Raw genomic sequence first — 72089 nt, 5'->3', positions numbered from 1 at the left:
AACTTTATGTAGTGCCAAAATTCAGCCCGTGTCAGAATGCTGGTTGAGCTCAGGGCCTTTGAAGAAGTGTCTACGACACGAAACGCGTCAGGCGGGCAAGACTTTAACTTGGGCTGAAGCACCGAGCTGTTTTAATTGTGTTTCCTCAATAAAAACGAAGGCAAGAATCACTCACCTGTGTGGGCTCCCTCATCTGCAGGCAAACTCTACGTTGGATATATATAAATAAAGCTTCCAAAAGTTTCCCCTGGGTCTCTGTTCTCTCTTTTCAAGGAAGGAGTTTATGCTGCACATATCCACGCGTCAGCCTGAGACGCCATCGCAGAGTACCCCGCCTCACCTTGGGTTAGGACATCACAGGCATGTGCTGTTCTCAGCTTCTCGTCGTACCAAAGCGATTTGGTTGGTCCTTCACCCGCCCCTGAGCGCAGGAAGAAAACCGGCAGTTGCGAGGTTATTCCAACCTCGTTGTGGGCTGCAGGCAATGTCCTCGTCGCCCCTGCTCAATGGACTTCTGCAATTGGAGGCTGAGGCGTCATAGGGGAGCTGAGGAGGCTCTATTGTGGACAAGCAAGCTGCCAAACAGAGCATCACATTTTGGTTTGTTTCACGGATTCACTCTGCTCCAATCCCGCACTCACGCACAAGGGAACCCACGGTTTTCCACCCCCACCACACCAACTTCCTATGTCCACCTACAAGGGACTCTGGGACATGTAGTCTTTCCCACCACGCGGGATGCTGCACAGGTGTGCTGATACCAACGTAATTGGGGGAGGTGCAGACTCGACACATCGGGTCTTAAGAGAGGCGGAACCTACAGCTTAGTGACATTTTCCTGTGGAGGCTTCGGGCGCTGAAGACGGCACAACACCAGCCAGAAATGCATCCGCCATTATCTGCAAATAAAGCTTCCAAAAGTTTCCCCTGGGTCTCTGTTCTCTCTTTTCAAGGAAGGAGTTTATGCTGCACATATATATATATATATATATATATATATATATATATATATATATATATTGAGAGCAAGTTTCATTTGGATGTTTAGTGGCCCACTCCGGCCACGAAGCTGACCCCCTACTGACGGTTCCGGTCCGGTTGTTCTACTATACAAAACAATACTTGGGAACGAAGTCACCTTGTTCATTTAGGCATGAGAAAAGCAGCAGAAGCGGTGTAACCTGCATTGTGCATTATTGACCTAGGAAAGCACAGAAACAGCTGCGAGCAAGCCCCCAACTACATTTACCAGAATGCTTGACGCCACAGGCCCTGTTGGGCGGTACTGTGAACATTTAAAATGAATATGGGATACATGGCAGTTGTACCTTTCCTTCTGCGCCTGCCATTGAAGAAGGGAGAAATGTCTCCTAAACACGTCTGACGAAAGGCTGTAAGACACGTACCAAATTCAGTGCGCTGTGCCTCTGCTGTTGCCGAATTGAATAAAAGAAGGTTTAATCTGAACTTCGTGTGTGGCGCTTCACCTTGAAAGCAAGTTTCATTTGTATATATATATATATATATATATATATATATTACCTACTGGCGATAGCCAGTCGGTATATATAGTTAGGACCTAGCTACCATAGGATATCCGCAACATTCTATTGGGAATAACTTTGGCGCCGGTTGAGGAATTTGCATGTAATTTTCCAAAATTTTGGCCAGCTCCGCTGCGCTCCTTCCCTGAAAGTTTAGAGGGGATTCATGAAGTGGGGGCTGAGAAAAAAGGGGGGTCCCAAAATGTGTTTTCCCCATGTTAATTTCCATAGGAAGTTCTGACAAGGCTACAGCCCGAACCGCTGAACGGAATTACACCAAACTTGGCAAAATTGTAGGGACTGGAACGCAGAAGTGCCTTTGCTATATTTGGTGAAAATTGCTCCAGTGGTTTTTATGAAAATTAACTTCAAAAACACATATATATCTGGGCGGAGCCTAACCACACATCTCATCGTGAGATCTGATTGGCTGTCAGCACTTCATCCAAGAAGTGTTGGCAGCCATCTTGGGACCAATATACATGATAGCACCTCATTAAAAAGCATTGTAGTTAATAGGGGGTTTTAGGACTTTAGTTACATTATAAATCATTTGTTGGTTGATGGTACCACACTCATTTTAGGAATTGTGGTGTGTTCTAAGGTGATTTTACCATGTGAAAAAGGCTTCTGCTGGGATATCATGAATCATGTTTGAAAGAAAACTATTATCTCATGCTTTTCCCACAGTGGTTTGGAAGGGGATCTATAAGCTAAACTGAAAGCATATTTTCTGTAAATTCACATTATCTTTCTCAGTCATGTGAGAATGAAGTCTGACATTCTCAGTAAAACATGTACATCCAACAAGGACAGAGACTGTCAGTTGATTCCTTTGTGTTCTACTGCAGCCTCCTAGAGTGTTCTAAAGAACAACTAGAGTGCTAACAGTCCTACTTATTACAAAGGTATGGCACACCTGAAGCCATCTTGATTGGAATAAAGTGGTAACTCTTAAAACATTTAATGTAAAAAGGAACAAAATGAGGGGGTATATTTTGCCATAGAAAGTATGATTAGTGCTGCAGAAAGAAAAATTAGGGCACATTTTGAGTGACTTCCGAAATCCTCTTCTATTTCATTAAAACATTCTGACATGCAGTCTCCCAAGATGGCCACCAGAGACAAAAGAGCCCAAATGTAGCCCAAATATCACCCAGATGTAGCCCAAGTATAGCCCAAGAACAACTAGAGCGCTAAAGTCTTACTTATGACAAAAGTATGGCACACCAGGAGCCACCTTCATTGGAATGAAGTGGTAAGTCTGAAAACATTTAATTTAAAAAGGAACAAAATGAGGGGGTTCATTTTGACATAGAAAGTATGATTAGCAGCAGACTTCCTGGTGAGCAGTAGCTTTACTACAGTGATCTAATGAGCAACTAGAGTGCTAACATTCAGAATTTATGGCAAATGTGTGACACATCTGAATGCCTTCTTGATGGAATCAAAGTAAACAAGCATTGAAAATGCAATAGATCTCGCCCTCGTTTAAGTTAAAGCCATTCTGTTTGTAATGAGGGGGCTTTTTAGCTTTGCTTTTATTAGTGTTTTTAAAACTTTCATGTAAATAACATGCATATGTATGCTTATATGTATATGTATGCATGCATTTATATTTGTATTTATATAGATATGCAGATTATATATGTTTATATATGTATATATATATATATATATATACACATACATAAATGCATATGCATATATATATATATATATATATATATATATATGTGTATATGTGTGCGTGTAGAGAGAGGTAGAGAGGTAGAGGTGTAGAGGTAGAGAGGTAGAGGTAGAGAGGTAGAGGTAGAGAGGTAGAGACTAGTAGATAGAGAAGTAGAGAGAGGTAGAGGGGTAGAGAGAAGAGAGTGAGTAATAGAGAGTAGAGAGTGAGTAGTAGAGAGTAGTACAGAGCAGTAGAGAGAGTAGCAGAGAGTGAGTAGTAGAGAGTAGTAGAGTGAATAGTAGAGTGAGTAGTAAAGAGTAGTAGAGAGTGAGTAGTAGAGAGTGAGTAGTAGAGAGTAGTAGAGAGTAAGTTGTAGAGTGAGTAGTAGAGAGCAGTAGAGAGTGAGTAGTTGAGAGTAGTAAAGAGTGAGTATTAGAGAGTAGTAGAGAGTGAGTAGCAGAGGGAGAGAATAGTAGAGAGTAGTAGAGAGTGAGTAGTAGAGTGAGTAGTAGAGAGTAGTAGGGAGAGAGTAGTAGAGAGTGAGTAGTATAGAGTAGTAGAGAGTGAGTAGTAGAGAGTGAGTAGTAGAGAGTAGTAGAGAGTGAGTAGTAGAGAGTAGTAGATAGTGAGTAGTAATGAGTGAGTAGTAGAGAGAGAGTAGTAGAGAGTGAGTAGTAGAGAGTAGAGAGTAGTAGAGAGTGAGTAGTAGAGAGTTGTAGATAGTGAGTAGTAGGGAGTGAGTAGTAGAGAGAGAGTAGTAGAGAGTAGTAGAGTAGTAGAGAATGAGTAGTAGAGAGTGAGTATTAGAGAGTAGTGGAGTAGTAGAGAGTAAGTAGTAGAGAGTAGTGGAGAATATACCAAAGTTTGGCACAGCACCACTTGCACAATAAGTCCAATCAAATCATATCACTTAGAGTCCTTATTGAAGCGCTGAATCTTGGTGTATATTCAAATTCTTTTATTTTCCTTAAGTTTATGTACCACAGCCAGCTGACGCGTTTCGTTCTGTACAACAGAACTTCTTCAGGGCGTTCTTATTTACTTCAAGTTATGTCGGTATCCTGTTGTCATATAACTAGATATTTCTTCCAAATGTTAGACAAGACGTAAGTACATTCTTATTCAAAGTGACTAGGTATCAATTTTACCCACACAATTCGGGCAGACTTGAGTAATTTATAGCATCCTCAAAGTCAGTCTTTCAAAAAATTCCAAAGTATAGGACATGATAATCCAAATCCAAATGTTTCTCAAGAAAAGTCATTTTCAATCGTTTGTAATTTCGGCGTTTGGGCAGATATGACCCAGGGACCCCCAGTATGCAAGGGGAATTAGTCCAGTGGCCTGCGTTGCAGAGAGGTGTAAAAAGAGGCATAGCCTCATTACACCTCTGTGCAATGCAGCCCCCTGGCGCATACTGGAGGTTCCAGGTGGGCTAGTTGGCCCTCAGGGACCCCCAGTATGCAAGGGGAATTAGTTCCCCCTCTTCAAACATGCACAGGGGTTGCGTTGCAGAGAGGTGTAAAAAAGGGTGTGGCCTCATTACACCTCTCTGCAATGCAGCCCCCTGGCGCATACTGGAGGCTCCTGGTGGGCTAGTTGGCCCCCAGGGACCCCCAGTATGCAAGGGTAACGAGTTCCCCCTCTGCAAACGCGCCAGGGGGCTGCGTTGCAGAGAGGTGTAACAAGGGGCATAGCCTCATTACACCTCTGCAATGCAACCCCCTGCCGCATACTGGAGGTTCAAGGTGGGCTATTTGGCCCCCAGGGGCCCCCAGTATGCAAGGGGAATTAGTTCCCCCTCTTCAAACATGCACAGGGGCTGCGTTGCAGAGAGGTATAAAAAAGGGGCGTGGCTTCATTACACCTCTCTGCAATGCAGTTCCCTTGCGCATACTGGAGATTCCTGGTGGGCTTTCAGGTCTTATATAGTTGGGAATTCGCATTAAAAAAAACTTTAAAATTCACTGAAAAAAACATAGGTTTCAGGCCTTATATAGTTAGGAATTAGCATTTAAAAAACCTTGCAAATTCACTGCAAAAACCATAGGTTTCAGGCCTTATATAGTTAGGATTTAGCATTTGAAAAACCTTTGAAATTCACTGAAAAAACCATAGGTTTCAGGCCTTATATAGTTAGGAATTAGCATTTAAAAAACCTTTAAAATTCACTCAAAAAACTATAAGTTTTAGGGGTGTTATAGTTAGCTGGACATTTCACTCATACAAAACCATTGAAATTGCTCCTATATAGTTAGTTGTACTAACTATATTTCGCGCACCCGCAATCTACTGCTGATGATGTCACATATTACATCATTCATGACATGGTCAGTAACATCACTGATGACATCTCAAATGACATCACTGATGACATCACTGATGACATCATCCTCGTGACAATCACATACACCTTTTCATACACTAGTAAAATCTTTCATCACTCTTTGTAAAATACAGAGTGTCATATTTGAATCCATTGTTACAGCAATAAAAGTATCTAAAAACCCACTCAGTGATTCATAGATGTATACACACATCTAATCACGTACCTGTAGATTCACTCATACATGCTGTCAATGAACAATATAACACTATCAAAAATACTTATTCACCTAAATCGACATTACACACCAGCACACATCCTATTCACATATGAAGTCATCCTACTCACTTATGCAAACAATGGATCATACTTACATATTTACTTAGCTACACACTTATACAAACACAACTTCACCTATTTATTTAGATAGTAACTCATACTTAGTGAATTATAAAATCATTATTACAAGTATAAAGTTATCCATACAGTCACTCACACAATCATTGAGTCTTATGTATACTTATTAATATACAACTGACACATGCACTGCCTTTTATTTTTCTAGTTTGTTGGACATGTACCATTGAGAAATATATTTGCTCATCACCACACCCATAAAGATATTCACTCACCCAAACAACTGTTAGAACATGTAGTTTTAACTTCATATATCTAGTGAATCAACTATTCACACATCTTTGGGCAGTCACCCCCCCCCCACCGAACCACACACACATTCACTCTCCCATACAAATACTCAGTTAACTAATCAATAACTAATACAGACTTTCACATAGCTAGTAACCAACTGGAGAACCAGTTTACACAACAACTGACAAAGTGATACAGATATTTAAACAGTTTAGTCACTATCCACTATATTTAGTGAGACACTATAAATTGGTCAAGTAAACAGTCAATTACACTGCTACTAAATCCTCCATCCAAATATTTATTTTTATATATCCACTCATTCTTCAATGCAAATTGCTATATATATAATGCATATTTAAATAACGAAGCAAACCACATTCACTGGATAATGTCATCAGTGATGTCATCAGTGATGTCATTTGAGATGTCATCCGTGATGTCACTGACCATGTCATGAATGATGTAATATGTGACATCATCAGCAGTGGATTGCGGGTGCGCAAAATATAGTTAGTACAACTAACTATATAGGAGCAATTTCAATGGTTTTGTATGAGTGAAATGTCCAGCTAACTATAACACCCCTAAAACGTATAGTTTTTTAAGTGAATTTTAAAGGTTTTTTAAATGCAAATTCCTAACTATATAAGGCCTGGAACCTATGTTTTTTCCAGTGAATATATATGTATAAATATATATATATGTATATATATATATATATATATATATATATATATATAATATCAAAGTTCCAATTTTAAATGGACCATCACTCGCTGGAGAGTTTAATCCTCTTTCAGATTTATTGGCACTTTACACAACAAAAGCATTTTGGAGGTTCGCCTTCATCATTGATGAAGACCGACTGCCAAAACGCGCTTGTTGTGTAAAGTGCAAATAAATACGTAAGAGGATTAAACACTCCCATGAGTACTGGTCTGTTTGAAATTTGAGCCTTGAGATATATGCTAGCCTGCCCACACATAGCGGTGCACCCGCTAGTGAGTGCAGAGTAACCCTGGGCGGTGAACTCCACTCCGCGTACGGAGTTTGCGGAGTTTCCTGCACTTGCGTTGCGTAGTGGAGTTTTTGTACCTAGTTTGCGATCATCAACATTAAGTTTTCGAGCACGAGCTTGGAAAATCAACATCCTGGTGAGATTTCTCAATGCAGGGGGCATCAGGTTTCTCTTCCAAGTGGTCGCAAATACTCATGACAGCTTGCTTTGAGAAACTGCCCGTTCACATTGAGAAAGCTGGTGCTCGAGTTAAAATCTACTTGAGCGGCACAAAAGGAATGCAGAGACCGCTTGTACTGTGCATGGTGCCGTTTGCAAGGATTGCACAGTGTGGACAAGCATCCGGCACTGCAATCACTGAGAACGGCATTTTTCTATCATACTCCGCCTCTCGCGTTTCTCTGCGTAATGCGGCTGAGATTTGTTTGCAGTTCGCATAGTACCATGTAGTGCAACTCTGCCCAGGGTTAGTGCAGAGGCATTAGGCAGGAAACAATGTTGGTATCAAAAATACTTAATAATAAAAGCAACATTCCCTGTAAGCACCAGAAAATAGTGCAAAAAAATTATTACAACATGCAAAAAGTGTGCAAATTGATAGCCACTGGTTTCCAAATGGTTTAAAAAATTGAAAATTGAAAAAAAAGTAGCAATACTCCACAAGAATTGACAACAAATATAACTTGAAATTAAGAAACCCTTCCTATGATGTACATGGTAAATAAACAATGTCTGCTTTTTCATTAAAGTGTACAGAAAAGTGATGCATGGAATGTTTGAATTAATCTCATTCATTGGTAATTACTCAGGCCTCATCCCAATACATAATTATTTTCCATACCATGCCACTTCAGTTTGGATCCAACCATATGCAAATCACTCTTGACTCTGCTCCAATGAGAACAGGCTAAGTTCCCCCTGATCGGAACCAAGTAACCCAGGACTGGTTTTGCCCTGGTTAGGGCTCATCAAATAGGTATAGCTTTGTTCCTGTAACAGTGTATGTCCAGATATGGTTTCAGTGACACTGTGCCACTGGAACAAAGCTTTACCTGAATTTGAAAGCTGTGGGCATTCCCATATTGAGCAACTATGACCTTTTCTGCATTTTACTTAAGGATAATCCTGCTTCTTTTGTTTGTTGGAATTTTCCACACACCAGGATTCTCAACTCATCTTCCAACCTCTCCAGATTCTGTGTGTGTGACATCATCAGACATTGCCAAGGAGCAGAAATAGAAACATAACAAGCAGATGGTTGCTGATAGTGTCATAACGGCTCCATTAGTGCTGCCCAGGAAACTGAGGCTGAAAGTTCTAGATCTCTGGCACAGTGGTCACTTTCCTTGGAGACTTGGAAGGAGGAGGTTGGAGCTGTGCTAGCTTGTGAGAGCTGCAATTTCTTTAAACACTGACATTTATTAGTGAGCTTGAATACTACTACAACTGGTAAGGTCATGTATGTGTTAGAATGCTTGACTGAGGGTCTTATTTAGAGGTTTGTGGATGGGGTACTCAGTCAAAATGTGACAGAAACTTCTTCCCCTATGTTACAAGTGCTTTAGATTATAATACACTTGAATTTGATGGATGGGATATCTGTGATGTTTAGAATCTAAAACATTATGTTAATATAAAACTTAAATAGAATATAGACATTATTCTACCTCCAAAGGCCTGTGTATTTTCAGAATCCATGCACACTTACATAAACACACACACATACTGGGGATAAATGATGAAACTTTTCGTTAAAGTTCAGGGACTAGTGTTTATACATTAGGGAATAGATGTGAGGGTATGGGGGTTAATAAATGTGGCTTTAGGTTACAGGTTTAGGTTAAGATTTTGAGGTACAGATTTAAGTGTCAAGGGTTTTGGGTATAATGTTAAGGAGTGAAAAAGGTTAGGGTTATGACGGTTATAGCTGCTAGGGTTTAATATTGTGAGACATACGGTATTAGGATTGACACTTTTGGGCGTAGGGTTAATGGATTTAAGGGAATAGAGATTAACACATTGAGTATAAGGTATAGGGCTTAAGTGTATGACTTAAGTATTTCAGGAATCTTTTTAAGGATATGGTGAAGAGGGTTAAAATTGTGAGTTTAGGATTAAAGAAACCCTGCTATTACATTTATTTAATAATATAGAGGAACATGTTTTACATATGAGGTATGCTAATGAGTATTTCTAGAAATTATATTAATCTGTATGAAAAATATGCAGATTTACTTTTCATAGTAACATTGCACTCAATGTATTTCAATGGAACACACATGCCTTTCCAGGCATCTATTCCCCAGTAAACAATATGAATTTTCTAGGTACACAAACACATACACTCAAACACACAACTCTTGAGTATGTAGTTTGATTGTTATCTATAATAATTCCTACGACAATCATAGATGTCTCTCTGATCCTCTTCTTTCGTATCTTTAAACTAAGTACCCATAGAATTGTGTTCACTAAGCACCAGTTTAGATGATTTCTCATTTCAAAAAAAGTATATTATTTATGTTTGCGTGTTTCATTTTTTTTGTGATTGGTTGTGTTTGCTTGTGTATTTTCAAAACATCTATAAAGGTGGTAATTGAGCGTGAAGTGTTTTAATTGTTAGGGGCTGAAGTCTGTACATATTACGACATACGTAATTTATAGAATTCTTTCATTGTCAAACATTCCCTTAGTGGTTCAGAGTTGATGTTCTGAAGTGAAAAATATTTTTGTTGATTTATTGTCCTCAAAATCTTACAAGCATCTCTAGTTTGTGCTTAGCTATTTTGTTTTCTGGTAAGTTGTGTTTGTTGCTGCACTGTTGGGCTGGTATTGTTGTTATTAAACTCTGCTCTTCCTTCTGTCTGTTCATGTGAGTCTTGTGTTTGAGGGCTGTCAGGCTGTACACCTGTGTTATGAATCTGGGTATTGGTAAGGTATAGGAGAAAAACGTACAGGCTGTGGGGAAAAGAAGAAGGATTACATGTGTTCTGTTCAAACACTATGTACCATCTAGAGATATCTAATATATGTTGACATTAGGGCTGGGCTTGTCGACCTATCAAAAAGGAAAAGTGAGATACCTTTGAGGTATATTTGCATCTAATCAATGAAAGTGGTAACCTGCAGAAATATTACTATTTAGTGGGCTGGTAATATGAGTTCTAAATGTTAAAAACAGCAACAGAATGAGTTGGTGTTCGACCTGGCCCTCTAAGCCAGGTCACCCCAGATTTTTGCCTTCCTTCACTGAACACAGTTATGTTGGCTTTTAGGACTCTGTGCACATTGCTCCTGCTAATCACTGGTAAACGGATTGTGCGTTCCCTTTAAAACAGGGTAAAATTAGCCTACTCCTGACTGGTACATTTAATTTACTTGTAAAAACCCTAGTACTTGGTACTAAATTTACCCGCTGCCTGTAAATTAAAATGTTACTAGTGGGCTGCAGCACTCATTGTGCCCCCTTCTCCCCAACTAAGGTAGCGCTGCAAAACATATCTTACGTCTGCCACTAAATCTGTAGTGCCATTTTTATCTAAACTGCCATTTCAACCAGGCACATCATGCCTTTTGCTAGGCCTAAGCATTCCTGTTTAATACTTATAAGTCACCCCTAAGGCAATCCCTAATAGCTCATAGGGCAGGGTGCAGTGTATTTAGAAAGTAGCAAAGGCTTACTTAAGTTTTACATGCCCTGATAATGAGAATATCTTAAAGGCATGATTCACTGTCTCCCCTTTGTCACCCTGGACAGTTTTGAGCCAAATATAGGAAAGAGTGAAATTTAGACTAATGGGACATCCCTCACCTGCAGACTGGCACTGAAAATAAAAGTGGTACATTCAAAACCTCTCATCAGAACATTCCTTGACCTGTGGAAGATTAGGAAAAAGAACTGTCCTGCTATTTGAAGATGGAAATTGGACCTGCTTGACTTGAGCTCAGGCTCCATGGAAGTGACTCCAAGAGTCAGTTGACTGACCTCCTGTTTGAGATACAGGGACAAGGCAACCTTCCAGGGGCCTCCCTGCAACTGCAAAGCTGACCAGAACCAACTGGGCCAGCCTGAGCCCTGCTGCTGGCCTCTGCTGGAGTGAACTCTGATCCCCAATGGTGCCCATCCAAGTCATGGACCCTTGGCTAGAATCAGAGTGTTCCCTTCTTGTCTGAAATCACAAGTCCTGAGTCCTAGGTGAAGATTCTGAAGTTTTTGGCCACTGTGCGACTGCCAATGGACTCCTCATGTCACCTGACAACCATCTGCAATGCCTGCCAAGGTGAATCTCCTGCGACGACCTGCTCTTCATGTCAGCTCCTAGATCCAGCACCACGCAAACAAATGATGGTTGGAATGCTGATTGAATCAAGCATTGACCCCCACTGAAGAGATCTGGGTTAAATTCATCTTTATTTTGCTCCCCATGCCATCTCAGTTTAGACACAGCCATATACAAAACAGTCTTGACCCTGCTTTTCATGGGAACAGTCCCGTCGAATGACCAAGCCAGGCCATCTTTGGACCAGAAACAAGCATCCTAGTATCGGCTAAGGGGTATCACCCCTCGTTAGCCAGGCTAGCTTCAATCCAGTGGCACAGAGTGCAAGGGACCCATGCCTGGGCATACCCATCCTACTTACGGAGATAAGTTCTACGCAAACAAATGATGGCTGGAAGGCTGAATTAGTCTAAATCCATTGTTCCTTTGCTCACCATGGCACCCCAGCTTAGACCCAGCCATATACAAATCAGACTTGATCCTACTCCTCATGGAAACAGTCTAGCCCGAACTTGCTAAATTTAGTGCAATTCTGTTCAGGAGTTCGGGCTGTAGGCTTGTCTAAAGTTTCCTATTTAAATGAACATGGAAAAAATTGATTTTGGAACCCTCCTTTTTTCTCGGCCCCCACTTGATGATTCACCCGAAACCTTTCAAGACAGGAGCTGAACGGAGCACCTCATTAGTTTTGAAAATGTTGCGATGATTCATCAAAGGACGCCAAATATATTGTAAAAAAAAACCAAAGAAATTTCAGCCCCAGCATGCATCTGCGTGGTTGAATTGTGCGCAGGACACCTGAACATTGTTGGGCTGAGGAGGGGCGATAGACCACCTGATGGTGAGTGGCCACGATATTTAAATCTGTGCATTTGGCCCCCCTGGAAGAAGAAGCCATTGAAACCGGCACTGATGAAGCCATTTGAAGGCTGAAACGCGTTTGCCTAAGCGTTTCATGGACCTCACTTACTTGCGACAAACAAGAGCTATTAAAGCCTTTTTAATCCCCGGAGCTGTATCGTCCCTTTTTCCCTACCTGGGAGAAAGTTTTGGTGTCTATGTTTTGCCAGCAAGCAGGTGCTGGCTGACAACCGCTCTCTCAGTCTGGAGCAATGCTGAGAGCCTGTGAAGTCTGGTAACTGCATGAAACTGCAACGCGTCACCCCCCATACTTTGGGAGAGAGGAGGCAACAATGTTTGCCTGAGAAGGGGACATAGGAAGGCAAAATCATTCCAGGTACTAGTGGAAGCGTTGGGATCCTTAGCCAACAAGTTGGGACTTCACATGTTGTTAGGAGATGCCCCGTCACTGAATGGGCTTCCTCTGAGTACTCCCAGCCCCAGAATGCATCTGCCTGGTTGGTTTGAGCGCAGGACCCCTGAACATCGTTGGGTTGAGGAGGGGCGATAGACCACCTGGTGGGGAGTGGCCATGATATTTAAATCTGTGCGTTTGGCCCCCTTGGAAGAAGGAGACATTGAAACCAGCACTGATGAAGTTATTTGAAGGCTGAAACGCGTTTGCCTAAGCGTTTCATGGACCTCACTTACTTGCGCAAAACAAGAGCTATTAAAGCCTTTTTAATCCCCAGAGCTGTGTCGTCCCTTTTTTCCTACCTGGGAGAAAGTTTTGGTGTCTATGTTTCGCCAGCAAGCAGGCGCTGGCTGACGACCGCCCTCTCGGTCTGAAGCAATGCTGAGAGCCTGTGAACTGTGGTAGCTGCAAGAAACTGCAGCGCGTCGCTCCCCCATACTTTAGGAGAAAGGAGGCAACACTGTTTGCCTGAGAAGGGGACATAGGAAGGCAAAATCATTCCAGGTACCTGTGGTGGTGTTGAGATACTTAGCCAACCATTTGGGACTTTACCTGTTGTTAGGAGATGCCCCGTCACTGAATGGGCTTCCTCTGAGAACTCCCAGCCCCAGCATGCATCTGCCTGGTTGGTTTGAGCGCAGGGCACCTGAACATCATTGGGCTGAGGAGGAGCGAGAGACCACCTGATGGGGAGTAGCCACGATATTCCAATCTGTGCGTTTGTCCCCCCTGGAAGAAGGAGCCATTGAAACCGGTATTGATTAAGCAATTTGAAGGCTGAAACGCGTCTGCCTAAGCGTTTCATGGACCTCACCTACTTGCGCAAAACAAGAGCTATCACAGCCATTTTAATCCCCGGAGCTGTGTCGTCCCTTTTTCCCTACCTGGTAGAACGTTTTGGTGTCTATGTTTTGCCGGCAAGCAGGCGCTGGCTGACGACCACCCTCTCGGTCTGGAGCAACGCTGAGAGCCTGTGAACTCTGGTAGCGCATGAAACTGCAATGCGTCGCCCCCCATTGCCTGAGAAGGGGTCATAGGAAGGCAAAATCATTCCAGGTACCTGTGGCGGCTTTGGGATCCCTAGCCAACCAGTTGGGACTTCACATGTTGTTAGGAGATGCCCCGTCGGATATATGATTAAACAACTACTCCCTGAACAACGAATTCCTTAACCACGAATTCTAAACAACGAGTAATGCCAAACCATTAAATCTTTTACAGCGAGTACCTAAACCACGAAAAAAATATACGTTTTTACCCAATTACCCATTTACACCACTATGTTCTTTAAAATCGCATGTTTTTGACATTTAAAAAAAAAGAAATGTAATAATGCATGAATTTTTAAATAAACAAGTTTGGGGTTTATAATCCTTAAATCGTTAAGCCCCCTCTGCCCATCACATAAACCGCCAGCACGCATTGGCTGAGGCCAGAGCATTCCCTGCGACTCTATGCCCACGACGTGCTGCCAATCTGGAAGGATGAAAGCAGGCTGCAGCCCCGCGCTCGTCAGAGCCCACCAGCCTGGTGACTGCAGTGCTGAGCAAGTCATGCCAGTGGGGGGGAGAAGCATGTCGGGTTAGGGGGAGCAGAGGGGAGAGAAAACGGGTGCCCTGTACCCAGTCACCTCACATCATCCTCACATCCCACCAGTGGCAGATGTGTGCCACGCATTGTAACCTACTTAGCAGGCGTTTTCCACCGGTCCTGGTCCCCTGCCGAGTAAGTCATGCTAGGGGGCGAGGAGCATGTCAGGTCAGGGGGTGGCGAGGGGAGAGACACCCTGTACCCAGTCACCACACATCTCTGCAATCAAACCCCCTAAGCAGGCGTGTGCCACTGGCAGGATGAAGACAGACTGCAGACCTGCAATCGTCAGAGTCCAGAAAGTGGTTTTCTGTATACATAGCACGCAGGTGGTCAGTCAGGTTAAAACGTTGTTCTCACTAACTTTACAAAGGTCCACTGAAGACTTCAGAAAGTTGCAGAGTTGCAAAGTTTTATGTTTTCTCACATTTTGATGAAAACAACTTTTAGGTCGCAAAAAGTATTCAAATTAAGTACTGTTTTCACAAAACAAATCCGAGAGAAATTGAGGGACAGAAAAGTACAATAGACAACACATAGTGAGCTCATGCTTCGAACATGTATATTTATGCAAGTGAGTCCTAATGATGTGTGCACACAACTTGTGTGCACATCCCAGTGTATGGGCACACCCTCTGGTTCTACAAAATATGAGTAGACTCCTCTGACTTTCACAGTTTTTTTATTGTTTCATAGTTTGAACCTTTAGTGAAAATGGATTCTTTTCATCAAATTCAATTGGCTTTCTCCATAATTAAATCAAATCAACATGGCTCCAATGCATTTCGGGCCAGGTGCCCTTTCTCAAGGAGCTCTAGGAACAAAGAACGAGCATCATTGTATTAAAGACATCAGAATATGGTAATTTGCATGGTTAAGTCAATGGTTCATCAAATCAAAATATAACGATTTAAACAATCACTAACAACGTGATTCAGGTACCGGTGAATACATACGTGCATGTGTGAAAAGAGAGGAAAGTAACCTGGTGTGATGAAAGCCCGAGTGTTTGAAAGAATATCAAGTGTTTACAAAAACAGACGGGGGCACCCGAGTGAGAGAACGACTTGCGGTCATGCCAAAAATAAGAAAAGCTGAAAGCTGAGCTCACGTTTGTTGCCAGCGTTCGTAGAAGCTGAAAGAAGTAAAACGGGGATGTTAGGAACATGAGCCGTGAAATACGGGTCGCATTTAGGTTCAGGAGCTCGAAAGAGTCTCCGTCGGGCTTACCGGCATTTGATTTGAAGTCGGGACTGAGGGGTCTCCGTACGTGTGGCTGGACACGACTGACCGCGGGGGGAGTGTGGTTTTATTACGCGTTAGCGTGATATCAACATAATGGTAGGACTAGGGTTCTGACAGGTGAAATAACAATAAACGACGGACATCAAGTGAGAGAAAAAAACGTGTCGGACATCTTAGAACGGTATGAGCGGATGGAAAAGGTGTGAGGAAAGAAGGTGTGACATAGCGTCAAATGGTGACAGATGCTGGTGTAAATAACACGTTTCAAAAAGGAACATGAATAACATAGTAATCAAGTCGCATAACAAATGTATATAACGTGAAACATGAATGAACATTAATAACGTTATAATAATATCGCACATTGAGATATGTGTCCTTATGTACCACCAAGGTATTTTATAAAAAGCAACTCAGTTCAATACGGTCATTGAGACCAAATGGTTTATAAGACTGAAGGCGATAAATCCAGGCTGTTTCTTTTTGTAAAAGAAGTTTATTATTGTCTCTTCCTTCTTTTTTTTCTATGGTTTCTAGCACCATGAACTTTAACTGTGCCACGTTGTGGTTGTGTTCCATGAAGTGCGTGGCCACACTGGATTTTAACTGTTTCGTTATCATTAAAAACTTCCTTATTAAACTTCGTTTTTCTACAAAACGCTGTGCATTGCCTATACCATTTGTTTTTATTTATGCAAGTGTTCATTTTATTGGTTTGGGACTAGCAGAAAGGCTTGAAAGAAAAGTAAAGAAACAATAAATCTGAAAATAAAGTGAAAAAGCAATACGTGATAAACACATTTATTAGAGAAATCATGTTAGCATGATCTCGTCAGAGCCCATGTTTGCCAAGTACCGAGTGAGTCGTGTCAGAGGGGGTGCGGAGGTGTCAAGTCGTTGTTCAGGATATCTTTGCTAAGGATGTTGTGGTTAACTGATTGGTCGTTGTTCGGGATTAGTGGTTCAGGTCATTCGTTATTCAAACTTCATTGTTAAGGATGTTTCCCGCCCGTCACTGAATGGGCTTCCTCTGAGGACTCCCAGCCCCAGCATGCATCTGCCTGGTTGGTTTGAGCGCAGGACACCTGACATCGGTAGGCTGAGGAGGAGCGAGAGACCACCTGATGGGGAGTGGCCACGCTATTTAAATCTGTGCGTTTGGGCCCCCTGAAAGAAGGAGCCATTAAAACCAGCACTGATGAAGCCATTTGAAGGCTGAAACGTGTCTTCCTAAGCGTTTCTTGGACCTCACTTTTCCTGCACTACGCGTTAAGCGGAGATCACTGGGTTCCAAAAAACCCCACTTCGCGTTGCGTAACGGAGTTTTTTACCTCGTTCGCGATCGTCAACATCAAGTTGGCGAGCGCAAGCTTGGAAAATCAACAACCGGGAGAGATTTCTCAATGCAGGGGGCAACAGGTTTCTCTTTGCGAGTGGTCGCGAATGCTCGTGACAGCTCGCGTTGAGAAACTGTCCGTTCCCGTTGAGAAAGCTGGCGCTCGAGTAAAAATCTACTTGAGCGGCCTAAAAGGAAAGCAGGGACCACTTGCACTGTGCATGGTGCCGTTCGCAATGATTGTACAGTGCGGACACGCATCCGGCACTGTCCAATCACTGCGAACTGCATTTTTCTATCATACTCCGCCACTCGCGTAGCACTCCGTAGTGCGGCGGAGATTTGTTTGCAGTTCGCATAGTGCTGCATAGGGCAACTCCGCGAACTCCGCCAAGGTTTAGTGCAGAGGCATTAGGCAGCAAATAAAGCAAAGATATATCAAACAATGTTGGTATCAATAATACTTCATAATAAAAGCAACATTCCCTGTAAGCAGCAGAAAATAGTGGCCAGAAATTATTACAACATGCAAAAAGTGTGCAAATTGCACACTGCACACTTGGTTATTACAACCATTTTCAAATGGTTTAAAACATTGAAAACAAAATAGCAATACTCCACAAGAATTGAAAACAAATATAACTTGAAATTAGGAAACCCTCTCCATGATGTACATGGTTAATAAACAATGTCTGTTTTTTCATTAAAGTGTACAGAAAAGTGATGCATGAAATGTTTGAATTAATCTCATTCATTGGTAATTACTCGGTCCGCATCCCAATCCATCATTATTTTCCATACCCTGCCACTTCAGTTTGGATCCAACGATATGCAAATCACTCTTGACTCTGCTCCAATGAGAACAGGCTAAGTTCTCCCTGAACCGGAACCAAGCAACCCAGGACTGGTTTTGCTCTGGTTTGGGCTCATCAAATAGGTATAGTTTTGTTCCTGTGACACAGTGTATGTCCAGACATGGTTTCAGTGACACTGTGCCACTGGAACAAAGCTTTACCTGAATTTGAAAGCTGTGGGCATTCCCATATTGAGCAACTATAACCCTTTCTGCATTTTACTTAAGGATCATCCTCCTTCTATTGTTTATTGGAATTTTCCACACACCAGGATTCTCAACTCATCTTCCAACCTCTCCAGATTCTGTGTGTGTGACATCATCAGACATTGCCAAGGAGCAGAAATAGAAACATAACAAGCAGATGGTTGCTGATAGTGTCATAACGGCTCCATTAGTGCTGCCTAGGAAACTGAGGCTGAAAGTTCTAGATCTCTGGCACAGTGGTCACTTTCCTTGGAGACTTGGAAGGAGGAGGTTGGAGCTGTGCTAGCTTGTGAGAGCTGCAATTTCTTTAAACACTGAAACTTTTTAATGAGCTTGAATACTACTACAACTGGTAAGGTCATTTATGTGTTAGAATGCTTGACTGAGGGTCTTATTTAGAGGTTTGTGGATGGGATACTCAGTCAAAATGTGACAGAAACTTCTTACCCTATGTTACATGTGCTTTAGATTATGATACACTTGGAATTTGATGGATGGGATGTTTGTTATGTTTAGAATCTAAATCATTATGTTAATATTAAACTTAAGTAGAATATAGACATTGTTCTACCTCTAAAGGCCTGTGTATTTTCAGAATTCATGCGCACTTACATAAACACACACACATGCTGGGGAAAAATGATGAAACTTTACTTTAAGTTCAGGGACTAGTGTTTATGCATTAGGGGAATAGATGTGAGGGTATGGGGTAAAAAAAATTGGTTTTAGGTTAGAGGTTTAGGGTATAATAGTTAAGATTTTGAGGTACAGATTTAAGTGTTAAGGGGTTTGGGTATAATGTTAAGGAGTGAAAAGGTTAGGAGTGAAGGTTATGACGGTTATAGGTGCTAGGGTTTAATATTGTGAGACATACGGTATTAGGATTGACACATTTGGGTGTAGGGTTAATGGATTAAGGGAGTAGAGATTGACACATTGAGTATAAAGTATAGGGCCTAAGGGGATGACTTAAGTATTTCAGGAATCTTTTTAAGGTTATGGTGAAGAGGGTTCAAATTGTGGGTTTCGGATTAAAGAAACCCTGCTATTATATTTATTGAATAATATAGAGGAACATGTTTTACATATGAGGTATGCTAATTAGTATTTCTAGAAATTATATTAATCTGTATGAAAAATATTCAGGTTTACTTTCCACAGTAACATTGCACTCAATTTATTTCAATGGAACACACATGACTTTCCAGGCATCTATTTCTCAGTAAACAATATGAACTATCTAGGTACACAAACACATACACTCAAACACACACCTCTTGAGTATGTAGTTTTATTGTTAGCTATAATAATTCCTACGACAATCATAGATGTCTCTCTTATCCTCTTCTTTCTTAGCTTTAAACTAAGTACCCATAGAATTTAGTTTACTAAGCACCATTTTAGATGATTTCTCATTTCAAAAAAAGGATATTATTTATGTTTGCAAGTTTAATTTTTGGGCGATTGGTTGTGTTTGCTTGTGTATTTTCAAAACATCTATAAAGGTGGTAATTGAGCGTGAAGAGTTTTAATTGTTAGTGGCTGAAGTCTGTACATATTACGACATACCTAATTTATAGAATTCTTTCATTGTCAAATATTCCCTTAGTGGTTCAGAGTTGATGTTCTGAAGTGAAAAATACTTTTGTTGATTTATTGTCTTCAAAATTTTACAGGCATCTCTAGTTTTTGCTTAGCTATTTTATTTTCTGGTAAGTTGCGTTTGTTGCTGCACTGTTGGGTTGGTATTGTTGTTATTAAACTCAGCTCTTTCTTCTGTCTTTTCATTTAAGTCTTGTGTTTGAGGGCTGTCAGGCTGTACACCCAAGTTATGAACCTGGGTATTGGTAAGGTATAGGAGAAAAACGTATAGGCTGTGGGGAAAAGAAGAAGGATTACTTGTGTTCTGTTCAAACACTATTTACCATCTAGAGATATCTAATATATGTTGTCATTAGGGCTGGGCTTGTCGACCTATAAAATAGGAAAAGGTGAGATACCAATGAGGTATATCTGCATCTAAACAATGTCAGTGGTGATGGATTCACTATCTCTTGGTCACCCTTACAACCTGCAGAAATATTACTATTTAGTGGGCTGGTAATATGAGTTCTAAATGTTAAAAGTAGCAACAGAATAAGTTGGTGTTCGACCTGGCCCTCTAAGCCCGGTCACCCCAGATTTTTGCTTTCCTTCGCTGAACACAGTTATGTTGGCTTTTAGGACTCTGTGCACATTGCTCCTGCTAATCACTGGTAAAATAATTGTGCTTTACCTGTAAAGCAGGGTAAAATTGGCATACACCTGATTGATTCATTTAATTTACTTGTAAAACCCTAGTACATGGTACTAAATGTACCCACTGCCTGTAAATTAAATGGTACTAGTGGGCTGCAGCACTCATTGTGCCCCCCTCCTCCCCACTAAGGCAGCACTGCAAAACATATCTTTTAAGTCTGCCACTAAATTTGTAGTACAGTTTTTAACTAAACTGCCATTTCATCCAGGCACAACATGCCTTTTGCTAGGCCTAAGCATTCCTGTTTAATACTTATAAGTCACCCTTAAGGCGAGCGCTAATAGCTCATAGGGCAGGGTGCAGTGTATTTAAAAAGTAGCAAAGGTTTACTTCAGTTTTACAAGCCCTGATAATGAGAATATCTTAAAGGCATGATTCACTGTCTCCCCTTTGTCATCCTGGTCAGTTTTGAGCCAAATATAGGAAAGAGTGAAATGTAGACAAATGGGAAATCCCTCACCTGCAGACTGGCACTGAAAAGAAAAGTGGTACCTTCAAAACCTCTCATCAGAACATTCCTTGACCTATGGAAGATTAGGAAGAAGAACTGTCCTGCTATTTGAAGATGGAATATTGGACCTGCTTGACTTGAGCTCAAGGCTCCATGGAAGTGACTCCAAGAGTAAGTTGAGTGACCACCTGTTTGAGCTACAGGGACAAGGCAACCTTCCAGGGGCCTCCCTGCAACTGCAAAGCTGACCAGCACCAACTGGGCCTGCCTGAGCCCTGCTGCTGGCCTCTGCTGGAGTGAACTCTGATCCCCAATAGGCACCCATCCAAGTCATGGACGCTTGGCTAGCATCAGAGTGTTCCCTTCTTGTCTGAAACCACAAGTCCTGAGTCCCAGGTGAAGATTCAGAAGTTTTTGGCCACTGTGCGACTCCGAATGGACTCCTCATGTCACCCGACAACCAGCAGCAATGTCTGCCAACGTGAATCTCCTGTGACGACCTGCTCTTCATGTCCGCTCCTAAATCCAGCACCATGCAAACAAACGATGGATGGAATGCTGAATGAATCAAGCATTGATGCCCACTCAAGAGATCTGGGTTAAATTCATCTTTATTTTGCTCTCCATGCCATCCCAGTTTAGACACAGCCATATGCAAAACCGTCTTGACCCTGCTTTTCATGGGAACAGTCCAGTCAAATGGCTAAGCCAGGCCATCCTTGCACCAGAAACAAGCATCCTAGGATCGGCTTTGGGGTATCACCCCTTGTCAGCCAGGCTAGCTTCAATCCAGTGGCACAGTGTGCAAGGGACCCATGCCTGGGCATACCTATCCCACTTATGGAGAAAAGTGCTATGCAAACAAATGATGGATGGAATGCTGAATTAATCAAACATTCATCCCCAGTCAAGAGATCTGGGTTAAACCCATTGTTCCTTTGCTCACCATGCCACCCCAGCTGAGACCCAGCTATATACAAATGAGTCTTGATCCTGCTTCTCAAGGAAACAGTCCAACCCGAACTGTCAATCAAGACCTTCTCTGGACCAGAAGCAAGCATCCTAGGACCGGTTTCAGGGCATCTCCCCTCATCAGCCAAGCTCGCTGGAATCCAGTGGCACATTCAGCAAGGAACACACATCTGAGCTTACTCATCGCATTTAATGTGAAAAGTGCAGAGCAAACAAATGATGGACGGAATGCTGAATGAATCAAATATTGACCCCTAGTCAAGTGATCTTGGTTATATCCATCGTTTTTGTGCTCACTATGCCATCCCAGTTTAGACCAAGCCAAATGCAAAACAGTCTTGACCCTGCTTCTCATGGTAACAGTCTAGATCAAACGGAAAAGCCAGGCCATACTTGGACCAGACACATGCATCCTAGGACCGATTTCGGAGTATCACCCCTCATCAGCCATGCTAGTTTCAATCCAGTGCGACAGTGAGCAAGGGACCCATGTCTGGGCATACCTGTCCCACTTAGGGTGAAAAGTGCTATGCAAACAAATGATGGCTAGAGAGCTGAATTAATCAAACATTCATCCCCAGTCAAGAGATCCGGGTTAAATCCATTGTTCCTTTGCTCACCATGCCACCCCAGCATAGAACCAACCATATTCAAATCAGTCTTGATCCTGCTCCTCATGGAAACAGTCCAGCCCGAACTGTCAAGCAAGGCCTTCTCTGGACCAGAAGCAAGCATTCTAGTGCTATGCAAACAAATGATGGCTAGAATGCTGAATTAATCAAACATTCATCCCCAGTCAAGAGATCCGGGTTAAATCCATTGTTCCTTTGCTCACCATGCCACCCCAGCATAGACCCAACCATATTCAAATCAGTCTTGATCCTGCTCCTCATGGAAACAGTCCAGCACAAACTGTCAAGCAAGGCCTTCTCTGGACCAGAAGCAAGCATTCTAGGACCGGTTTTGGGGCATTACTCCTCATCAGCCAAGCTAGCTTGAATCCAGTGGCACAGTCAGCAAGGAACACACATCTGAGCTTACTCATCCCACTTAACGTAAAAAGTGCAGAGCAAACAAATGATGGACGGAATGCTGAATGAATCAAATATTGACCCCCCCAGTCAAGTGATCTGGGTTATAGCCATCGTTATTGTGCTCATTAAGCCATCCCAGTTTAGACCAAGCCAAATGCAAAACAGTCTTGACCCTGCTTCTCATGGTAACAGTCTAGACCGAACTGAAAAGCCAGGCCAAGAAACCCACGTCTGGGCATACCCATCCCACTTAGGGTGAAAATTGCTATGCAAGCAAATGATGGAAGGAATGCTGAATGAATCAAACATTCATCCCCAGTTGAGAAATCTGGGTTAAACACATTGCTCTTTTGCTCTCCATGCCATCCCAGTTTAGAACCAGCCATATACAAATCAGTGTTGATCCTGCTTCTCATGGGAACAGTCCAGCCTGTACTGTCAAGCAAGGCCTTCCTTGGACCAGAAAAAAGTATCATAGGACCAATTTCAGAGCATCACACGTGATCAGCTAGGCTAGCTTAAATCCAGTGGCACAGTCAGTAAAGGACACACATCTAGGCTTACTCATCCCACTTACGGTAAAAAGTGCTCAGCAAACAAATGATGGACGGACTGCTGAATGAATCAAATATTCACTCCCAGTCAAGATAACCAGCACCAACACAGTAGACTGCAATGACTGCCAAAGAGAAGCTCTTGCAACATTGATAGATTTGGGATTTGTCTTGCATTGTGTTATCACTTTATTACTTTGTTTGCGTGCTGCATAAGTATTATACACATTAACCCTATCTTAAGCATAAGTGATCTTGTGCCAAGGCACCAGAGGGTAAACACAGGTTTACTTAGTGACTTTTGTGGTTAACCAGACAAGGATTATGTTTATTACTTGAGTGGTGCTTCCACCCCTCTCAACCAGTTTCTAACGCTTGGTCAGTTTAAATTAATTGTTTATGAATGAAGCCAAAGCAGAGTTATCAGCACATTCCTGGATAGCCTCTCAGGTGCCAGGATTTCTTTTAAATGAGCCCACATGGATGACCTCAGAATGAATCTATCCTTTGTGGCAGAGGGGCCAGAGACGCAGGGTTTTCAATTATCTCTATTCAGACCTTTTCAAATGATTCTGCTAATGGTGCTTCAATCAGACATTTTAACATAACACTCTTAGGCTAAACAAGACCATAGGAATTTCATGTGCACCTTACAACAGAAAGTCATTGCAACAAAGTGCCATCATCAATTGTATATTTCCCCCAAAATAATTTAGCTATAAAGGACACTTTACAGATCTTCAAATTTAAGTTGAACCACAAAGGGCCATCACCCTTTACATGTTGTTTTGTTCCTATTAGCGGAATAATATTTATAGTGAAATTATCAGTTTAACCCACTAATACATTTTGAAGCTGATTATTGAATTAGATCTCTTGCAATTTCTCATGCATCAACGAAACATTTCAGACTAGCGATCATTTAACACAACTGCCATGTTTTGCACGCAGGGGTCCTAGGTAGCATCAAATAGATGATGAGATGGAAGCTTGAGTTGTCTATGATCAGGACTGGACTCAGAACCAAAACCAGCCCCGGCAAAGTGCTCAGCGGGCCGCCTGGGTAGTTAGGGGTGCGATCGAGCTGTTTGCCAGTGCCGGTTTCGGCCGATTTTGTTACAGGGTCCGATATTGTAGCTATACTGCAAAAATGACCCTGTAACAAAAACAACACCCCACAGGCCAAAAACCATCCCCCACCCTTGCGGCCCACCGGGGAAAAGCCTGGTGCCCGCTACAGTCTAGGCCTGTCTATGATGCAGCTCAGAGCCCTGAGGCAAAAGACATTGCCTTACTCACTGAAAAGCCTGGTATTTTGCCTCCCACCACACCTCCCTTTAAATCTTTCTCCTGCCAAAATATAAAAAAATTATTCCTGGCCTCTGTCTACCCTGCCACATTTCTCTCTAGAGCATTCCTTTCCTTCCTTGGTCCATGTTGTGCTCTCTGCTCTCCCTCCAATGCTGACAGGCTCTCTGAGAGCCATGGCAGGATGACCTGGAACTGATTTATCAGTTTGCAACAGTGTGAAACAACTTTCTTCTGCCAGTTTTTCTATGTCATAGCAATAACAGGATTTGGAATTCGGTATTCATGCTCATGGCTCTCCCTGATAGTCATACGTAGCAAAATATCAATGGCTTGTGAACAAGTCAAATAATAGACTAGATATTTCACAGTGTCAGGTCAGCGGTAAAATGTTTGAGTCTGGTGCGCAAGGCACAAACATTCATAGATATTTTGCACTTTCCTTTCAATTCACAAATGTGAAGATTCCTTTCTTTGAGAGTATTTACTTTCTGCACTTTCTGCTACTTGACTGACCATCCAACAGACACTATTATGGTGAATCTTCCAACCACTCCTGATTCTGTGTCGGTGACATCATTGGGCATTGCCAGGCTGCAGTGATAAAAACATAAGAAGCCTGGGATTGCTGATGATGTTACAATGGCTTTATTATTGGAACCTAGAACACTGAGGCTGAGGCTTCCTATGTTAGCTTGAGAAAAATTGTGATTTACTTCAACACGTATAGTGGGAGTCTGAACTACATGTGAGTCAGTTAGTACTTTGACTTATTACTTCACATGCGGTGAAATTAACCTTGAATAGAAGTAGAAACATTTCCCCTAAAAATGTATCTGACTTTTGGCAGTTCGATTCTTATGAGGGTTTTTACTATATGCAGCATGACTAAAACATGTAAAATCCACAACACAGACACCAACATTGGTTGAACAAAGCACATCATACCTGAAAAAAATAACATGACTCATAATGCAGGATGAATACCGATAAGTATGCAAATAATTTAAAAAAGTCAAATAAAATATCATGAAGTCATAGTAACAATTGATGTTAATATTCTGAACAACAGATCCTTAGTCCTTTGAATATTCAGTGCATAGCAAACTTGTAAACTACAATTATGAATGATGAGTACTCTACCAGCTCTTTCTGTGAGCTGTTAGCATCTGATTATCTGAGAAATCAGTGTTTGCTCCCAGTGTGCCATCACATCTGCTGACTGTGCTGCAAACCTTTGTAACTTGCAACTTTTTGAGAAATCTATACTTGAAACCAACTTTCACTTTGAGGATAAATGCAGCTTTAGCAACTCAGCAAATCCACTACCTCCGAATAAACAGTGCTTAGGTGTATCTCAAAATCTCAAGATTTTAGCATAAGACTTCCATATTCTTTTCACAGCTCATGGCTCTTATGCCCTCTCACAGTATTTGCTACCTTCCAGTCCTCACTACACCACACACATAGACCCTCACTGAATAACAACCCCCACGTGAGAAAGTCATCCTTTTGGCCCTGATCACCCCCATGTTTTGTTTGATACTGGTAGTAGCTGACTCTGATTGTGCCCTGGGCTCCGCTTACCAGACCCAGGACCAGTACTTTGCTTTAATGGTAGATGGTGGTTAGGTTCAATTACAATTGGCAATGACAGACTCCTGTAAGATTCAAACAACCTATAAGTTCCTAGTATATAATATGCCTGTGAGGTTTAGAGCCAAAGTAGATCTCCTGAAGTGCTTTTAAAGAAACATAAAGGCGTCCCCACTGGGAATGGACAGGTATTCGATGTCCAGATACAAGAGTAATCACTCGAGTGGAAACTATTTATCTGCAACACAGCATGCCATCAATTGGGCGGGAAAGGTAAAGGTACAATGATATATCCTAAGTTTCTTGTGGGGGGTTCAGAATTATGCTAGATGCCCCTGAACAAATTCACATTACTTGTAATAGTATGATACAAATTTCAAAATTAAAATTCAAATTTTTAGGAAACTAGAGAAAAACATTTTTTGTCAAAAAACATGCATAAATTCAAGAAAGAGAGATGTATTTTCCACACTAAATGTCTTGTAAAAATCTGTTACACTTTATTCTATCACAATAATTTCACATTATTACAATAATATTAAAACCACATGATCAAACATTTTAAAAAATTCCTTTAAAAAAACACAAAGAATCAAACAGTCGACGCGGCGTTTCGGTATTTCTGATGGTGAACCTTCCTCAGGACTGATTCTAAATGAATTTAAAAACATAAAGTTACCATACTTTTTTGGTACAGGTTAAACATACATCTCTCTTCTGTCTAAAACATATCATCCTATGTTTTCATCATATTTCATACTATACTTATATCTTTTATCATTTGTTCTCTACTGCTACCACAGGGTACTATACACTCTATGACAGATTTTTTTAGTATTTTTTTCACATGAAAATTGTCATTCTAATTACACATTCCTACTCCTGTTACAGAACTAATAGAGTTTACCTTCCCCTTGGACATCTTGTCCACTGCTGTTAATACTTTACTGACACATGGTGCAAGTATGTGTGTTAAGTTCTTATATTATTATATACCTTATTCATTGAAGATGTTATTCCTTCAATAAATGGTCATATTTTCTTCCCATGTGTAAAATATGGGTTTCGGGATCACGGACCGCTCAAGACCTGTTAAGGTTATGATGTCCCTGTATAGGATAAACAATATTCGATTTAATTATTTGTTTATACTTCTCTATGTTTATAGACTTATTGCCTTTGCATTCTGTGATCTAAAAGGTATACCTTGATAGTTGAAGGGATATACTCAATCTTCCATTTGGTTGTTGGGTCTAAACTCCATTTTTCTACCCTTCAAGTGTCTTTCTGTTGAATGGGGCAGAAAAGAATATAGAGTAAACTCATTTTTCTGACTATTAATTCGTTTATAGTTCAATAGTTCACATCCTTAGTCTATTAATGTAACTCGTTATATTGTAAGGTTTGCCGTATATTGGACCACCAGGAGGAGCCACCGTTTTGCGATTCCTGGTTGCCGTCTCTTTCCCCTTTATAATTTGGGTGTTGAGTATGAGTATGGTATCAAAGAAATGGTCCGTTTTAAATTCGGTCCGTTTTCATGTTCTAAATAAGTGGAAAGCAAATGTACACAATTGGAATTTTTTCAAATTTTGTTCATTAACATAACGATTTAGCTTCTCCCTTATTTGTATATTACCCTGAAACGAGTTTCTAGGGGTTTGTCTATTTCCTCTCCCCTTTTTTTAAAAAAAACTTTTTTCTTTTTTCTTTTTTACTGATATTAGGAAATGGCACCCGTCCAGCTATAGGCTAGGGGAACCGCTATGCGTAGTATTGCGTGGCCTGGTTTGTCATATCACTCACCCTGAATCTTTGAATCGGCCTCCCCGCTCCTTTTTCTCCTGGCAGTCAGTCCGTATGTTGCACAGTCGGTTTATCCCGAACTGAAAAGACACCGGCTTTCTGTTTCCTTGCGGTTTTAAACAAGCCCCCATCTCATTGGCTCACTGTTTTCTAGTCCCTCATTGGTTGGAGTGTAGCCAATCACCCTCCTGTTACTATGGCGATTGAACGCGTTTTGGTGCATTTCCGCGTTGTTTTTCTATTCGCTCCTGCGTTCTCATTTGATGTTTCTTATTGGTGCCTCACTCGTACGCGTTGTCTTGGGGATTTTCGTTGACATTTGGACCAATGGTTTACCGCGCCCAAAAATCACGGACTAAATTCCGGAGCCCCGTATTTGCCGTGGTTTGCAACTACACAATAGCTGCCTATGTTATGTAGTCTATACTTATTTAGATATTTATGGGCTATAATCCCTCATCCACGAATATAAGGAATGAGCGAACACATAAATTGATCAAATGTATAAGGCTGCACTCAGTCACTAAAAAGAAACTCCTGCATTGCTGGACAATGATGCTGAAGTGTGCACTGCTATGTTGCATGCTGTCATTTTAAAGGTAGCCCTGCTTTGCAGACTGTCTTCAAAATTAAATTATATGCAAATTCGACTTTGGAATTAAAGGTACTTTCACAGTAGTAATCTACCTTATTGTTACACATAGGTCACCACTGAGGCCTTCCCTACGTGTCCAAGGGGTAGGGTGCCATGTAGTTATAAGCAGGGACATTATGAAAGATTTTTTATAAGCCCTGGTAAGGGACACAAATGCCACATTTGTTTCCCCCATTGCAGATAATTAGATCCATGAGCTAACATCTGAATATTTTATTTAAGTATAATTATTAACAGAAGAGAGATAAAATATAATTTGTTGTATCAGAATGTTAGTTATGATAAATCCAACATATTGCCATTGTTGGATAACTATCACCGAAAATAAGTTATAAAACTTTCTTTCCTGTAAGCCAAAATCCACCCTTCCAGCTGCTCTCTCCTGATTGTCTAGCCTCTGCCAGGCAGAGCCATGCTGTCGTAATGAGGTGTGAAGTAGTGTCCTCCGGAGACAAAGGGTTTCCTGTGGGAGGAGAAGTGGAACTGCAGAAGGCAGGAGGTAGGCGGGGTGGTCAAACTGGTCTTCAAAGGGAAAATGTCACTTTAGGACCGCACATGCTCGCCCCCACATCCTATCACCCTGGCCACACAGGAGCCCTTGTAATTAGATTAAAGAGAGGGATTGAAGTGGAATGTTAGGGAATCTTAGCCACACCAGTGGGTAAGCTTAGCCTGGTCGAAACATCAAATGAGAGAATTTCTACATATTAGATTTTAAGTGATTAGTACTTTCAGAGACAAGAATATGCCACACTTTAGGGGAAGTGGTCATATACCTGGCTGTTTACTGCATACCATTGCTCGGAGGTACTCCCTACTTGATGCTCAGGAGCACAGCATAAACACAGAAGAGTTACCAACCAATCAGCCGTGGTCCGTGCAGGTAACAGCGGTGGGGAGGTGGGGCCGATTAATGGGGGATTTTGAGGGATGATGCAGAGGGAAAATTAAATAAATATAAAAGTTTCCCTCTGCATCGTCCCTTGAAATCCCCCTCACCCGGCCCCTTCCGCTGTTACCTGCACGTATCATGGTCGCAAGCAACAAGGATCTGCTGCTTGAAACTACAAAGAGAAGATGGACGCGCTGTTGGAAACCTGATCTGCACCCCAAAGCTCTGCACTCGGAAGTACTGCACCTGCTGCACATTCTGGGACTACAGCCCTATGGACTTTTCCCTCCTTCAGGAAGGATTAAGGAGTGAACTCCCTGCAAACTATGGGTTACTGAGCCTACCTGCATCCTTTCCTCCAATAGTTCCAATCCTGGAGTGCGTCCAGTGGACTTTTAGGGTTTGGCCAGGTGCATTATTGGAGTTGGAGTCCCAACATCCAAATGACCATCTAAGCGATTCTAGACCCCTGGATTGGTGCTGTGGACACTTTAAACCCTAAAGGAGACCTCCGAGGAGAAGATACAGAAGTTTGGTGAAGTTTGAGAACTTTTTGGTTAAAAGCTCCATCAGATAACTGACTCACCATTGAGAATCAACTGGATACCTTCAACTGCAACCCAGCCTTGATTTCAGGTACGTTCCACTAAAAGCTACAGGACTTTAGACTTCCAGGATTTGATAGGGATCTCACAGAAAACCAAGCAGACTACATTAACGCAAATCTGCCCTGAAGAAGAGCCTTGCTTAGAGGCTTCTCGTATAGTATATCAGCCTCAAACTTAGGCTTTGTCCCGATCAAGCGCAACAAGATGTCCCATTTTGGCACTATCATTTTTTAAGTTTAAGCACTAGAAAGTATTTATTCTTTTAAAATGTATATCTCCGGTTCTCTACATTGAACCTTTGTCATTTTGGTGTTTATTTGTTCAAAGAAATCTAGTCTTATAAATTGCTGTTGAAATTTTATTATGTTCTGATTCTTACTTTTTTAATATATTGATGTTTTTAAATGCTTTACACACCTGTCTTCTAAGTTACGCCTGCCTGCTCGTTGCCAGCTACCACGGATTGAGCAATGGAATAATTTATTGAGACCTTTACTGATCTTTCATTTTGTGTGTGCCCTTATTACTAGTGGTAAGTCACTACCTGTCACTACCAATAATCCACTTTCCTGGTTTGGTGTTCAGCGGTGAGGATACATACTTGTTTTTAAATTACACCATACATTAAATTAACTTTAAACCTTTAGAAATCCACTGCGCTGACTTAGAACACATGTTTGTTTTTTATATTTTTGAAATTTTAGCTAAACTGATTTGAATCCATATTTATGATTATTTTTTCCAATTCTGATCAGACATGAAAGCCAGGAATATTTATTTGGGGGCATGGTTCGAGCAAGGACAGAAACATAAGAGTAGTTCAGTGGATGGGAAAACAATCTTTCTAGCTGAATTGTTTAAAAACTGTTTACACGTTGGTAAGAGTGTAAAGACTGCTGGAAGCAGGACATGCAGGACACCCCCGCGCCGCACGGCCACCAGCTGTAGCGTGTGCGCTCCCCCCGCTGCTGATCTCAGCCTCGCTGAGCCCGCCCTGACAACCCCGCCCTCCGCCGTCATAACGTGATAGTAATTGACTCTGTCTGTTTTCTGCTCGTTCTGTGCATCTTTCTGTACTGTCCCCCATATCGTTGTTAGAGTGCCTGTTCCCATATTGTCTCCCATTCTGTTGTTCTTGCCGTTTCCCTCTCTCCCCCTGTGCCCCCCGCCCCGCTCCCCGCTTCCCGCCGCCTGCGTGCGGCCACGCCCCCTTTTCCTTCTGTACCCTCCCCGCGCCCGCCTCCCAGCTGCTCCTCCCTCCCACTTGGCCATAAATGGCGACCGTGCGGCGCAGGTGAGCGTGACCTGCCCTCAGGACACCCCCGCGCCGCACGGCCACCAGCTGTAGCGTGTGCGCTCCCCCCGCTGCTGATCTCAGCCTCGCTGAGCCCGCCCTGACAACCCCGCCCTCTGCCGTCATAACGTGATAGTAATTGACTCTGTCTGTTTTTTGCTCGTTCTGTGCATCTTTCTGTACTGTCCCCCATATCGTTGTTAGAGTGCCTGTTCCCATATTGTCTCCCATTCTGTTTCTCTTGCCGTTTCCCTCTCTCCCCCTGTGCCCCCCGCCCCGCTCCCCGCCGCCCGTGTGCGGCCACGCCCCCTTTTCCTTCTGTACCCTCCCCGCGCCCGCCTCCCAGCTGCTCCTCCCTCCCTCCCACTTCGCCATAAATGGCGACCGTGCGTACGCACAGCGGGCGCGCCGAATGTGCGGCGAAGGCGCGCCAAAGGTAAGCCCGTCTGCGCCCGTCCGCGCCTGGACCGCGCCCAGGGCCAGGACCCCTGGCCCCCACCGACGGAAGACGACCCGACTGACCTACGACGCCACCGAACTCTTCGCACTCAACACCGGCGGGATCCCTGGCTGCTACCAAGCTGCCCCGAGGCACACCCACGGACCCTTCAGCTGCCACTCCTGCAAGTTCACCTGCTTCCGGACCAGCACCGCACCCGCACCCACCAAGCCGAGAACCAACAGCAACCACCTGAAGTGCATCCTGATCAACACCCGCTCCGTCCACAGACACGCCGTCGAGCTTTGGAACCTCCTCGACACAACATCACCAGACGTCGCCTTCATCACGGAAACCTGGATGAACGCCTCCTCAGCGCCCGCCATCGCCATCGCCATCCCAGACGGTTACAAGATCATCCGAAGGGACCGCGGCAACCAGACCGGAGGAGGCATCGCCATCATTCACAGGAACACCATCAATCAATCAATCAATGACATTTATAGAGCGCACTACATACCCGTAGGGTCTCAAGGCGCTGCATCCGCATCACGAGCAACTCCGACGACACCCTCACAGCCGCCGAACACCTGCACTTCCAGATCCACACCGACCCCAAAACCACCCTCAGAGGCACCCTCATCTACAGACCCCCGGGACCACGCACACAATTCAGCGAAGACATCGCCGACTTCATCAGCCCGCACGCTCTCCCCTCCGCTGACTACATCCTCCTCGGGGACCTCAACTTCCACCTGGAGAACAACAACGACCGCAACACCACCACCCTGCTGGACAACCTCGCCACCCTCGGTCTCAAGCAGCTGGTGACCACCCCCACCCACTACGCCGGACACACCCTCGACCCCGTCTTCTCCTCCAGCAAAGACGTCTCCTTCAGCCACGCCACCGGACTCTCTTCTCCTCCAGCAAAGACGTCTCCTTCAGCCACGCCACCGGACTCCACTGGACGGACCACAGCTGCGTCCACTTCAGCTACAAAAAGAACACGATACACCACCACCAGCAACAGGTTGCACGCAGAAGCTGGAACAAGGTCACAACCGATCAGCTCGCCGCCTCCCTGAGCCAGGACCCCCCCGCAAGCTCAGCGAACCCCAGCCAGGCCGCCAACAACCTCACGAAGTGGATCAGCAACTGCGCAGACGACCTCGCCCCACTGAGGACCCCGCCCAGCAGACCCGGCAGCAAGAAAGCACCATGGTTCACCGACGAACTCAAGAGCTCCAAGAGAAACTGCCGAGCCCTCGAGAGAGCCTGGCGCAGAGACCCAACACCAGACAACATGACCACCCTCAAGCTCGCCACCCGAAAACACCACCAACTGATCCACACCACCAAGAAAACCGCATTCAAGGAACGACTGGACAACAACGCCCACAACAGCAAGGAACTCTTCAACATCGTCAAAGAGCTCTCCAACCACAGCGCCGGAAACAACGACATCACCCCATCACAAGACCTCTGCAACTCCCTCACCTCCTACTTCCACAACAAGATCGCGGACATACACAACAGCTTCAGCACAGAGCCGACGCACCCCACGACAGCACCTGCACCCCCCACCACCAACCTCCGCGCCTGGACCCCGATCAACACCGAGGAAATCCTACGCACGATGAACTCCATCCACTCCGGATCTCCAACCGACCTCTGCCCTCACCACGTCTTCAACAAGGCCGACTCTGTCATCGCACCCCACCTGCGAGACGTCATCAACACCTCCTTCGACACAGCGACCTTCCCGGAGAGCTGGAAGCATGCCGAACTCAGCGCTCTACTGAAAAAACCATCAGCAGACCCCACCGAACTAAAAAACTACCGCCCCATCTCGCTCCTCCCGTTTCCAGCCAAAGTCATCGAGAAGACCGTCAACAAGCAGCTGGCCGCCTTCCTCGAGACGAATGGATCCCTCGACCACTCGCAGTCCGGCTTCCGGGCCAACCACAGCACCGAGACCGCCCTCCTCGCAGCCACCGACGACATCCGAGCCCTGCTCGACAACGGGGAAACAGCGGCCCTCATCCTCCTGGACCTTTCCGCGGCTTTCGACACTGTCTGCCACCGCACCCTAGAGCAGCGCCTCAGCAACGTCGGAATCGAAGAGAAGGCACTAGACTGGATCATCTCCTTCCTCGCCGGAAGGACTCAGAGAGTCCACCTCCCCCCCTTCAGATCAGAAGCCACCGATGTCATCTGCGGCGTTCCTCAAGGCTCCTCGCTCAGCCCCACCCTCTTCAATGTCTACATGAGCCCCCTCGCGGCCATCGCACGCCAGTACAACCTCAACATCATCTCTTACGCCGACGACACCCAGCTGATCCTCTCCCTCACCAACGACTCCGCCACCGCCAGAGCCAGCCTACACGAAGGGATGAAAGACGTAGCCGAGTGGATGAAGACCAGCCGCCTGAAACTGAACTCAGACAAGACGAAAGTCCTCATCCTGGGATCTTCGCCCTCCGCCTGGGACGACTCCTGGTAGCCCCCCGCCCTGGGCAGCGCACCCAAACCAACAGACCACGCACGCAACCTGGGCTTCATCCTGGACTCCTCCCTCTCCATGACCAGACAAGCCAACGCCGTCTCCTCGTCACCGAGACCAGGAAGATGGTCACCCAGGCCCTCGTCACCAACCGACTGGACTACGGCAACTCCCTCTACGCCGGAACCACTGCCAGACTCCAGAAGAGACTCCAGCGAATCCAGAACGCCTCTGCAAGACTCATCCTGGACATCCCCCGACACAGCCACATCTCCAGACACCTGAGAGACCTGCACTGGCTCCCGGTCAACAAGAGAATCACGTTCCGACTCCTCACCCACGCACACAAAGCCCTACACAACCAAGGACCAAGATACCTCAACAGCCGCCTCAACTTCTACACTCCCACACGCCAGCTTCGATCTACCAACCACGCCCTCGCCGCCGTCCCCCGCATCCGAAGAGCCACCACAGGAGGAAGATCCTTCTCCTACCTCGCCGCCAAGACGTGGAACTCCCTCCCGACCCACCTCCGCCTGACTCAAGACCACCTCGCCTTCAGGAAGCAGCTCAAGACCTGGCTGTTCGAGCAGTAGCGGACCCCCCCTCCCCAAGCGCCTTGAGACCCTCCGGGTGAGTAGCGCGCTATATAAATGCTATGATTGATTGATTGATTGATTGAGTAAGTGTATACATTTTGGGATAGTGTGAGAAGGGCTCACAGAACGTTTTTGGTTTGGATAGTGAAAATAAGGACCATTTCTTTGTTAACCATCACAGAAACAATAGATTGCCAAGCACTCCCATGCCAAATTACACAATGGGTTTAGAAATGCATTTCGAATTGAAATTTGGAAAGGGCGGGTACAGCATCCCTATTAAATTGCATTTCAAAATCCTATGTAACAAATGTTTGCGATCATAATTGGGTTGCAAACCATTCTTAATTTACCAACTCTTCAAAAGTAGCAAAGTGGTCATCTTAAGACGATTTCCTGTTGTGAATGTAAAACAAAAGTGTGGAGTGAGAAGTGCTCCAGTGGAACTCTAAAAAACAACATGTTAAATGCAGCACTGTTTCTTTCAAGACAAAAGGGCTGCATTTACCACAAAAAAATATTGAAAAGGAGATCACTGACATGGTGATCTGCTGACAGCAGACCACCATTCCTCTAATGGCCATCCACAGGAGTAAGTCACAATTTGCTATCTAATTCATGAAGAGTAATGGGGTAGGTTGGATGGTGCCTTACTCCAAATCCTTATTGTGCAAACCAATCTATTAATAGATAGATATATATGGTTATTTTCACAACTAATTAAAATCATTGCAATTCATACAAAAAGGACATAAAAAAGCACTTTCCAATCTCAATTAAAAAGTTCATGTTTAAAAAAAAAAAGCAAGAAGTTCATAGCTAACACAGCGGAGGTTCATGGGGGACATCTACTGGTAAAATTGAGTTTATCTTAATCATGAATTTTACAAATCGGGAGACCACCTGAGCTGAGTACCCCTTCATACACTCCTCTAGGGCTTCTTGGCATGTCCACACATTAAGAGTTTTCCAGATGGGGCGCAACCAAATAATTCGAAAGGGGAGTAGGATTCTACATGTGCACAAAACGTGTATTACATTTTCTTCCCCATTGCTGCAAAAACTACGCTGAGGGGGCGTATCTGCCTTATACTTCAGTCCATACTTATAAGCCATCAGGGAGATTAGGCTAAAACTTAGTCTCATTAGCTGGTGTTTCACCGATGGCTTCATAGAGGATGACAGATAATGCGGCAAGGTTTCAAGATCATAAAGTTTTGACGCCCAACTGCCATGGGATAGATTTTTCACGGCTGATGCATCGTGTTCCACTCAGAGGATCTTTGCTTGTTTAGTCAAAACTTTAGCTTCCACCTCTATGGGTAGCGAGCTTGCCCATAATTCGTGAGCTTCTAGTACGTCCAAGCAGAATATTACAAATGTAATCCAGGAAGTGCTGGGGTTTTTTAACAGTGACTATATACAGCTCTTTAGTGTAGAGTCGTGAGGCATTTTAGATTTTGCACAATAGGCAATTAATCTTGCTTTCGTGAACCAATGTAGGGAAGACCGGCAGAACTCCATATGGATTTGGGCATGAGAGGTCGAGTTAGGTAGGTGAAACACTCTGCGAAAACAAACTTATTGCACTCTATCCAACCAGGTGGACATTTTATCTTTAAAAGTAATGGCGCCACAAGCTATAGTGAATAGTAATTTGGCACCTATCGCTCTAATCAACAGAGTGAAGTCTGGAGAATGGAGAGCTTTCTTACTTCTTTGGAAGGTCCCCTCCAGGCTGCGAGCCACACCTTGCATTGCAGCTCCCTCTGTGGTCTATCCAAACTCCAAGATCTTTATATATGGCAGCTACCTCTATAGTTTTCACAGCGATGTACCAGGGGCGCTGTCTTGCTCAACGCCTCAGGGCCATCATCACCTCAGTTTTAGAAATATTATTCTCCAAAGCATTTGTTTCACAATACGATGCCAGGGAATCAAAAAGTAATTGTAGGCCCACCTGAGTTTGATCAAGGAGAATCGTGTCATCTGCGTATTGCATTGACTGGATTTTAACAGATGCGATTCTTGGTGGGAAAGCTCGAGAACGGGCCAGCCACTAAGGCAAGTCTTCAAGGTACAAATTAAAGTGTAAAAGAGCCAAAATGCATCCCTGCTTTAGGCCTCTGTTGGTCATGATTTTATTAGTTGTAGACCAACCAGCGGAAACTTTTATTTTTACCCAGGTATCAGTATAGAGAGCGATAAGGGCATTCAATAGAGACTGCAAGATGCCCCATTTTAACAGTTGTTCCCAAAGCCTGGGATGGACGACGCAATCAAATGACTTTCGAAAATCAATAAATCCCAACAATAGCGATTTTCCCTTTGTTGCAAGAATATCCTCAGTCATGTGGGCTAAGCAGATCAGATTGTCCTCGATGTGACAGCCCTTTTGGAAACCGGTTTGTGTGAAAGGTATTAGTTTACGGTCTTCCGCCCAGCTGGTCAATTCTTGTAATAAGACGCTTGCATACGCCTTCCCATCAACGTGAAGGAGGGCAAACATCCGAAAATTATCAGGATTAGACCGCTGGCCTTTTTTGTAGATTGGGACGAGGAGAGAGCCTCGTCAAGAATCAGGAATAGGCCCACCCATTCTGCTGCTCTCAAATAGGGGGGCCAAGAGCGCTGTCCACTTATGAGTAGAAGCTTTATATATCTTTGTTGGTAAACCATTTGGGCCCGGGGCCCCTCCTGGGCGCATTTGCTTTATAATAAGTGCAACTTGTTTAGGGGCGATCTTAATAGTGGGTGGCTTTCTAATATGAGGATTAAGGAGAATAGAGCTGTGATAATTAGGCCAGTTGTTTCTGATGGGCTCAACGTAAAGTGCTTCAATATGAGCCTCCCAATTAGTGGGGGAGATATTTGTTACGGTAGATGATTGATCTGATCTAACAGCCTTATTTACCCAGCTCCAACACCTCTTTTGATCCTTTGATTTTATGATTTCATGGGCAATTGTCCAGTGCTGTTCTTCTTTTATCCTCTGATAGGTGAACCTTGCCTTCCTATACTCTTTGTGAGTAATCAATATCTTCTCTTGTAAGGATTTGTGATCCTTGTTCGTGTATGTGCATTTGCACAATAAATTATTTAATTTGTGTTTAATACTCAACATAGTTTGCTTTTGCTCACTAAAGTGGGGTATAGTTGACTGGGAATTATTTGAACTTTTAAGTATCTTTATAGATAGATTTTTTTTAGGTCCTCCACTACCTGTTCCCACAATAGTGCCATCAGCTGGTCGCTAAACTTACGGTTCAGGTTTTCCAAGAAGTCATCTACCTTCTCTTCAATTGTTTCTTGTTGGTCCAGGGTCCACCGTAGTTTTCTAATAGGCTCCAAGATAGATTCTTTCCCAATTAAGTAATTTTTTGGGCGGGAGCTCTGTCTGGATAGAACTTTGCACGTTAGGGCGGCATGATCACTTTCCAATGAGGGGGTTACCAATTCCTGAACAAGATGAAAGTGAGCGACCGAGATCCATATGCAATCCAAAGTAGCCATTCTGAAGGGGGATACATGGGTATAAGCAGCGGGCAAGTCTGAATCAAGTCTTCCATTTAAAATGCGGAGTCCTAGTTGGTTTAATACATACGTTGGTTCACCAAATAATTTAGCTGCCCCAAAAATAAAAGTTGAAAATTATGTACATCGGGCCTTGTTATGAACTGCTCATAATAATTGCATAGTAAATGTCCTTTGTAGAGGGTTATACAAATAACAGATTTCTATAATCACTCTTTTTTTGTTATTGGTTTAAAGAGATTGGGAAACTATTCCTTCCCCTCTTAGATCTTAATACAACATAACAAAGATCATGGGCAGGGTATTTTACAATGCTCATTGTTGTTCCTTGGGAGACTCTCTCCTTGGGAGTACACTGTGAATATTTTCAGCAGCAGAAAACAAATAGGCCTGAGGGAATGGCCTAATGTCTGCAGCTAAGTGAGGAGGTGATCATGACTGCCAAATGACCCCAAAATTTGTGGCTGCCTTAACTTACTTGTGTTCTTTTAGCTAACATCTTCTTGATATTCTGGGATTTGCAGACTCACTTTTCCAAATAATGTACAAATTGGATGTTGTAAATTGTGGTTGGCTATAAGGTGGTCTGGCTGAAGATGACAACGGTGACAGATGACAGGTATTTGTGAGTAAGTGTGAAATAGATAGGCTATCTTATTTCAATTAGACAACTTCTATCCATGTGATTAACTAATCTCATGTTTTACTTTTGACTTGTGCACTCTTAATGTTATGTGTGAGCGGTCTTAGGTACCCACCTATGTACGAGAAAGTCAGAAAGTTTAAAGGCATCTATTTGTTATGATTGTGCAGCTACAGTACTTTAACTTTAAAAGGTTTCCTCTGCTGGTTTGTATTGTTTTTCAACCCAATTGTATAGCATTGTGTTCAAATTGTTGGGCTATGTTCATATCCTGTAGCCCCTCGCCTTCTCCCTGCCTTACACTGACTTCTTCCACCTCAAGGGCTGGTCTCTTCATATCTCTATTGGCATGCAGGTGAAGTAGTTGAGCCTGCTGCAAACCAGGCCTTCCTTCCTCCCCCGGTAAATGTTGCTCAGGTCCCTTATTCTATATCACCAATCAATGTGTTCATCCTGGCGTCCAACTAAAAGAAAGAAGGATAACATTGTATATCTGTGGTGTGTTCCCTGTTTGTGCCTGATAGACATGAAGGTTTCAGCCAGGGTTTGGTTTGCTTACATCTCTTTTCTCTGATTCTCCGAGCCCCGACCCACTCCACTGTGGGTGAACTTCATACACTACTGTTTGGGTGCTTGATTCCATGTCACACTTGTATAGACTCCTTTATAGTTTAACCATACCTACAATGGATTACGCCTTTGTTTCTCATAAGTGAACATTATACATCACTGGTTTTATCTTTCAACAGCACCTTCAATTAGTTGCTCTAATGTTTCTCCCTGATGCTTCCAGACAGACTACACATAATAGGTTGAAACCTCCAATCCCTATATAAATGCCCATGCCTAATTTCCTTATAACCATTGAATTGTGGTGTGGGTCACGCACTCCTCGCTGTATCAACCTATGGGGTTGCGGTGTGCTTCAAGGATATCACCCCCTGGCAACAAGGTGTGGTAATCCAATGCAGTCCGTGGTGTCAACAATAGGCACCAGCTCCCTGAGCACATCCTTCAAATGAAAAAATTATTCACTAAACCAAAGTTGCAAAGGCGCGTTTTCCATGTTTAATTCACATATGTTGAATTTAATCCATTATCCAATATCACTCAAAGGAATTAATGTTCAATCCAAAAGGCGCATTTAGACTTTTTTACAATTTCCCTCCCGATGCATTTCGGACCGCAGTCCTTCGTCAGGGGAGTTCTGAAAAGACAATGACATCGTCTAAGAATTGTACCCCGGGGGTCATAAGGTAGTATACATCAAACTCGTGATAGTGACTTGAAGTGCTGCCCATAAACTTAAAATGTTGTGTCAATCTCTCAACGTGAAGTTCATGTGTGAAAATAATCACTGTGCCGGTTTAAAAAAACATGTACACCATTATCTTCAAACTATTCACATGGTATCCCGTGCTCTTATAAACAATATCCGTGCCTAAATCATCCAATAACAGTCGCGTGCTCAGTGTCTAGCGTATTCCTCAGCCATTCCCTAGAACGTAAATGTATAACAGTCAAACAGTGCAAGTTTTGAACTTACTAGCAAAGGTGCAGTGAGATAACCATTGAGTCATAACACATCGGGCCAGATGTAGGTCGGTCGGTAATGGCCGAAAATCGGTATTTTCGGCCGTTACCGACCGGTATTTGAGAAATGGTATGTAGGGCCCTTATTTTACAGAATCGGTAAATTTACCGATCGGTAAATTTACCGATTCTGTAAAATACCGAATCGGTATTTTTACCGATTCAGTAAAATTGATATGTAGGTGGGACTCTTCTGAGTCCCACAAGCCTTACAGAATCGGTATTTTACCATCAAATTCAATTTGATGGTAAAATACCGATTCCGGTGTGCATGCACATGTGTGCATGCACACCTGTGCCATATGACAGGCAGACCTGCCCTTAGGGCAGGTATGCCTGCCACATGGCACCCAAACCTGTTTTGGGGGTGCTAGAGGGTGTCAAAGTGACACCCCCTGCACCCTTGTGAAATTCGGTATTTACCGATTCGGTAAATACCGAATCGGTAATGCCCATTCATTCCTATGGGCTTCAAAGCCCATAGGAATGAATGGGCATTACCGGTCGGTATTTACCGAATCGGTAAATACCGACTTTTACAGATTCGGTAAATCCACATCTGGATTTACCTACATCTCCCTCCTTATATTTTACCGATTCATAAATACCGAATCGGTAAAATTCGGTATTTATGAGTCGGTAAAATATATTTACCTACATCTGGCCCCTAGTCATCTATAAAAAAGAAGCAACATAGCTGCTCAACTATGATAAGTTACTACAGTTGAGTTGAGACATCAGAATGCCTGCTGCCAGCAGCCAGTATGAAAGGCAGTTTAACCAATAAAAATAGGAGCTGGCTATTCCTTTTGATATATGTTTCTAAAAACAAAAGCTGAAAAGCAATGAAGAGAAATTCATGCAAAGGAGTTAATTTTTTTCCACACTGGAGGTCATTGCAAGAAAGTTAGAATCTCTACTCGTTTCTATACAATCTTATCCACAGCCTTTTTAACCTGATTTGCAGTAAACTAATTCTATTATATTTCTGAAAAAATTGAAAGAGCAAGACACTGAGGCCCAGATAACCAAATATTTTGTGCTGCTTTTGTGTCACAAAAGTGATGCAAGCATGTGCAATTTAATTTTTTTTTAATTTACTTTCCAGCGCAAAACTTGACTTCCTTCAAAGAAATTAAAAGAAGCCCTTAGCTTTTTATTACTCTGCAAAGGGGGGTGTTGCAAGGGTTACAGGCATTAAAAAGGAGAAATTATATTATTTCTCCTAACTGTTCCCACTCCGCATGTTTGCTGCACTGCAAAGTCAGGGTTGTGTGCCAAAAATAATGCCATTTTGAAACAAGCATTCAAAAGAAGAAATGCTTTTATTTCTCCTAACATTTCCCACTTTGCATGTGTGCTGCACTGCACAGCATACATCCGAAGTGGGAAAAGTTTTGAAGATAGGTATGAATGAATGAATGATTCTTTATTTGTGTGATTAATAAAAACCAATACAAAAGGTCGACCAATATAAAAAGAGATAATTAAAATAGAATAATATACATACACTTCTTATTCATAAAACCTCTATTGGTGTTTTTGTTTTATAAAATACAATTAATAATGGTCCTTTAGATGCGCCAAAGCTAACTTTCATTGGGGGCCAGACTGGGTAGTCCCCTAATCCAAATAATTCCTACACAGTGCCAAAGTTGACCTGTCCATGAGAGCTGTGCGGGTGGGATAGATGAAGTTGGCAAAGTTGGTCATATGCTTCACTGTGTCCAGCAAATATTACTGTTGAACAGCCTAATTTGCCTTCCGCGTGCCAAATTGGAGGAGACTGGGCCTTAGATGGATTTGTCGGACTGGCAACAAGGCAGGACAGCATAGCAAGATGTGAGCCAGCGATTCGCTCTTGTAATAGCAGAGGCGGCAATCCGTAATGGCCGGTCTTACTTTCACTGAAGGGTACAGATATTTTAGGTGAAGTTTTGAAGATAGTCAATGCATATTACTTTGTGCTGGAAAGATGCCCTTCCAGTACAAAACATATGCAAGACTCAGGCAGACACCTTTGCACAATGGTGCAAATGTATGTGCATGGCACTCAGCAGCCTGATTGTGCATTGGTGCTAGGGAGGGAAGAGGAGAGTTCCATATCTCTGTAGATATGGTGCTTTTCTCCTATCTCCTTTTCACACAATACAGCTCAGCAACTTTGGGTGCTGTGCTGCAATTTGCAACATTTTTGATTATCTGGGTCCAAGGTTTTAAGATGTTTGCAGGAAGGGGGGTGTTATATGTGTCCTTCGGCTTTGCTCCTCTATGTGGTCTGGGGACTCCTTGGTGACTTGCAATATCCTTATAATGTCCTGCAGGGGAAACGTTATCCTATTTATAATACTACTTGGTGATTTAACAATGCCTCCAAAGTACGTATGGTCTCTGATCATTTTTACAGTTTTATATCTTACAAACTCAACGTGAAGGTATTGGAGTGCTTTACATGAGCACTGGCTGCATTAACCAATGTCACATTTATTTATTTATTTTAGCCACAGAAAAATTAAATGATTTGCCTGGAATCACAGGATGTTGAGCTGATGCCGAGACTCGCATCCCCAACACATCTTCTACTATCATACCTCACACTTCACCTAACCTGTCCAATAAAGATCAAACCACAAAACCACCCTTTCAATCTTGCACAAAGCAGCTGATACAAATTGAGTGCTTCAATATCCTTGTCACTGGTATGAAGCAGTATATAAATAATGATCCAAACCACTCAGAAATGTGATTAAAGCTAATTATTTATTTAATTTTCCCTCTGTATTATCCCTCGAAATTCCCTCCCCCCACATGGCCCCACCACCTCACCGCTGTTACCTGCATGGACCGCGGCTGTTGTCACCAGCCAAGGTCTTAGGGGAGGCCAAGCATCAAGATGTGGGTGCCCGGTCCTGCTGGCCCACCCGTGGTTATGGCCCTGTTTCTGATTAATATTTTTGTGACCCGAAACTAGAGATACTGTGGAGCTAGATCTAGCTAACCTGACCAAACTCACAGTGGCTGAGCTTAGTGTTCAGTGTAGGTCTAGGGGATACCTGCCCCCAATAAGATTAGGAAGGCAGAGTTGATTAGATCCCTGGGTACAGACAGCTCTGGAGAGTGATGGGGAGTAGGACAATGACATTTCTAACAACATCAAGGCGGAGGATGATGACACCTCATCAATTTCGTCTAGCACCAGCTTTATACTTCTATCGCTTTAGAGAAGGAGAAGCTGGAATTAGAAAGGTAGAAGTAGTAGGATGCGAATTCAATAAGAAATGGTGACAGCAAAAATGAAGATGCTGAGATGCCAGGGGTGGAGCTTTTGATCCCAGGCTTCCCAGGAGAATAGTTCAATATATATCTTGAAGGACATGACATACACAAATGGCTCACTGCATTTGAAAGGGCCCATACATTAGAAGGGTCCACTCTAAGTATTGGGGTTCACTCCTGTGTAAATCGATTCCATTAGCTGGTATGAAGAGGCTCCTGATCCTACGGGGGATGAGGCAGAATCCCACCCACACATGAGGAGATGTCTAGTCAAGAAATTTAGTTTGACCCCAGAGCAGTACAGGGTGAAGTTCAGGGACACCCAGACAGTTAGCCCTGGCTGGCCTTTGTGTACATCTCATAGAAGGCACTAGAGAGTTGGATGGAAGGTAAAAAAGTGAGTATTTATGAGGGGTTGTATAATTGAATTCTTAAAGAGCACATTTTAACTCACTGAGTACAAGAGAAGTTACGCATATTGGACTCTAAGCTGACTGCCGCAGAGAGCTGGGAGAAATAGCTGATAAGTAGTTAAGATCCCAGGTTTCCAATCAGCACTAATCAGCATTGGGGGGGTGATCAGAAGAAGGGAGGACAGTTCCCCCTTAGGGGAAAGTCCATGGGAAAGAAGGTCAAAAACAAAAAGAGTTGTCTTAAGACCCACAAAACCAGTATGGAGGGCCACAAACCAATCCAGCTTCAAAAGCAGGGAATATCAGGAAAAGAATGATAGGTGCTTTGATCTCTCAAAGATAGGGAAGTGATGTGACTCTAATCAGTCAGGGCACAAGAAAGGAGATGCTATCTGCACAAAGAAGCCCCACACTGGTGGGCAGTATTAGGGAACTGGGAGTGTAGGTGTGGGGGTGGAGATTGTCCTAGAGATGTGGAAGGGTTTGATAGAGACATTCGTAGTGCCCTTGGGTAGGGTGGATATTGAAAGACTGGCCGTCTTGCCTCCCAGCAGGGAGAGGTACAGGCAGAAGCCTAAGATAAATAAAACTGGGGTTGAGGCTCTGAGAGATACAGGAGCCAGTGTGACTATGGTAACAAAGAGCTGGTTTCTCCAGAGCAGATCATTCCGGGTGTGAATCATCTGGTAACCTAAGTAGACAGCAGAGCCAATCTCCATCCCATGGCATTAGTGAGTTTGGAATTAGGAGGTGTGACAAGCCCTAAGAAGGTAGTTGTGTCACCTGCAATCCCAGTAGAGTGTCTATTGAGAAATGATCTTGAAGCGTCTGACTGGTCATGGTGGACAGAATGGTCCATGCCAGGATGCAGGACCTCCGTGAGTGGGTATGTGCTGTGGGTATGTGCTGTGAGTAGGTCAAAGGCTGCACGGAAGGGAAACACTTAACACTTGGACTCTGAAACAATGGGCCAAGTATCCAATAGAAAGGGAACGGACAATGGGTCAGGTGAGCCAGCCCAAAAAACTCCAGAGGTGTAGCAGAAATCTGACCCTGAAGGGGAGGATCTGACCTCTTCAAGGTCTGTCAGATTTGGCAGAATTGACAGGAGCCAGAGAACCCTCCAGACAGACCCCCCAGGATATAGCGGCATGGATTAGCAAATTTAGCGGCACAAAAATGGAAATTTAGCGGCACAAATATGGAAATTTAGCAGCAATTTTGCGGCATTTTATTTGGCCATTTTTCCTACAACAAACACAGATATCTTAGTTTTTTGAGTTATTTAACAACATGAAGCTATGTATATTTGGTTTATTTACAATGTAGACACTTTGTTTGGCCTAGACTTCGTCTTCGTTTTTGAGCGATAGAACTCAGCAGGTCTGGATGCCCCCTTATTCTTCGGCTCCGAAGAGACTGACAACTGGAGTTCCGCAGGGTTCTACGCTAAGCCCTTTATTGTTTAACGTTTATATGACCCCTCTACTATATCTGGCGGAACAGCTGGGAGCCAAGATAATGGCTTACGCTGATGACACATAGCTGTTATTCACCTGGCCTAAGGGTGTGCTTCATCCATCAGCAGTCCAGCATTGTTTGTCGGAAGTATTTCGGTGGCTTGCACAAGTCCAACTTAAGTGCAATGAAGACAAGTCCGAAGTCCTGTTCTTCGGTTCCTTTCCTGACAACTTCAAGGATCAGATTTGGCCACCGGACCTGCCCTGCCCTAGTGCGACTGGAGGCCCAGCTAAGAACTTGGGGGTCTGGTTTGGTCAGGATCTGAAGTTTTCGGATCATATAAAAAAATTGACCGGCATTTGTTTTGGTACCCTGCGATCCTTGAGAAGATTTTTTCCTCTTCTGCCCAGGGCAGCCAAGGAGACTGTTCTTCGAGCCCTGATCTTATCTCGGCTCGATTACGCCAATGCTTTATTTAGTGGCCTACCTGCGTACATGGTTCATCGCCTGCAGGTGTTACAAAACGCTGCTGTGCATCTGCTTTTCTCTCTCCCTAGGAGGTCGAGCGTGCGGAGCCACTTACGAAGTTTGCATTGGCTTCCTGTACAACACCGAATCCTATTTAAAATTCTTGTGCTGGCATTCAGAGCAGCTCATGGCCTGGGACCGACGTACTTACAGAAACGGTTTTCATTCTATACTCCAAACCGTGCTCTACGATCGGCCAATCAATGCCTACTGGCCACTCCCAAATATAAATACGCACGTATGGGCGGCCAATCAATCTCAGTTAAGGCAGCATCCGCATGGAATGCCCTTCCCTTGTTCCTTAGAGCCTCGCCGACCATCACTATTTTTAAAAAGGAACTTAAGACTCATCTGTTTAATGCTCCACTCTAACAGATCGCTCTGGTTCTGATCCATCACCTCTGTTGCCATGTCACTCACCGCGCCAGGATACCTTGTGGTAATTGAGCGCGTTATAAAAGTTTTAATAAACATAAACATAAACATAGACGCAACTGTAGCTAATAAATCGTAATAGAAATAAATACATATATACCCAAAGAGTGACTTTCAGGCCGTCTCCATCTAGTGATCTTTTCAAATGTCATTCACGTTTCGGCCCCGCCCACCTATAGAATATAGCCTGAGACACTGCCCTTTTAACCATTGCCTAGCTGCGTTATCAGTGACGGCATTTTGCTCCAGCACATGTCTATATCTGCCTAGAAAGTAGTCCGCATAGCAGAGGAGCCACCACTGTAATTGGTATCACTTACTGCAACAGCATTTGTTTCATGACTTGTGGGAAGGCATTTCATCATCTATACTGGAAAAATGTTTTATGATATCACTACTGTTTGGGGTTCATCATTTTAGACTGATGTAATCTGCTTGCGCTCCCATCTTTTATGCGCTAAATGAGAAGCAGAGTTGTTGTATGAGCCAACATGATTTGGCTAGCACTGCTGCATTTTGCGCATGATTGTTAAAGGTGAGGGAAAACACAATATTTTGTAAAGTAACCAACATCTTTGAAGACTTTCAAAATAGAGAGGCAGCATGGGTCTGTTTGCGGGCACCTTTGTAAAAAGCGTGGCATTTTTACAAAAGTGCAGATTTCGCGGCAAACCGCGAAATCCTGGAGGGTCTGATTAACTGTATTTAAAAGACAAAGGAGTTTTCAATCATAAAACTTCCATCACAGGTCAGATTCACATTCACTAACCTGAAAGTGCTTTCTGACCTTTCTCACACTTTTTTCTCATGAAGTCACAATTCTTTGTGGTTATAAATTTCCTCTTGAAGCTTGTATGGAATGTTGTACATTGATGTTTTATGTTGAAATTGAACAGTGGGACTAACAGGTCAGTGACTGTAAATCTAACCTGTGAGGGAATTGTTAAAAGATTGAACACTCCTCCTATGTCTTTTAAATACAGTTAACTGTTCTGAGTAAGTCAGGTCTGCATTTGTAGTGTGTCAGCGCACGGAATGACCTGGCCATTTTGAATAAATATGGCTCCGCACTCTTTTCAACCTTCTGTGCAGCACAGCAACTTAAACTGCTGAGCTGCGTTGTTCTAACAAACAATACATCAGCACCTGAATGTCGTATTGCCATGTGTACATTGCGACATCATTTTTTAGTCGCGCGCAGAACCATACTCTCCTTTGTCATCTGAATACCATATTTTGTTGCCATTTTCAAGCACCACACTCTTAGTTTTGAAGGAGTGAGCCAAGTTATACTTCTCGTGCTGCACTGAGGGGACACGCAATATTGCCATATGTCGCCATCGTGTGTTAGGAAATGTGTAATCGCATGCCACACACCTTAAAGCCGCTCAGTGTCCTACTTATGATGCAGAAAGGGAAGCTCTCGCAGTCTACTTTGAAATGTAAATGACACACAAATCGTAAAAGGATCTACTGAGATTTTTGTGCTTAGACATGAATCCCATACATAAACATTGGCCGGCTGTGGTCTGGCTCTATGTTAATTAAGGTATTGATTTTTGTAATAATTGAGGTGTACTTTCTGGAAAGCAGATAATCACTTAGGCATTCATTATCACGCACAGATAAATGTGGTACGGACAACAGTAAAAGTCTGGGGTGGCCAACCGTCCCACATTTGCAGGCTTCTTCTTCAATCATGGTCCTTTTTCACAGGTCACACAGAGGTACTGCAGGGCACCCATTGCCCCGCATTTTGATCACATGGTACTTTTAAGCACAAGCAATTCTCACTCTTTCATCCCTTCATGAGTTGTAAAAGATGCACTTTTCTGTGGTGGGAAGAAGAATCTCCAGCAGAGAAGAATTTCCAAAATGAGGAAAACGTTTTTCCTAGAGAAAGCAAAGACATTTAGGCCTGTTCAAATAACTTCACCACGAATGCTTTTGTGTCTGAATCCTCTGAACCTTCGGGGATTCCCAAGATGCGCAGGTTATTCTGTCTTGATCTATTCTCCAGCGCCTCCAATTTCCACTGTATATCAGTAATTTGAGTTCCTTGTAAGTCCATGCTGCTAGAAGCTGCTGCCGTCTCAGCTTCTACTGAGACCACTCGTTCCTCCAGATTATTAACACGTTCACCTAGGTTCATGCAGACTTTTGTTAATTTCCTGACTGCCCCTTGGATTTTTCTAGCTGCTGCCTGAGATTTACGGCTTTCCTGACATACTTCTTCCCTGTGGGAGATTATCTCCTGATGGATAACCTCTAGGAGAGACATCTGTGCCGTCTCCCCCCCTGAACTATCTTGAACCGTATTAGCACACTTAGACGTCAGTTGCTCTTTTTTTTTATGTTGGATTTTTGGGCCTGTCACAACTTTCACCGCGGTTGTTGGGGGGTTATGATCATCCTGTTCCAGGTCGCTGTCAGTGTCTGCATCAGACCCACTAATTTCTTGATCCAAACTGTCATCCCCTTCCTCTGACCATTCCTCACCCTGTGACACCGAAAAGAACGCTTCGCTGGGGACCTCTTTTTTGTTGCTCCCATCGCCCCCGGTTTCCTCCTCTGATGTTCTTTCTAGCAGATTGAGTTCGGGCACAATGCCCTCCGCTTCTCCCGTACCTAGATCCACTTTCTTAGACCCCAGTGTGTCTTTGTTTTGATCCTGGAGCACCGGCAAGTCTATATCTGTTTCATTTGTAGGTACAACCTCTGCATCATAGGGGACCCCCCCCCCATCCTTAGGTCTAGTCATAGCCTGGTCAACCTCGTTACTGGTGGCGATACAATCAGCAGTATCATCAGTGCCTTTTATTTTAGCCAGTTTTTGGAAAATATTCGATATCGGGGTGGTACCCTGAGAATCTAGATTGAGTTTACCATTACCCTGTAGTGCCATTTTTTTATTTGGGGTATCTTGTCTCCTAGTCTTTTTGCCCTCCGACTCATTCTCTGTAGTTAAGCCTGCTAGTTCTGCCGCAGCCTTTCTTCTAGCAGCAGCTGCCTTGGCTCCTGCGGTATTTTTGGGGGCCATAATTTCTCTCCTCCTTTCTAGGAGCCCAAACTGCGCCGCACCCCTCGTGCTGTTACACTCCCGAATTGCTCCCTCGGGGCTGCAGTCCGCCAGAGCCTCCAAAGCCTCCAGAGCTCTCAGGGCGTTTTTCCCATCACTACAGGGGGAGTACAGTCGCTGGCTCAATCGAATCTCCAGAGCCTCGATCTGTCCCCTCCTCCTGCGCTGCCTCCGCTGCCTCACCTGCAGACTCCGCCGTGCTAGCCTACTGGATGCCGACTCCGCAACCTCCGCTGCCTCAGCCAGCAAACCCCGCCGAGCTTGCCTGCTGGACGCCGACTCCGCAGACACCGCAGCCTCTGCACGCAAACCGACCACCAATAGGGCTCTCCGCCTCCTCCCAGCCCGTAACAGCTCCAACAGAAGCCGCTGAAGCGGCCAACCGCAAGTAAGTTTCATGCGGCGGTATCTCCTTCAGTGTTGATCGCGTTTTTTTTTTTTTCCCCCTTGTCTTTCTTGCGCTCAAATCGGGTGGCTGGGTCTTTTAAACGCGCATTATCTTAACTTATGATTATGCATATCCTCGTGTACCGAGTCATATATTCACACATCGGCACTGCGGGTGCGTGGTTCGGGTTCGGGTTCTTCTGGATCCTACAAATTTCCAGACCGCATCTCCTCACTCGAGCTGCTTCCCGACCGTCCTACACGGCCGCCATCTGCTGAAGTTATTTGAACAGGCCTTTACAGATCTGAAAGATTGGAATTGGTCAAGGGAGGTTCAGAGGGCACATCGTATACCTTTTAAGATTCACAAAAATGCAAAAGAGGGGGACAAACCAAGGGCCATTCTGATCTTCTTGGGCAATTTCAACTTGAGGCAAGCAATCTCAGAGAGAGCAAGACCTGATAAAAAAAAGACGGTGGACGGTTACTCCTTTTTTGTGCGCCCTGATTTCTGTCATGTCACGGTGGAGAGACGCTGGAGACTACGTCAGATGATTAAACCGTTTCAAGATAAGGGCATGCAGGCATATTTGATTAATCCGGCCCAATTGAAGATAGTCAAAGATGGTCGAACATTATATTTCTCTTCTGAGATAAAGGCCAAAGAATTTCTGCAGTTGTAGGACATGTAGCAATGTGTAGTAATGTATAGTAGTGTATAACAGTAGTTAGAATATTTCTATTTTTTGCCTGGTAGAGTAAATTTTGTTTTGCATGAGGGCAGTATTTTGTGAAAACAGGGATCTTTATTTGGATCAATAACCATCATGACAGGTACACGAAGTGGTGGTGATGGGTGGTGCGGGGTGTAGTAGACATGGTGGTGGGTGATAGGGTTACGGGTATTCAAGGATGGGTCATATGTTCTAAATCTCCTTAACTCGGGCAGCGAACCATCACGTGCACAGACCTTCAGTCTGAGCGCCTCTAAGGAAGGGGGGGGGAGCCCTGGCAGGGGAGGGGAGCAGCAGGGCAGGGAGGGGGAGGGTGGGAAAGAATGGGGGGAAAAAAAGAAAATCTTTGAGATGGAAAGGAGTAAGACTAGCACTATGAGCAGAATGATATACATGGATAACAGTCATCATAGGGAGAAGAAATACAGCAATAATGTCAGACATTAGGATTTGTACCATAAATGCAGGGGGGTTAAATGATTGGAAAAAAAGACAAAGGATATCACACTGGGTAAGATCTAATAATATAGACATACTCTGTATTCAAGAAACTCATATACCCTGGGATAAAAGGAAGCTGCTGGATATCTATGGGTATACGCTGATAGGGTGTTCATCACAAACATCGATGATAAGAGGTGTGGCTATTTTAGCTAAATGCAATCTGGGGGGAGCGAAACGTAGCAAAACGGATGGGTCTGGTAGATGGGCCATAGTGGAACTGCAGATGGGGGTTACGCTGTGTGTAATTTATGGCCCAAATGAAGATGAGCCAATGGTTTTTGATAAGCTGGAGGAAGAACTGGCTAATTGGGCAACCCCGATGATAGTATGTGGGGATATGAACATCACAGCTGACTGGAAACAGGGAAGCAGATACACAGGGCGTAAACGGAAGGTAAAGAGGGCTCTCGACTCTCTAATAGAGTCACATGGCCTGGGGGATGTTTGGGGACTTAATATGCCCGGGGATCCAGGGTATACATATTTCTCACATCCCGCACAGAAATATTCTAAATTAGATTATTTTTTTGTGACAAAAGGAGAAATCTGTAAGGTTAAAATTACTAAAACCCCAAGAATCATTTCGGATCACAATCCTTTGATACTAACATATAAAATTTCTAGTACTCAAAGGGAATTCTCAAAGTGGACGTTTGAAAGGAAACTCCTAAATGACGAAAGGTTTGTCAAACACATTAAACAATGGGCGAAAGAATTTTTTGAAATGAATAGTGTTAGACCTGTCTGCTTCTGGGAAGACTCTAACCACCATGATTTATTTTTGTCCCCCTTAGCCTCCCAGACTTTCTATTTTTATTTTTACATATGTCCATCAGGAATTTTTTTAATGCTGTCAGGAGGCTAGGTGCTCCTTGGCGATGACGCCATTTTTCCCTCATAACCTGTGAGGCCTAGTCAGCCCCCTTGAAAATCTAGGGATCTCAAGAAACCTAAGATGGTGTCCACCAACTGCCATAACGGACACCACTGGAGGACAGGTCCATAGGTTAACATTAGGGAACTTTCTAGAATACCCTAGAGAATTCTGCAGGTCTCAGGCCACCCTATATAAGGCCAGTGACCAGCAGCCATTTTGTGCTGACCCCAGAGTAGAGGAGTGAGGCAGTGGTGAGAGGAGGTGGACACACTGAGAGCAGCTAGTTGTCATTTGAGGCTGACAGTTACTTCAGAGGATTGTTCCCCCTTTAGCCCTTGACCGATCCCTCTCTCAAGACAACAGTTATTGACCAAGAAAACAAGCTTCGTGAGAAGAAAAACCCTTCTGGATCAGCATTCCTGTAGAAACTGACAGGATCTGCTTTCTGAAACTCAGTCTTATATGCCCTGCCCAGCGCTGCACCTACCAGGGTAGCGAGTCATTTGTGGTCCCCTTGGAGCGCCTTGAGGTGGTTGGGGAACTGTGGAGCCTGGAGCACCTGGAGGAGCGAGTGCCCGATCTGTGAGGTACTTCTTCTGGAGCCGGGTGAGGAAAGCAGCAGCGTGTGAGGAGCGGCGCAGTGTGGTCCGTCTGCGGGACCCCGGGGGCACCAGGCGCGTCAGGAGAAGCGAGGAAACGCTTCCGCGCAAGCCAGTAGCGCGACCGCTTCTTTCAGCAGGAGGGGCCTAGGGTCGAGCAGGCCCAGGGGTGCAGTGTTCCCTGCGTGACGAGGTCCGGGGAGGAACACGCAGGCGCCGACGAGCAGCGCGTCCTGAGAGGTGGAGCCATTGCGAGGAACGCGCATGCCCCAGAGATCAGCGCGTCCATCGGGTTGCCTGAGGTGGCGCCAGACGACTTTCCGGAGCGCCGCGTTGACAGCGGAACCCCCTACTTGTGAGCGCTTGCTGGAGGAACTAGCGCTTGGGCAACCGACCGCCCATCTAACCCCTAGTGATCCGCAGACGCAGGAAATCCCCGCGTTAAGCCTGAAACGAGGCCCCCTAGCCAGCGCTGACAGGAGAACGCGCGCTTGGGCTGAGGAGGCCGGCAAGGCTCTTCCCACGTCAGTGCAGGGAAGCAGCTGATCGGGGGAGCTTGAGAGGCGGGTACCAGCTGAAGGCCTATGGACTGTGGCATATCTGCCACCCAGACAGTAAGGAGAGTGGGAGTGTGAAGAGGGAAGTGTTGGGTAAAAAGGGATAAAAGGTTGACAGCTATTTTAAACAGGTCCATAAGCAGAGAAAAGGGCCTTGACCTTTCTACTTCCCTGGAGATTCATTCTGTGACAAAGGAGAGAAGGGGTTAGGCAACGTAACCCTAGATGTGTTAACATAACCAATGAATTGGTAGGCTGTAGTAAAGAGTTATTGATGTCATTGTGTATTAATGCAAAATACCCCTGTAGAGTGTGAAGTCTAGGAGCTTCAATTAATTATCCAAGAAGTTCTTTGAATGTACTGCTGAATTCTGATAAAAGTATATGATTTACTGCTTTTTCCACAGCTGGAGGAGTGAAAACTATTTTCTCTAGTAAAAGTGCAATGTTTATTCCTAAAAGCAATTGATGTGATAACCTGTATGCTTTCAAATCCAAAGAGCCATATTATTTTTATAAAAGGTAACGGTATTTTTGCAAACAAAGGTGTTGTGTCTTTATTTTAGTGGTTCATCAATGTGTTACTGTGGGTAAGCTGTGTAAGTACTTAGCCAACGCCTGGAGTTAGCTGTAGACCACTACTGTGCCAAGCTACCATATGTAGGCTTGGGTAATCTAGGTCCAACATAATTGGTGTTTCAGCGGTGGGATCACGGATTTGTACTTACACTCACTTATTAGTAACACAGTGACAACCACGAGACCCCACCTGGAGTTTTCTCCCTGCGGCCCTCCTAATTTATATTTTTGATTTTTCTAAATTTACTTCTGGTGGTGGGTGGAGGTTAACCTCAAGTCACTTCGTGGGTTTCTCCTGTGAGTAATTTTATACCATGGCAAAGCTGGAGGTGAATCTTAAAGAGTTGGAAGCCAATACTGTGGCCCAACTCAGGGATTGGTGTCAGCAGAACGGGGTATTTTTCAATAAAGGTGCCAAGAAAGGAGAGTTGCTGACAAGCATAAGGGCATGGTTAGAAGCTCGCCTAAGGGAGGAACCAGAAATGGAAGTGGGTGATGGGGACACTGTTACTGAGGCTGCATTGCTGAACCAAATGGGGAGAGGGAATCTTCTGACAGGTCCCAGGTTACCTTCAAGGGCAAGCAGCAGTGTTTCAGACAGGGGCTTAACCGAAGCCGAGCTGGAAGATAGGAGGGAGGAGAGGAGGTTGAAAATAGAACTAGCCAGGATGGACATGGAAAGGGAGGATAGGAGGTTGGCACATGAGCGAACCATCAAAGAGATGGATTTACAAGCCCTAAACCGAGGATCCCCCAAATCAGAGAATGGTGGCAGCGATACCCAGACCAACATCAAAGAACCTAGACCGTACCTACCAAAAGATATTATGGCTTGTTATGTACCCAGTGACGACATTGCTAAATGGCTAGCCGCCTACGAGGTCTCGCTAAGGGCCCATGGGATTCTGGAAGTCCACTGGGGAGGTGGGTTATACAAATACATGCCCCCCACTGGCAGGGATACTTTGTTGGCTCTTGACCAGAGTGAACAGACCTACTATCCGGCTATGAAATCAGCGCTGCTCAAGAAGTTTGGGTTGACCCCTGAGAAATATAGGCAAAAGTTCCGGGGCAGCTACAAGCTGGGCACGCAAAACTGGGTAGATTTCTTGGACTACTCCAGGAAGGCCCTGGAGGGTTGGGTAAGAGGCAGCGATGTAGGGGACTATGAGGGACTATATGACCTCATACTCAAGGAACACCTACTCGAGAAGTGTCTTCCCGAGCTAAGACAGCATCTGGTGGACAGCAAGCTGACCAGCCCCAGGAAGCTTGCTGAGGAGGCGGACATCTGGGTTAGTACCCGGGTGTCGACTAAGGGGACTGGAGGGAATTCCCAGAAGCAAGGACAGGGCGCCCCCCAGAGGAAAGAGGGAGGGGAAACTAAGAGGGAGTTCTCAAAAGGGCCACAAAATACTTCGCAAGGAAGGGGCAGAGGATTCATCCCCAAGAGTAACCCCCCTCGCAACCCTACCCCTGGCCAAAGCCAGCAGCCAAGGGTTGTTCATTGTTTTGAGTGTGGTGGTGTGGGACACTATAAAGGAGATGTGAGGTGCCCAAAAAGACCACCCCCTCCCACTGGAGGAAAAGCCCCGGGAATCACTAGTGTAGTGCTCGGGGAGGAGATACCTTTGGTTAATGGAGGGGAGCGGGCGGGTGTCACCTTAGTGTCCCTGGGAGACAAAGAGATGGTTCCCAAGACCCAGCTGCCCTCTAATACTACTAAGTATGAGCAGTGGGTCACCATCAATGGCCGAAGAGGGGAGGCTCTGAGAGACACAGGAGCCAGCATGACTATGGTAAGGAGTCAGCTGGTGTCTCCAGAGCAGGTCATCCCAGATGTACTCCATCCCGCCGTAATGGCTGACGGCAGATTGGGCCACTATCCTGTGGCTCAGGTTCCCTTTGAGTGGGGAGGGGTTGCAGGTCCACTTCGAGTTGCCGTAAGCCCTGCCGTGCCTGTTGACTGCCTGTTAGGGAATGATATGGAGCACAATGCTTGGAGGAGGGTGGAGTACCAGACTCACTCTGAGATGCTGGGACCCCCTGACTGGACTTGTGTCAGCACAAGGTCCGCGACTGCCCGAAGGGGGAGTTCATTGACGCTGGAGCCTGGAACAATGGCCCAGCCGGCTGCCAGAGAGGAGAAGGACAGGAGGCCGGAGGACCCTGCCTCGACATCTCCACCTCGTGAGACAACTGGACCACCTGCGGAGGTGGATCTGGAGTCCACCGGGGAGAATGTTGCTTCCCTGGAAAACCTACCCATCCCCACTGAATGGCATGTGGAGGGAGGTCCTTCCCGGGAAGAGTTCTGCAAAGCTCAGAAAGAGTGTCCTACTCTCGAGGGGCTGCGGCAACAGGCCAACGCCCAGGCAGCGGGAAACATTGAGGGGAGCTACCAGATTTACTGGGAGGATGGACTCCTCTACAGTGAGCCCAAGACACCTGGCCACGGTTCAGCCAGAGCCTTGGTGGTCCCTCAATGCTTTAGAGCCTTTCTACTGGAACTGGCTCATGAGATACCATTGGCAGGACACCTAGGACAGGACAAGACCTTTGCCCGGCTTGTCCCCCATTTCTACTGGCCTCGAATGAAAGTGGCGTCGGATACATATTGTCGGACGTGTGTGTCTTGCCAAGCCAGTGGGAAAACTGGGGTGAAGCTAAAAGCTCCCCTGGAACCACTACCCGTCGTTAGCACCCCCTTTGAGAGGGTGGGCATCGACATTGTAGGGCCATTGGATCCACCCACTTCAGCTGGACATCGGTTCATACTGGTTTTGGTGGATCATGCCACCCGGTACCCAGAGGCAATACCTCTGAGGACCATCACTGCACCTGCAGTGGCAAGGGCCCTGATGGGGATTTTCACCAGAGTGGGTTTCCCCAAGGAGGTCATTTCCGACAGGGGGACTAATTTCCTTTCAGCATACATGCGGGCCATGTGGAAGGAGTGCGGTGTTACCTATCGGTTTACTACTCCCTATCACCCACAAACCAATGGTCTTGTGGAAAGGTTTAACAAAACCTTGAAAGGTATGATACGGAGTCTTCCTGAGAGCCTACGAAAGAAATGGGACATCCTCCTACCCTGTCTCTTGTTTTCCTACAGGGAAGTACCACAGAAGGGAGTGGGCTTCAGCCCCTTCGAACTTTTGTATGGGCACCCTGTAAGGGGACCTCTCAGCCTGGTGAAAGACGGATGGGAACAGACTCCCAGGAAGCTTCCCCAGGACGTGGTGAGCTACATGCTGGCCTTCCGGAGCCAAATGGCTAAGTTGTGGAAGCAGGCTTCAGACAACTTGGAGGCCAGCCAAACAGTTATGAAAGAGTGGTATGACCACAACGCTCACCCAGTGGAACTGGAGCCTGGACAGAAAGTGTGGGTAATGGAACCTGGAGAGCTGAATGCCCTCCAGGACCGTTGGACAGGCCCCTTTGAGGTTTTAGAGAAAAAGGGGAAGTCTACCTATTTGGTGGATCTTAAGACCCCAAGGCAGCCCCTCAGGGTGCGGCATGCCAATCGTCTCAAGCCACATCATGAGAGGCCCGAGGTTGTCTTAATGCTGGTGACCGATGGAGCAGAGGAAGAAGAAAGTGAACCTCTCCCTGATCTTCTCTCGTACAAAGAAAAAGATGGATCAGTGGAGGGAGTGATTCTCTCGCCATCCCTGACTTCTGAACAGCAAAGTGATTGCCGCCAGATCCTGGAGCAATTTTCTCCCCTGTTCTCCCTTGTCCCAGGTAGGACCCACCTGTGTACCCATGACGTGGACACAGGAGACAGCCCACCTGTGAAATCTAAAATCTACCGGCTGTCGGACAAGGTGAAGGCCAACATCAAAAGTGAAGTCGCCAAGATGCTGGAGCTAGGGGTGATTGAACCTTCTGGTAGCCCTTGGTCTAGCCCGGTGGTTTTGGTACCAAAAGCTGCCCCACCAGGCACCACACCTGAATTGAGATTCTGTGTGGACTACCGAGGCTTGAACTCAGTGACTAAAACTGATGCACATCCTATCCCACGGGCGGATGAGCTTATTGACCGGCTGGGAGCTGCCCAATACTTAAGTACCTTTGACCTAACTTCAGGGTACTGGCAGATTTCCCTTACTGAGGAGGCGAAGGAAAGGTCAGCCTTCTCTACACCTGAGGGACACTACCAATTTCGTGTGATGCCCTTTGGGCTCAAGAATGCCCCTGCCACTTTTCAGAGGCTGGTGAACAGGGTCCTTTCGGGAATGGAAGCTTTTTCTGCTGCATACCTGGACGACATTGCTGTCTTCAGCAGCAGCTGGGAGGACCATTTGCAGCACCTGCAAGCTGTTCTTCATGCCCTGCAACAGGCTGGCTTGACCATCAAGGCCAGCAAGTGTCAGATCGGACAAGGGTCGGTGGTGTACCTAGGTCACTTGGTGGGCAGAGGGACGGTGCAGCCCCTCCAGGCAAAGATTGAGGCTATCATCGCCTGGGAGCCCCCCAAGACTCAAACAGAGGTCCGAGCCTTCCTGGGCCTCACTGGATATTACCGTCGCTTCGTGAAGGGGTATGGCACTATTGTGGCCCCTCTCACTGAGCTTACTTCCAAGAAGCAACCCCGACGGGTAGTCTGGACGGAGGCTTGCCAGCGAGCCTTCCTGACCTTGAAACAAGCATTGTGTTCCGCTCCCATTCTCAAGGCCCCTAATTTTGCTAGAGAATTCATTGTCCAAACAGATGCGTCAGAACATGGCATTGGGGCAGTGTTATCGCAGCTAAATGATGAGGGCTTGGATCAACCCGTGGTCTTCCTGTCCAGGAGACTACTCCCCAGGGAAAGGAGGTGGAGTACAATTGAGAGAGAAGCCTTTGCGGTGGTTTGGGCTCTGAAGAAGCTGCGACCATACCTGTTTGGTTCGCACTTCCTAGTTCAGACTGACCATCGCCCCCTTCGTTGGCTGATGCAAATGAAGGGGGAGAATCCCAAGTTGCTAAGGTGGTCCATCTCCCTACAGGGAATGGACTTCAGGGTGGAACATCGACCTGGGGCAGACCATGCCAATGCAGACGGTCTATCCAGGTATTTCCGCCTTAGTGATGAGGACTCCCAAGGGGTTGGGTAGTTCTCCCCACTTTCAGCTGGGGGGGACGCGTGTTAGACCTGTCTGCTTCTGGGAAGACTCTAACCACCATGATTTATTTTTGTCCCCCTTAGCCTCCCAGACTTTCTATTTTTATTTTTACATATGTCCATCAGGAATTTTTTTAATGCTGTCAGGAGGCTAGGTGCTCCTTGGCGATGACGCCATTTTTCCCTCATAACCTGTGAGGCCTAGTCAGCCCCCTTGAAAATCTAGGGATCTCAAGAAACCTAAGATGGTGTCCACCAACTGCCATAACGGACACCACTGGAGGACAGGTCCATAGGTTAACATTAGGGAACTTTCTAGAATACCCTAGAGAATTCTGCAGGTCTCAGGCCACCCTATATAAGGCCAGTGACCAGCAGCCATTTTGTGCTGACCCCAGAGTAGAGGAGTGAGGCAGTGGTGAGAGGAGGTGGACACACTGAGAGCAGCTAGTTGTCATTTGAGGCTGACAGTTACTTCAGAGGATTGTTCCCCCTTTAGCCCTTGACCGATCCCTCTCTCAAGACAACAGTTATTGACCAAGAAAACAAGCTTCGTGAGAAGAAAAACCCTTCTGGATCAGCATTCCTGTAGAAACTGACAGGATCTGCTTTCTGAAACTCAGTCTTATATGCCCTGCCCAGCGCTGCACCTACCAGGGTAGCGAGTCATTTGTGGTCCCCTTGGAGCGCCTTGAGGTGGTTGGGGAACTGTGGAGCCTGGAGCACCTGGAGGAGCGAGTGCCCGATCTGTGAGGTACTTCTTCTGGAGCCGGGTGAGGAAAGCAGCAGCGTGTGAGGAGCGGCGCAGTGTGGTCCGTCTGCGGGACCCCGGGGGCACCAGGCGCGTCAGGAGAAGCGAGGAAACGCTTCCGCGCAAGCCAGTAGCGCGACCGCTTCTTTCAGCAGGAGGGGCCTAGGGTCGAGCAGGCCCAGGGGTGCAGTGTTCCCTGCGTGACGAGGTCCGGGGAGGAACACGCAGGCGCCGACGAGCAGCGCGTCCTGAGAGGTGGAGCCATTGCGAGGAACGCGCATGCCCCAGAGATCAGCGCGTCCATCGGGTTGCCTGAGGTGGCGCCAGACGACTTTCCGGAGCGCCGCGTTGACAGCGGAACCCCCTACTTGTGAGCGCTTGCTGGAGGAACTAGCGCTTGGGCAACCGACCGCCCATCTAACCCCTAGTGATCCGCAGACGCAGGAAATCCCCGCGTTAAGCCTGAAACGAGGCCCCCTAGCCAGCGCTGACAGGAGAACGCGCGCTTGGGCTGAGGAGGCCGGCAAGGCTCTTCCCACGTCAGTGCAGGGAAGCAGCTGATCGGGGGAGCTTGAGAGGTGGGTACCAGCTGAAGGCCTATGGACTGTGGCATATCTGCCACCCAGACAGTAAGGAGAGTGGGAGTGTGAAGAGGGAAGTGTTGGGTAAAAAGGGATAAAAGGTTGACAGCTATTTTAAACAGGTCCATAAGCAGAGAAAAGGGCCTTGACCTTTCTACTTCCCTGGAGATTCATTCTGTGACAAAGGAGAGAAGGGGTTAGGCAACGTAACCCTAGATGTGTTAACATAACCAATGAATTGGTAGGCTGTAGTAAAGAGTTATTGATGTCATTGTGTATTAATGCAAAATACCCCTGTAGAGTGTGAAGTCTAGGAGCTTCAATTAATTATCCAAGAAGTTCTTTGAATGTACTGCTGAATTCTGATAAAAGTATATGATTTACTGCTTTTTCCACAGCTGGAGGAGTGAAAACTATTTTCTCTAGTAAAAGTGCAATGTTTATTCCTAAAAGCAATTGATGTGATAACCTGTATGCTTTCAAATCCAAAGAGCCATATTATTTTTATAAAAGGTAACGGTATTTTTGCAAACAAAGGTGTTGTGTCTTTATTTTAGTGGTTCATCAATGTGTTACTGTGGGTAAGCTGTGTAAGTACTTAGCCAACGCCTGGAGTTAGCTGTAGACCACTACTGTGCCAAGCTACCATATGTAGGCTTGGGTAATCTAGGTCCAACAAATAGATATAGTGCATCTAGAAATGGTGTATGGGAATCCTTTAAAGCTTCATTAAGAGGGGAGACAATTAGTTGTGCAGCCAAATTAAGGAAAGAGGATAGAAGTATCTTGGAGAAACGTACATTAGAGTTAGCAGAAGCTGAGAAATGCCACATAATGGAAATAGCTTCAGGTCAGGATAGTTCGGAAACGACTAGAACTATGGCTTTGATCAAGGGGGAGATCCTAAAAATAATTGCGCAGAAGGAGATCGGTAATTATCAGACACACAGAGCAAGGAGATATGAGACAGGCGAGCAAGCTGGAAGAGTCCTAGCCCTCCGCATTAGGCAAGAAACGAATAAAAATAAAATTACGAAGATCAAATATAATGGTGTTGAGCATACAGACCCTAAAGCTATAATGGGGGTATTCCAGAATTTTTATCAAAAATTATATGATCAAGAGACTGGGTTGGTACCAATTTTGCATGACTATGGGCCATCATGCCCTTCGCTGGGGGAGGAGGATAAGACGCGACTGGACTCAGACATAACATCAGAAGAGATCAAGACTGCTTTATATGAACTAGCAGCGGGTAAGGCAGTAGGTCCAGATGGGTTACCATTAGAAGTTTATAGGGCTCTGGAAGACGAAATCCTTCCTATGTTGGTAGACCTTTTTAATGGAATAATCTGCACTGGAATGATCCCCGATACATGGAAACAAACCAACATCGTAATATTTCATAAGAAGGGAAAACCGGCGGAAAATCCTGGCTCGTATCGGCCAATATCATTGATAAATTCGGATGCAAAACTTTATTCGAAAGTATGGGCCAAAAGACTAGGGAGGGTAATTGGCCAACTTGTCTCACCTTGGCAGCATGGGTTTGTCCCGGGTAGGGGGACAACGGAACACATTGCGCGAGCAATCTCGCTGTTTGACTCGAATGCTGCTACGGGAGGAGATATGGCCATGATCCTTTTAGATGCTGAAAAGGCCTTTGACCGTGTAGTATGGGATTTTATGTGGGAGGTTTTAGCTAGAAGGGGTTTTGGAGAAAAATGTAGAAATGCAATTAAAGCTATGTATAGAGATCCGGTAGCCAGAATTAACGCAATGGGTCTGCAGTCGGAAGAAGTGGTGATTAGGAGAGGAACTCGACAGGGGTGTCCCTGTTCCCCGATCCTTTTTTCTCTCTTCATCGACCCTTTTATCAGGAAAATCCTCGCCTCTGATAACATATCCCCAGTTATAACCAATGGTCATAGCACTAAATTATTGGCATATGCGGATGATCTGGCAATCACCACTAAGGATCCGCAAACGGCAATGATTGAATTAACTCATCTTGCGCATGAGTTTGGATTATGTTCTGGCTATAGGCTTAACACCGAAAAAACAATAATAATTGGGACTAGAAATATCTATAAAAGAGATCCAAGATATGTGGATTCTGCAGTTTATCTTGGGGTAAGAATCAATGCTAATGTTGGGAAAATTATCGAGGAAAATTATCTGCCTCTACTTACCTCAATAGATAGAGAACTCAGAAGATTAGATGTTTTACATTTATCTTTGATTGGGAGGGTGAATGTACTGAAAATGTCAATGTTTCCGAAATTGTTGTATTTATTCCGTGCCATACCCTTACTAGTAGAAGAGGGTTTGCTTAAAAAAATGGAAGCAGTTTTTGTAAAATTCGTGTGGCAGTATGGGAAAATCCGGAGATCATTAGCTCGACTTGCTGCACCATTAGAGGAAGGAGGGCTATCTGCACCCAATTCGAGGCTGTACCATTGGGTTTGTTTACTGCTGCAAATGAATTATTTGTTGAGAAATGATGTTTTAGAAACTCCACCTGGCTTTTATAGAATTCCGTCAATTTATGAAGTATTACTAGGAGAAAGGGCTCGGGGGCTCCTAACACGAGAAATTAATGTTTCATACTTTAAAAGGAGTAAAAGTAAAGTAATGCTAAGTGTATGGGGTACTTGGAAGGCGATACTGAAATTCCTGAAAATCCCGAAGATCAATGGTATGATTGACCTTTGGAGCTCAAGACCTTTTTCTCATCTTGGAGAGAATAGAAACAGCAGCTCATGGAAGGCGCTGGGTATTAGATATCTGGGGGATGTCATGTGTGGGGATGATTTATTGGAGTTCGATATTTTACAACAGAAATTTGGTATTCCGGCTACCCACTGGCTCCTGTATAATCAAGTCAAGCAGACGATTAAATCACTCAGACCGAGATTAGCATTACAGGAGATAAATCCTCTTATAAAGTATGTAATAAGTGGCGGCAAGAAGATCAAAGTAGGGTATAGCTATCTCTTGAAGGCGCTGGGTAATGATATTACACAGATAGAGTCTGCTTGGGCTCAAAGGATAGGGGATCCAAATGTAGACATAGATTACGTGCTCGCATTGAACAAAAAGGTATTAAGAGCAACTAATTTAAAAGCACAGCACTACAAGATGGTTTTCAATTTGTATTATACCCCTGCAAAGTTGTTTCAATGGGGGCTAAGAGATAACGATAAATGTCCAAGGTGTAATCAAGGCCCGGCGGATCTTCTGCATATCTTTTATTCTTGTCAGAATCTCACACTTGTTTTAACAGAAATGGAAAAAATTTTATCGGGGCTGCTAGAGTCTCAAATATCTCTATCCCCAATTATGGTTTTACTTGGTAGGGATGAAAACCTAGCAATCGGACATGAAGCTGAAGCATTTATTTTTCTATCCGTAGCTGTTTTTAGAATCTTAATTGCAGCGGCTTGGAAAGACCCGATTGCGCCCTCTTTTCAGATGTGGCTAACCAGGCTGCTGGGGATCCATAATATAGAGGAATGCCTATATAACTTTAAGGGTAAAAGGACGAAAGAATATGGTAAAAGTATTTGGGCTCCTCTTAGAAATTGGAGAGAACTAAGATGAATAGACAGTGAGTTGATGTAAGAATGATCCCCTTGTATTATTTGGTCTGTAACATTTTTGTGTACTTTTGCTGCCCTTCTGCTGTTTGCCGAGATGTTTTACATATTAATTGTCTGATTTTATCATATGCAATATAGTTTATATCCATATGTGTAAATGTCTGATGGGATTCAGTTGGTATTTGTAAATTGTGTTATATTCCGATCCATCTCAATAAAAAAAAGTTTAAAAAAAAGAGAAGAAAAAAAAAAGAGAAAGCAAAGACATTTAAGTGCCAATTTCGCTGGTACTTTTGTTATAATGCCGCGATTTTTACAAAAGTGCCAATTTCGCGGCACTTTTGTAAAAATTGCGGCATTTTATCAAAAGTGCCGATTTCGCGGCAAACCACAAAATCGCGAAATCGCGAAATCCTGGAGGGTCTGTCGAGACAGCAGTTTTGTCAAGGACAGAGAGAGTGCTCTACCCTTCGGAGCTTACAGCGGACTGCCTCAAAGCGAGAAGAGGGGGTTGACAGTGGATTCCACAGGGTCTACTGGGAGGATTGACGTTTCTACATTAAGGCCAGAAAACTCAAGAAAGGGACCACGAGGAGGTTGGTGGTCCCCCAGAAGAACAGATAATTCCTCCTGACCTCAAGTCATGATATCCCCATAGCAGGTCATTTGGGGCAGAACAAGACTTGGAACTTGTTGGTAAACCATTTCTACTGGCCCCATGTGCCTGAAGAGCTAAAGGAGTTCTGTCGCTCCTCTGTCACTTGTTAGGCTAGTGGTAAGACAGGAGGCAAGCCAAAGATCGTTTGATACTACTCCCAGTGGGTGGGACTCCCTTTGAGAGGGTGTCAGTGGATACTATCAGACCCCTGGAACTGCCAACTGCAACAGGGAACAAGTATACCTTGGTGGTAGAGGACCATGCCACAAGAAACTCTTAAGCAATATGCCTCAGGTGAGGCACTGTTCCGTCAGTGGATAGGGCCCTACTTGGTGTGTTCACTAGAGTGGTTTTCACCAATGAGGGGGTTTCAGATAGAGGCCCCAAATACAGATAGAGGCACACAATGATGTTCAAATATCTTACGGTGATGTGGGATGAATGTGTTGTTAGCTACAAGTTTACCATACAATTTCATCCCTAGACTACTGGTATGATGGAGAGGTTCAATAAGACCCTGGAACGCATGATCAAATATTTTTCTTACAAACTCAGGAGGAGATGGGATGTCCTTCTCCCATACCTACCGTTTGCCTACAGGGAGGTTTACCAAAACATGGTTGGCTATAGCGCGTTTGAGTTGTTTGGGCTCCCTGTGAGGGGACCATTGTGCCTGGTGAAAGAGGGTTGGGTAAAGACTCTCACAGAAGCCAAGGATAATGTGATAGATTATGTACTAGGCCTTGGATCTCGCATGGCGGAGTGCACATCCAAAGCAAACAGGAAACTGGGGGCCAACCAGGGTCTTATGTAGTACTGGCATGACCAAAAGCTACCATGACTGAGTACACTCTATGACAATTGGTGTGGGTGTTGGAGCCTGTAGCTCCTGGGGCCCTCCAGGACAAGTGGACTGGGCCCTATCTAGTCCTTGAGAAAATGGTGAGGTTACCTACCTGATAGACCTTAAAACCCCCAGGAAGCCTCACAGGGTCCTACATGTCAGCATGTTGAAACCCCACCTCAAAATGTATCCCGCTAAAGATACGCTCCATCCATAAACATGCCAAGGAGATCAGGGACCTGCTTGACTCTGTCTTCCCCGACATTGCCTTCCTCACGGATACCTGGATGAGCTTCCCCTCAGCCCCGGACATCACCACCGCCGTTCCGGATGGCTTCAAAATCATCCACAAGGACCGGGCCACCCGACCGGGAGGAGGCATCGCCATCATACAAAGAAACACCTTCCGCGTCACAACCAGCTCGGAATACAACTTGACTATTAGGGAGCACCTGTACTTCCAGATCCAGACCAACCCGAACACCACCCTTTGGGGCACCCTCACCTACAGGCCTCCCGGACCCTGTCTCCCTTTCAACAAATCCCTAGTCAACTTCATCGCACATCACGCCCTTGCCTCCTCAGAGACCTCAATTTCTACCTGGATAACCTGGACAACCAGAACACCTGATCCCTACTGGAGAACATCACCACCATCGGACTTAAGCAACTGGTCACCTCTCCAATGCACTCAGCAGGACACACACTCTACCCCATCTTCTCCACAAGCAACAACATCTTCCTTTAGCCAAACCTCCGAACTACAGCGGATCGGCCACCACTTCATCCGTTTTCCCGTCACCAAACCCACCATACACCATCATGCCCACTGCTACTCTAGCAGAAGCAGGAACAAGGTCCCCAAAACCATTCACCACCTTCCTAAGCAAAACCCAACCACCGACATTCAGGTATGCCAACGCCTCAGCATGCAACCTCCACCCCTGACATCTAACTGTACCAAAACACTGAGCCCCCCTCAGGAAACCCTCAGGCAAGCAAACCTCCAAGAAAGCCAGCTGGTTCTATCCCATCCTCCAAGAGTCCAGATGCACCTGCAGATAGTCTGAGAAAAGATGGAGAAGCAGCAAGACCCCTGCAGACCACACTGCCTTTAAAAACCGCAGTCACGAACATCATCACCTCATCAAAACAACTAAGAAAACTGCCATACAAGAAAACATCAACACAACTCACACAACAACAAACAACTCTTCACCATGGTCAAAGAATTCACCAAACCGGCACGGAGACAGCAGACATCCCCCTTCCCAAGACCTCTGGGACAACCCCGTCACCATCTTCCACCGCAAGATCAAGGCAATCTACGACAGCTTCAGAAACCAAGACCCACCTACATCACATGCAAATGCCTCATACCCCAGCAGACCCTGCTCAACTGGTCCTCCCTCACCACGGATGAGACTCTCAAGGGCCCTCGGATTCCTGCCCCAACCGTATTTTCAACATAGCCAGCACTTCCATTGCACCAGAACTCTTCCACACAATTGACTGCTCCATCAAATCCTCCACCTTCCCTGAAGGCTGGAAAAACACAGAGATCAACCCCCTGTATAAGAAACCCTCTGGCAACCCGATGAACTTAAAGAACTACAGACACATCTGCCTGTTCCTTTTCACAGCCAAAGTTCGCTGGAAGGCCATGAACGCCCAACTCTCAGCATTCATCAAATGAACAACATCCAGCCCATTCCCAATCTGGACTCAGAAGCAACCATAGCACCAAGACTGCTCTCCTCACCACCACTGATGACATCCACATCCTCCTCAACAGAGGCGAGACCACAGACCTCCTCGTCCTGGACACCTTGACCGCCTTCAACACCGTCTCTCATAACACCCTCTCCGCTAGACTTCATGACTCCTCCCTGAGCCCCACCCTCTTCAACTTCTGCATGGCCTGCTTGCAACATCGTCAGAAACCATGGACTTAACATCATATCCTACGCCAATGACACCCAGCTGATTCTATCCCTCACCAATGAAGCCACAGCCGCCAAGAACAACTTCCACAGGTGAATAAAGGCAGTAGCCACCTGGATGAAGGGCAGCTGCCTCAAGCTCAACTCAGACAAGACTGAAGTCCTCATCCTGGGTCCCAATCACTCCCTTCATCTGGGATGACTCCTGGTGGCCCACAGCTCTCAGAAGCCCCCCACCCCCACACTCACGGACCACACATGAAATCCTCAGTATCATCCTGGACTCATGACTCTCCACCAGATCAATGCTGTCTCGTCCTCCTGCTTCCACACTCTCTGCCTGCTCTGGAGAATTCAAGTGGCTCCCCACCGAGTCTAGGAAAACAGTCACCCACGCACTCGTCAGTAGCATATACGTCTATGGCAATGCACTCTACCTCTGCAACATGCAAACAAATCCAAAAGAAGCTGCAAAACATCCAAAACACCTCTGCCAGACTCATCCTGATCATAGCCTGCCACAGCCACATCACCGGCTACTTGAGATATCTCAACTGGCTCCCAGTCAACAAAAGTGGTTCGGCATTACCACTGCTGGAGGAAGCACCTTCTCCTACCTCGCTGCAAAGACCTGCAACTTGCTACCTCTACACCTTCGGCAATCTCCATCTCTGGCTCAATTCAAGAAGGACCTCAAGACCTGGCTCTTCGACTGAACAGCAGATCCCCTCCTCAGCGCCTTGAGACCCGTACGGGTGAGTAGTCATGCTCTACAAGAACAATGATTGATTGATTGCTCACATTCCACTGTGTGTTACGACCGAGTGGCCCTTGTCGGCACAAATCATGGGGGAAGGAGTTAGAGGTTATGTGAAATCTGTGGATGAGGGTAGGAGACTTACGTGGGCACAGGTTTGTTTGCTCAGTGCAGGAAGGTGTTTGCTATTTGTTTAGACCAGCAGGATGATCCACCAGATATAATAGAGGCTTTTGATGTTATTTCAACTCAAGCACTATAGCACCCTTATTAAATACTCTGGCTGCGCGGCATCATGATTGGGTCCCAAGATGGTTTGATTGTAACTGTGCTAGAGCTTCTGGGAAATTGAAGTAAGTACTAGGTATTAAACCAAGGGACCTCAGCTTAGTCAAGGAATGTCACAGCCGGTTCAAGGCTGAACTGTCAAGATGTAAGGCTGCTTTAAAGGATGAGGCTTGGTCAGACCTTATTGAGGCTAGCACCCAGAAGAGCAGTTTTAAAGTTTTGGAGCATTGTCAATAGTCCTTTTTGGGCGGTGAACACTAATAATCCATTGGACGCTCATATTACGGAGGATGACTGGGTAAGTCACTTTGAGGAAATGTTTTAGTCCTTTTCCAGTTTGAGTGAAAGTCAGGGTCTGGGTGAAGGGAAACCAGCTGTTGTGTTCTCAGTTGAGGAAGTAAGAAAAGGCATAGCAGGGTTGTCTAAAAACAAGTCCCCAGATCCAGATGGGATTCCATCTGATCATTATATCTCCAATATAGATATTGGGGTACCGACCCTCACCTCTATCATTAACATAGCCATTGTTACTGGTCCCCCCGTACTTGAGCGATATCTACCATCGTCCCTGATTTTAAAAAGGGAGACAGAGACAGCATTGATAGTTATAGGCCAATCTCCCTTCTTGATTTGGTGGTAATGGTGGTTGGACGCATTTTATTATGCAGGCTTTCTGAATGAGCAAACGAAGACAATATCTTATCAGGAGTTTAGTATAGCTTTTGCTCGGGAAGGTCAATGGTTGATCAATGTTTGAACCACAACATGATCCTTAATAAGTATACCATTGCCAATTTCGGTTCCATCCACCTGGCCTTTTATGGATCTGTCTACTACATATGAGCGCAACAATAGAACTAATCTTTGGCAGATCATGCTGTCCACTGGGGTAGATAGAGAATTTTTTTTTTCGTTAAGGGATCTTCAGAGAGATACTAAGGCAGTGGTTCATTGCACAAAAGATACTAAAGTTACCCGGCAATTCTCAATACAGTAAGGAGTCTGGCAGGGCTGAATCTTGGCCCCTTTTGTTTTTGACTCATGTGTCAATAATCTGGAGCAGGCCGTCTTGGAGCTAAAATTGGATTGCCCCAGGTGGGACGCGAAGTCTTGTACACAGACAATTCATCCTTATGGCTCAGACAGCTAGGGGTGCACATTTTATTGAATTTGTTTGTCCATTTTATTGAGGATCTGGATTTGCTGGTTAACAATACAAATCCTATGTGACGGTGGTGGGACCCTGTTAAAAAAATTCTATGCCTTTATGGTTGGGTCCACCCCAGTCCCTAAGACTAGTGTTTTTCTTTTTATACCTGTAGGTATTGTTCAACTCTGCTTTGATCTGTTGGCCTTTAATAAGTAGAAAGCAAGATGACCCTGTGAGGCCAATGCTGCTGTTTTTAATTTTGCTTCCTGACTGGGCAACAGACTCACAGGATGCCTTTTGCAAACATAGAGGGACAAGTGAATCTCCAAATTAACCTATGGTAGTGGGATCTGGGGCTACACTACCCATGACGAGTTGCAAAAAATAGAAAACAACATTTTGAGACACCTCTATGTGTACCTCAGGGTACTTCTACTTTTGTAATACATGAACAATTGGGTATGGTCTATCTTTCTAACATTCTGGCTTATTGACCCCTTTCTTTAGAGATGAAACTTTGGCTTAGGAAGGAGATTGTATTAAGTAAAGAGATTGTAAAGGATTGCCTGACCCGTGACCGTTTTTATCATGTCCCCTGCCTTAAGTATATCAGTGAGTGTTTTATGAGCCTGGGAAGGACAGACTTATTCACTAATCCAGAAAAAGTTGTAATAAGGATCTCTGTTGGGTGAAGGAGTTATTTCTAAGAAAGCATATGTTGGATAGAGAAGAAGTGGTGCTGAGGAAGCCTAGCATCCTAGGCACATCATACTGAAAAACAATACTGTCAACTGAGCCGTATCTTTATGGATCAAAAGTAGCTATGGCCGTTTTTGATTGATCAGGTTTTGCTTGGAGTTTTTGTTATCTCCTCCTTTCTAACCCTAGTGGGGGGAAAGGGGTAGAGCTTTTTGCCCTGTGGCTGCAACGGAAAGTCTTAACAGGACATGCATCTTTGTGTAATGTTTTGCAGTTTTTATGAGGTGTCCAGGAAGTCACATATTATCCCTATTTAAAAAAAGGCAAATTTTAGTCAGGTCCAACATGCCTTTACCTTTTTACAAATGCTTTCAGGTGATACTGTACTTTATGTTCTCCATTGCTTAAGGTCTTCAGTTAGGCTTAGATCCAGCTGTGATTAACAGATGAGATGACTCTGAGAGATTATTTTGAACTCTTTATTTGTATTTATGTATTTTTGTGAACTCTTCAAATTGTCTTTGATAACTCAGTATCAATCTTATTGCATCAATATTGAGGGTGGAGTGGCATATGTTGTGTTTAATTGATTTTTAATGTTGCACATTTATTGTATGATTGAACTTTTATGTTTTTGTCCAAAAGCCGAATAACGTTTGTTGGTTTGATGAATTGATTGAAGAGAGGGCAAAAAAATGACCATGTTGATCGTCACAGATGAGGGAAGAGAAGAGGTGACTGAGCCATTGCCAGACTTCCTCTCCAACAATGTGCAAGATGGGTCAGTGGAGGGAGGTGTACGCTCTCCAAAACTGATAAACCATCAGCGCAAAGATTGCAAGCAAGTGCTGGAGCAGTTTACTGATCTGGTCTGTTTGACCCCAGGTATCACCACTTGGTGTACCCATGACATTAACACTGGTGACAGCCTACGTATCACAAATAAACTGCACAAGTTGTCTGACCATGTCAGAGACAGCAGACAAGGCTAAGGTAGCTATGATGCTGCAAGTGGGGGTAATTGCACCCTTTGTCAGTCCATGAGCCAGCCTATTGGTACTGGTGCCCAAACCTTATCCTCAGGGGGAAATAAGGAGCTATGGTTCTGTTTGGTGTACAGAGGACAGAATGCAGTCATTAAGACTGATGCTCACCCTATACCTAAAGCTGAGGAGCTCATTGATAGGTATGGGGCTGCTAAACACCTGAGTACATTAGATTTGACCTCAGGCTACTGGCAAATTGTCCTTACTGAAAGAGCAAAGAACAGGTCGGCCTTCTTCACACCATAGTGACATTACCAATTCAAAGTAATGCTCTTTGGCTTAAATAATGCCCCCGTCACCTTCTGAAGGTTGGTGAACAGATCCCTGCCTGGATTGGAGCTGTTCAATGTAGCTTATCAGGACGATATAGCTGTTTACAGATCCACCTGGAAAGGTTACTTGTCCCAC

Source organism: Lissotriton helveticus, chromosome 5_1 (assembly GCF_964261635.1).
Source record: "Lissotriton helveticus chromosome 5_1, aLisHel1.1, whole genome shotgun sequence".
Lineage (NCBI taxonomy): Eukaryota > Metazoa > Chordata > Amphibia > Caudata > Salamandridae > Lissotriton > Lissotriton helveticus.
The sequence above is the reverse complement of the archived record's forward strand: the minus strand, read 5'-3'. Positions refer to the sequence as shown.